Below are 72089 nucleotides of genomic sequence, written 5' to 3' on the forward strand. Positions count from 1 at the left end.
AAGACTAATAACGTCTAATCCCTAGATTGAATAACGGAGACTTTTCTCTAATTAACACTCTAAGGTTGCATTAACTCGATTTATGGATCCCCTTATTAGGTTTCACCCTAATCCGGCAAAATCTTGTCACCTTATGTCTAGGCGCGCAATCAACTCCACTTAATTATGATAAATGTACTCTTAGCAAGGGTCTATACCTCCTCTGAATAAGAGCTTATCTTGAATCAGTATCCTGGGATATCAAAACAAGAATTAAGAACACATAATTAAGAACAAGTTAAATATTTATTATACAATTCATAAAATAATAACAAGATTCGTCATAGGTTTCTTTCCCCTTAGGTATTTAGGGGATTTAGTTCATAACTAAATAAGAAAACATCTCAGAATAATAAAGAATACAAAACATAAAGGAAACCCAAAACTCCTGAAGGGGAATTGAGGGGAGATCTTCAGTCTTGATGATGAATCCGGCTTTCTGAGATGAATCAATCGGCTTCCTTGAAGTAATTCCTTACTCCCTATTTTGTGTGTCCCCTTTTCTCCTCTTCTAAAGTGTATTTATAGGCTTTAGAATGCCTATGAGCCCTCAAAATTAGCCTTTTCTGAATTGGACTCAACTTTGGCTCGGCAGGGACACGCCCGTGTGACACGACCGTGTGCGATTACTTCAGGCCGTGTTCGAGTCTGCCAAATTGACACGGCCGTGTGGTCTGCCTGTGTGAGTCGTGCTTTGATTCTGCCAGATTGACACGGCCTTGTGGGCTGCCCGTGTGAGGAAGTCCAGGCCGTGTTGAGTTTGTACTTTAGCCCATTTTCTCTGTTTTTGGCCCGTTTCTCGTTTCTTTCGCTCTCTTATGCTCTCCTAAGTATAAAACATGAAATTAAAGCATTAGGAGCATCGAATTCACTAATTCTAATAGAAAACTATCCATAAAATGCGTTAAACATGGGGTAAAAACATGTATAAATTACGGTTTATCGATAATTATATTCAATTAAGTTCTTCAATTAACCTCAAACATTCAATTCAGTCCATAAAACACATTTATGTAAAATTACCACTTTGCTCCTAACATTTTAACTTTTTACAATTTAGTCCCTAAGATCATAAATTGAAATCTAACCATTTTAATCCTCCATTCAAGTAGCCAAATTTCTTAGGGATTTATACTAACCCATTTAAACCATCATTTCATAGATTTAATACGAAATGTTACTATTTTCACAAATAAATCCTTAAATGCAATTTCATCAAAAATCACTTTACAAAACTTGTTTATTTTTCAACTAAGATTCATAATCTATCATTTAACATCAAAACCTACTCAAAAACATCAATGGCATAACCCTCAACATTTAACAGTTTTACAAATTAACCCCTGAGCTAGCTAGATTAAGGTAAAACGATCTCAAAAACATAAAAATCATTAGAAACAAGTCTCGAAATCACTTACATGCACCAAAAGAAACTTGGCCAAACCTAGCCCTATCCTTCAATGGATAATTTTGGTTATGTAGTGTGAAAATAAAGAAGATGAAAGCATTTTCTTAAGTTATTTTAGCTTTATTTACTCATTTACCTTTTTGCCCTTTAAAAATTATCAAAATTTCAATAAAACCTAATCCATAATAATCCATTAACACTCTAAATAATCCATTTACCATTCAAGTCCTTTGATTTATGGTTTCATAGCCATTTGACCCTTTTAAACAAATAGAGCTCAACTTTTTCACCTTTTACAATTTAGTCCTTTTTACTTAATTAATCATGCAGACATAAAAATTTCTTAATGAGATTTTAATACGACTTTAATAAAATCCCATAGACACTAAGTAAATAAAAAATATTAATTTACTCATTGGAATTGTGGTCCCAAAACCACTGTTCTGATATCACTAAAAATAGTCTGTTACAACTCTCCCCCCTAAAGGAATTTTCATCCTAGAAAATCTTACCAAAAAGTAGGTTCGGGTATCGTACTTTCATAGCTTCTTTCGGTTCCCAGGTAGCCTCTTCAATTTCATGTCATGCCAGAGAACTTTAACTAAAGCTATACTTTTATTTCTTAATTCTTTAACTTCCTGAGATAAAATTCTGATCGGTTTTTCACTGTAAGTCATTATTGCTGAATCTCAACATCTAAACGTGAAATCACATGCGAAGGATCTGATTGATACCATCGTAACATCGATACATGAAATACGTTATGAATCTTCTCTAACTTTAACGGCAAAGCCAATCGATAAGCCACTAGCCCAATCCTCTCAATGATCTCATACGACCCGATAAATCACAGACTAAGCTTTCCTTTTCGGCTAAATCGGAGAACTTTTCTTTAAGGCGATACTTTTAGAAATACCTTGTCACCGACTTGAAACTTTATATCTTTTCTTTTCAAATCTGAGTAAGATTTCTGTCGATCAAAAGCAGCTTTCAAACTATCCGTATTACTTTGATTTTTTCTTTAGTTTCTCGAATCAAATCAACACCGAATTACTTTTTCTCGCTCAGCTCAATCCAATATACGTCGTTCAACACTTTTGACAATAAAAAGCTTCATACGGTGCCATTTTAATGCTTACCTAATAACTATTATTGTATACAAATTCAACCAACGGAAGAAATTTCTCTCAGTTACCTTCGAACTCTAAAACACAACATTGGAGCATATCCTCAAGCAACTAAATTACTCACTCAGACTGACCATCGGTCTGTAGATGAAATGCTATGCTGATATGCAAATGAGTGCCCAGAGCATCATTTAACTTACTCCAGAATCTATAAGTAAACCGTGGATCCCTGTCAGAGATAATAGAAACCAGTACAGCATGCAATCTACTAATCTCATATACATATAATTCTTCCAATTTCTCAAGTGAATAATTTGTACGCACTTGAATGAAATGCATGGATTTCATCAAACGATCTATAATAACTCATACAACATTTTTCTTTCTTGGGGATAAAGGCAATCCCAATACAAAATCCATTGGAACACGTTCCCATTTCCAATCTGGAATCATTACAGGTTTTAATAAACCAGAAGGTACCTGATGCTCGGCCTTAACTTGCTGACAGATTAAACATTTTGATACGAACTCTGAAATCTCTCATTTCATACCTGGCCACCAGTACATTTGTTTCAAATCACCGCACATTTTATTGCTACCAGGATGTATCGATAAGATACTAATATGACCTTCCTGTAAAGTCTTCTGAATGAGATCAGAATTCCTCGGAACATAAATTCTATTTTTGAAGTACAAACTATAGTTTGAAACAACGTGAAAGTCTAAATTAGATGTCGACTCAATCTATTTCTGTTTAGAGATCAATTTAATATTACTTTTCTGAGCATCACAATTTTTTTCCAAAAATGTCGGTCTAGATTTCATTTTAGCAAATATTAAACAATCATCAATCAACGTCAACCGTGTGTTCAAAGCTTGCAAAGAAAAAAAAGTTTTTCTACTCAGAGCAACAACAACGAAATTAACCTTTCCCGGATGATAATCAATGATCAAGTCATAATCTTTCAACAATTCAAGGCATCTAAGTTCTCTCAAGTTCAGATCTTTTTGCGACATCAAATGCTTCAGGCTTTTATGATCCTTGAAGATATGACATTTTTTTCGAACAAATGATGTTCCCAAATCTTTAAAGTAAATACAATAGCTACAAGTTCTAAATCATGAGTCAGGTAACTCTTTTTATGTGGATTCAACTGTCGAGAAGCATACGCTACCACTTTACCTTCTTGCATTAAGACATAGCCCAAACCATTAAATTCAACATCATTATAAATTACAAATTCTTTACCAGACTATGGCTGAACCAACACGGGAGCTTTAGTCAACAACGCTTTCAATTGATCAAAACTTTGTTGACACTTTTCAGACCATTTGAAATTGATTTCTTTTTGAAACAGTTTCATCAATGGCGTAGCAATCATCAAAAATCCCTTAACAAATCTCTAATAGTATCCGGTTAAACGTAGAAAATTTCTAACTTTCGAAACATTTCTCGAAGGTTTCCAGTCCACTATAGTCGAATGTTTTAACATAATATGCTTTCATCTACAGTTCACAACAGCATCATGTAGAGTTAACCAATCCATACTCAAAATCACGTCAAACTCATCAAATGGCAACAACATCAAATCAGCTGAAAAGTTACAACCCCGAATCATCAAATGATAGTTTTTTCAGACTTTATCAACTAACACATACTGACCTAAAGGGTTCGTTACTTTAATCACAAATTTAGTAAACTCAAAACGTATTTTCTTATCCGACAGTAAAGATGTGTATACGTATGAATGCGTTGACCTCGGGTCAATCAATGCATTAACATTAGTATCAAAGATAGAAATTGTACCAGTAATCACATCAGGTGCTGAAGCTTCTTCTCGAGCATGAATCGCATAAGCCCTAGCTGGTGCCCATGCCTCAGATCTAATAGTAGAATCTTTCATTCCACCTTGAATGCTACCCATATTACCACTATTTTTGGGCGGTCTCCCTCTTATAGTTGTATTAGTCGAATGAGTATTTGAGTTTTCTCTTTATCTGACCTTTCAAGGCAATCTCTAAGAAAATTATCATAAGAACCGCATTTAAAACACGACCCGTGTTTCAATATACATTCATCGAAGTGTCGTCTATTGCATTTTTGACATTTGAGTTTGTTGTTTCTGATGCTACCTATATTAGCTGCAAACGTAGCTTGAGGTCTTGAACTCAAAACCTGCTTTCTTTTATCTCTCCCAGAGTAACCCATCGAAGTTTATAAACAATTGTAAAATTATTTTGATTTCTTTGATGGAGATGAGAATGTCTTTCTCATAAGTCATTTTCCCGTATCACAAGTTTCTGAATGTGCTTTTCTTTTCACTTTGCTGAGTTCTTCAGCCCTGTATGCTCTATCAACCAGAACAACAAATTCTTTCAGCTCAAGAATCTCGACTAGCAACTTAATAAATCCTTGTTTAAACCATCTTTAAACTGGGTGCACCTGACAGCATCTGATGGTATCTATTCCTAAGCGAACTTGCTTAGTCGCACAAACTCTCGTTTGTATTCAGCCATAGTCATACGACCCTGTTTCAACTTTAGATATTCTTTGCGTTTCTTATCGAGGAACCTCTAACTTACATATTTCTTTCTAAACTCTGTCTGAAAGAATTCCCAATTCACCCGATCTTTTGGCACTACCACAATCAAGGTGTTTCATATAACGACCTGATAGTTAAGGTCTTGAAAAATAAAGTTTAGGACTCCATTTCCGTAAAATGAACCCGTAAATATTTTTAAATATTTACAAGGTTAGTTTTGTAGTGAATTAGATTTTGTTTAAGTGAATTTTGTGAAATTAAGAGTTGTTAAAGTACTAGGAATAAATCACATATAAGTTAAAAGTTGAATTATAGTTTAAATATATTAAAGGGATTAAAATGGTAAATGTACATTTACCTTATTGTAGTGGATGACATTAAGGAATAATATATATTATATATGCAAACTTATCATATATATATGTTATAATAATTAATAACTTAAAAAATAAATGTATATATATTTATTATAATATAATAATAAAATTAAAGAAAAAGAAATGAAAAGAAAGTGGGAAGGGATGAAACATTTTCATGCAAAATAAAAGAAAGAAAGCAAACAAAGAAGAGGATAGTGGACGGCAAACCTAGGGACTTTTAGCTTTTCAACTTCAGTTGGTTAGTCAATTTAGTCCCTTTTCTTATAATTGGAGCTACCCGACCCATATTGTAATTTTAGTATTACTTAAGATTTTAAGTGTTGTTATTGTTGAATGTTTTACATACTAAGGATTAAATTGATAGATTTCTAAGTTTCAAGTGAAAAAGGACTAAATAGTGAAGTTAATTCTTGATTTTGAATAATAGGGACTAAAGTTTGAAAAATTCAAAATTTGAGGGTATAATTGAAAATAGAGAACTAAATTTAGCTTAAAGTGAAATTAGTATTAAAATATAGGGTTAAATGTAGAAGTTAAAAATTGGTCTCAATTTAAGGACTAAATTGAAATTTAAGCAAATATTATGTAAAAATTGAAATATTCAATGTGAAATTGAATTATATAGTATTAATGTATTTTAATTTTTTTAATTTCGTAGCTAATGTTGTACCGGAATCCTTGGCAAAAAAGGGAAGGATAAAATCGACGTCGAATAGCTCAGAATCCACGGTTTGTGTTCTATAATCCATATTAAGTTATAAATCATTACATTTGAATTATTGCATGCGGTAAGCATTTGAGGTGAATACTTTGGTACTTGAGATTGAATTGAATACATATTTGATTGAAATGGATTGATTTGTTATATTAAGATGTATTGATATATGAATATCGAATTTAATATATCTTTATGTGTACATATATGAGAATTGGACATTTGAAGTATTTGAAAGTAAAAAGGAGCCCTATTAAGTGTAACGGGCCGAGTTGGATATAAATGGCATGCCATAGGATAGAAAGAGTTTAGGGATTTCTTTGACTTCGAGTCGATGAGGCACTAGGTGCCAATTTGCTTCAGTTTAACTGATGAGACATTGGGTGTCAATTTATAGAGCGCTGGGCACAATTATTACTTCAGATTTATCCGATGAGGCACTAGGTTCCAAACTAGTGTGTTGGTTGGATCTGTGTACTCGTCTGAGTCCGATTCATGTTAATAGGGGTAATTAAATAATAAAGTTATGTATTTGATATTCAGATGGCAATGTATGTGAAATGGGAATGTAAAAGAGGATTGGAAAATCAATGTGAATTATGTTGTGATCATAAATGAAATATATGAGTAATGCACTCATGGATTGAAAATGGATTGGATTTTGCAATTATATAAGTGAATTGTTAAATGATCTATGAAAAGCTATTTATATAGCAAATGATGTGTATTGGAAAAATATGTTAATAATTAATTAAGTATGAATACTTGTAAAAGTTGAACATATCAGGAAATAATGTGGTAATATACATAAAATAGAAATGGTGTGTAACACCCCTAACCCCTCTCCATCACGAATTAGGGTTACAAGAATTATCGAAAAATTGAAACAATTACATTTAATTTCATTCAAAATCTTAAACATTGCATAACCATTCATGCATACACATACCATTCCTATATTGAGCCCTCGAGGCCCAAGAAACACCTTAGAAACAGTTCGAGACTAAATTGAAATAATTTAGAAAGTCTAGGAAAAAGTTACAAAAATTTGGGTATAGAGCCTCACACAGCTGAGACACACACTCGTGTCTTAGGCCGTGTAGCAATCAAAATAGGGCCACACAGTTGTGTCTCAACTTGTGTCCTTACCCGTGTAACATCCGAACAAGAGACACATGGCCATGTCCCAGCCCGTGTCTCTGCCCGTGTAACTAACTGTGTAGGGTCACACGCCCGTGTGCCAGGCCGTGTAACTCTCGAAATAGCCCCACACACCCGTGTACCAGGCCATGTGCTAACTAGCTTGCACCCTAAGCACTCAATAGATGACACATAGCCGTGTCGCCAAGTCTTATGTCTCACACGGCCAAGTCACATGCCCATGTGCCAGGCCGTGTAGACCTAAAATGTACCTTAAACAAAAAGTTTACCATTTCCTACTTGCTTGGGCATTAAGAAACTCAAAAACCAATCATTTAACCTGATCAAAATACGATCAAACATACTCAAAACATGTCAGAACAATCATCTTAGGTGCCTAACCAATGTACCTTCATTGGTACAACATTTTATACCATCAAAACATATCAACAATGCATCATTCAAATCAAGATTTCAAGCATGCCAAAATCACTCAATTTATCCTATCATATAGCTACCTAAGACATCAAGTTTATAGTTCACACACATACCAAGCCTTGGATTAAAACAACGTACCAAACTTATGGCTTCAAACACAAACATATACCTATATACCCAAACTAACATTATACTTATAACTCAATTTATATCCCATTCACAAAATAACTGATAAACTGTAATATATACATATTTTAACCCCATGCTTAACGCATTTTATGGATCATTTTCCCTTAGAATTGGTGAATTCGATGCTCCTAATGCTTTAATTTCATGTTTTATACTTAGGAGAGCATAGGAGAGCGAAAGGAACGAGAAACGAGCCAAAAACAGAAAAAATAGGCCAAAGTACGAAATCAAAAAGGACAGGACTTCCTTACACGGGCAGACCACACGGCCGTGTCAATTTGGCAGATTCGAATCACGATTCACACAGGCGTGTCCTTGCCAAGCCCAAGTTGAGTCCAATTCAGAAATGGCTAATTTTGAGGGTTTTTAGGCATTCTAAAGCCTATAAATACGCCCTAAAGGAAGAGGAAAAGAAGGGCACGGAAAGGGAAGAAGGAATTACTCGAAGGAAGCCGACTGATCCATCTCAAAAGCTGAAGTCACCATCAAGACTTAAGATCTCCCCTCAATTTTCCTTCAGGAGTTTTGGGTTTTCTTTATGTTTTGTATTCGTTATTCTTCTGAGATGTTTTCCTTTTTAGTTATGAACTAAATCCCCTAAATACCTAAGGGGAATGAAACCTAAGACGAATCTTGTTATTATTTTCTGAATTGTATGATAAATATTTAACTTGTTCTTAATTATGTGTTCTTAATTCTTGTTTTTATATCTCAGGATACTGATTCAACATAAGCTCTTATTCAGAGGAGGAATAGACCCTGTCTAAGAGTACATTTGTCATAATTAAGCGGAGTTGTTTGCGCGCCTAGACATAGTGTGACAATATTTTGTTAGATTAGGGTGAAACCTAATAAGGGGATCCATAGATTGAGTTAATGCAACCCTAGGGTGTTAATTAGAGAAAAGTGTCAATTATTCAATCTAGGGATTAGACGTTATTAGTCTTGAATAGGGATAATAACATAACTTAGAGATCTCTACGGAACAAGTTAAATGAATAAATCGTCCGATTCGGAGCCAGAATAACAAGTACAGTCTAGGCGGATTTTTCCTTAGGTATTGTCTCGTTTTCCAAATGTAATCCCGTAATTTCATTCTCTGTGAATTCTTAGATTAGTTAATTAGTTAGTTAAAACAAAACCCCCTTATTCTTAGGCTAGATAATAAAAAGACAGTCATTACTAGTACTTTTAGTTCCTTTAGGTTCGACAATCCGGTCTTGCTAAAACTATACTACTGTTTGATAGGTACACTTTCCTGCATCGTGATAATAGTTAGTTTCAAGAACGATTAATTATAAATATTTAAAACTTACCTGTCACGAAAATCACGATCAAGTTTTGGCATCGTTGCTGGGGAACTAAGATATTAGTAACACTCAATTTTTATTACTTTAGCCATTTATTTTTCTTGCAATTTAATTTTATTTTTATTATTATTTGTTAATTTACTTTTTCTTTCTCTTGGCAGGTTTTTATAGTTTATGACTAGAAGAAACCTGTCAGGACCACTACTTTTTGACGAAGAAATCGATCGCACAGTTTGCAGAAACCAAAGAGAAATAAGGCGAAGCTTAAGATACATAGAGAATGAGCAAGAGGACGATACTCAAACCCTAACCAAAGAGATGGCTGAAAACCAAGACAATCAACTACCTCAGGTAATTGCGGTTACTCAAAATCCTGCTCCACGCAATATGTATGATTATGCTAAACCTTCTTTAATAGGAACTGAATCAAGCATAGTTAGACCTGTTGTAGCTACAAATACTTTTGAACTACAACCTAACACTATTCAAATGATACAGCAATTTGTTCAGTTTGATGGTTTGTAGGATGAGGATCCCAACGCTCACTTAGCAAACTTTTTAGAACTATGCGATACATTTAAAATTAATGGTGTTTCCGATGATGCCATTTGTCTTCGGTTATTCCCTTTTTCATTGAGGAACAAAGCTAAACAGTGGTTGAACTCATTACCACGAGGATCAATCACTACTTGGAACAAATGACCGAAAAATTTCTATTAAAATATTTCCCGCCGGCTAAAACAACCAAATTACGTAATGATATCTCTTCGTTTGTGCAGATGGACTTAGAAACTCTTTACGATGCATGGGAGAGATACAAGGACTTACTGAGAAGGTGCCCTCACCATGGGCTACCGCTTTGGCTTTAGGTTCAAACGTTCCATAATGGCCTAAATCTTTTGACTTGGTAAATGGTTGGCGCAGCTGCTAGCGGAACCATCAATAATAAAACACCTGAAGATGCTTATGAGTTTATAGAGGAGATGTCACTGAATAACTATCAGTGGCAAGTCATGAGGACAAAACTAACGAAAATAGCCGGTGTTTATAACGTCGATTCGGTCACCATGTGCTCTAATCAGGTAGAACTCTTGAATAAGAAAATTGATGGTTTTCTTAGTTCTTCACAGGTTCACCCAGTAATGCAGTGCGAAGCAAGTGAAGGTGGATCAAGCAATTCGGAATACCAACCTTATGGCGACATGGATAACGAGTAGTTAAATTACATAGGTAATAATTCTCGATCTCAAAATAATCCATACAGTAACACTTACAATGCAGGTTGGAGGAACCACCCAAATTTCTCATGGGGAGGCCAAGGAAATCAGAGACCACCTCCAGGCTACCAACAACCACCCTACCAACAGGAAAAGAAGTCGAACCTTGAAGAGATGCTGTCAAAGTTTATATTGGTGTCAGAAACCCGTTTCCAGAACACCGAGACAGTACTTAAAAAACAACAAGCGTCAATCAAAGGGCTCGAAACTCAGATAGGGCAACTTTCCAAACTAACCTCTAAACTACCACAAGGTAGCTTGCCAAGTAATACTGAACCCAACCAAGGGAACAACTCAACACGATTAATGTTCAAGATGAAGAAGGATTCGTTGAGCCTAAGCCAGAACCGAGGCAAGAAACTATGGTAAGCCGAGGCCAAGGTGAGGTAGGTCATAATAAAAACAAATCAGTGAATGTCGAATATAAACCTCGTGTGCCATACCCCAACGTGACAAGGAAAGACCGCTCAGATGAACAATTTGGTAAATTCCTTAAACTCTTAAAAAAAGTACACATTAATTTACCATTTATTAAAGCTCTATCACAGATGCCAAACGCAATGAAATTTTTAAAGGAGCTTTTAGCAGATAAGCGAAAGTTAGACGAGGCGTCGCATGTGGAGCTAAATATAGTTTGCTCAGCTATTATGCAAAATAAGCTACCGAACAAATTAAAAGATCCAGGAAGTTTTACAATTCCTTGTTTAATTGGTAGTTTAGATGTTAATAATGCATTAGCTGATTTAGGGGCTAGTATTAACGTCATGCCCTACAAAATGTTCAAACAATTAGGTCTTGGGAAACCCAAACAAACTAGGATAAGCATTCAATTAGCAGATAAAACTATAAGATTTCCTAGGGGTATTATTGAAGATGTGCTAGTTAAAATCGATAAATTTATATTTCCTGTGGACTTCATTGTTCTAGACATAGAAGAGGATAGCAACACTCCTTTAATTCTAGGAAGGCCCTTTTTAGCAACTGGTAATACGGTCATTGATGTTGGCACAGGTGAACTCACACTTCGTGTGGGAGACGAAACAATCACCCTTCAAGCTCGCAACTCTAGCAACACATCAGAAATTGAAGGTGATTGTTTAACCCATTCTACTAAAACTGACAATATGGTGCAACCTACTTTGCAGGAAATGAGACTGAAGAAAGTACATGAGTCATTCTTAAGCAATGGTAGAGGACCTATTCATGAAGAACGAAGGTTACAAATCGAGGAGCTAGATGAATGGCGGACGTATAAACCAAGAACGCATGATAAACCAGAACTACACCAGAACAAGCTCAACACCTTCCCACATCAACTTAAGGTTAGAGATAAAGTCTTATTAGATACCGCATATCCTCACATTGTCACTACCACACCGAATGAAGAAATCCCTCTTACGGTACTTGGCATTTTCCCATTCGGTACAGTCGAGGTAAGTCATCCCAAGTTCGGCACTTTTAAGGTAAACAACACCCGTCTAAAACCTTATTTTGATGAGTACGATAGCAGGAATAAGGAGTATAAACTCATCAAACCACCATGACCATTCAATGGAGAGGTAAGTCAAGCGTAGGCTATATATAAGCACTTCTCGGAAGGCAACCCGAGCACTAATTGTATCAACTTCTTTAAAATATAGTCTTCAACACCTAAATTACTAAGGGAGCTCTTGAATACAGGTTTTCCACAGAGACACGGCCAAGCACACGAGCGTGCTTAGGGCCGTGTGAAAACAAGGCAACAATTTTCCCAAACACGGGCTATGATAAAACGCCACGGCCATGCAACATGGCCTTGGTCGAGCCTGCAAAAAACAACACGGGCGTACGACATGCCCGTGTGGAAGAACCGTGGGTGAACCTATTAAAACAGCACGGGCGTACGATACGCCCGTGTTTAGCACCCGTGGTCAAACCTGTTAGATTGAAACGGGCATGGGTCTACCTACACGGGCGTGGGAGAAGTGAACAACGCCAGACATGGCCGTGTGACATGACCGTGTGCACCCATATGCCCAAGGAACACGAGTGTGTACTAAATGTCAAATGTGCCCAAACTCAAAATTCGCGAATCACACGGGCTAAAATTGGGGAACACGGGCGTGTTACCTGGTCGTGTTCCCCAAAATCTATAAATAGGCTACTCTATTTATTGTCTTCTTCACCCAAAAACCCTAACTCTAGCCGCTGCAAGTCCATATGGACACGTCATCAACTTTGCCTATTTCATCGGCCTCGCGATTCCGCACCAGATGGAGCGGCATAGGAAGGGGGTCATCTCCATTGGCCCCTATGTTACTCGGTTGGCTCGACACTTCGGGCTCCTAAGCACCGCAACCCAAGAATCATCCTTAACCCTCATTGGCCAGATGTCTCCACAAGGCATCTCGAGCATGCTTAGCATGAGGATGATCGAAAAGCGCCGAGGAACCTACCCTCCTCAATATTGTCTCGCCCAATCTACTGAGGAAGAGGCCTACGAGGACATTCCTAATGATGTCCCGCCACAGCACGAGGACCCACTGTCTCAGCCACCACCACCCTCTCGTCCAATTCATGCGGCGGCTTCATACACTGACATCTCTGAGCGCCTCACTCGATTCAAGCAGCAGTGTTTTCAACAATTTGACAACATTGATGCTACTCTATAGCAAATTTGTCAGCACCTCCACATCTCATCGCTAGTCCCACCTCACGAACCATCCAACGATAAAGATATTTAAAAACATTTATTTATTATTTTATGTTTTTAATTTTTATTAAAACTATTTTTTATTTTTTATTAGACTTTAGAATTTTATTTTTTTTAATCATCAATTTCGGTTATTTCTTTATAAGTAATTATTCTTCCTAATATCCCCTAAAAAGCTCCTTATTTTATCAAAGTTATATAGAGCTCCTAAGCTCATCATCGCATAGGAACTAAAAACTCCACCGGGAACGGTTCTCTACGACTACCATGTCCTGATCGACCACGACCATAGCTACCACTAGATAGAATATTCTTTTGGCACAGGACTTATGGACTAATGAACCTCTACCACCGCTGAAGTATCCTCCTCTACTCTCACACCGATTACTCTCCAAAACTCCAGTTCGAGGAATTCATCATACAGGAAGTTTCACTTCTCTCCCTATCTTCTTTCTATATTCTTATATCTATCTTTGTACATTGAGGGCAATGTACATCTTAAGTGTGGGGGTGTATTTACTTCATTTCCCTATCAAAAAATCCCTGAATGACTACCTTATTCTCTTGAAAAGCTTTCATATCATATCTAGGATAAATTTTGATTGATTTATGATTTTGATTGATATATCTTGAATTAAAACATAGGCATTTATGCATTGATTGTTTAAACTTTAAGACATTAGAGAATCAAGCATGATAAGTTGATTTTTAAGAATTTAAAATCTTAGGTTGTTTCCCCAAAGTTTAGGTATTACTTTGAGTTGGAATTCACAAGTTCTAAACATCAAAAATCCATAATTTTTGTGAGATTTTTGAGCCTTTTGAGCATCTATTAATTCTTTCATGTTCACTTTTATTATTGCTTTGAGTGCGTCAGTATTGAACTGTTATTCTAGAACTTGCTTGATTATGCATGTCAAGACCACAGCATTTGATTTGATATGTCAAAATGATTAAGGCACTTAAGATTAACCCACTCATGCCATGAAAAGCCTACCTCCAAGATTAACCCCTAGTAAACCCCTTTGAGCCTAACAAACCATTTCTTGTATTACCCTTAATATTAACCGTTAAACCATTATTGTTGAAATTCCCTAAATTAATTTGATCCCTATTTTTGTCGAGATTTGAATTGAAATAGTTGCTTAACTATGTTTTATTCTATTTTGTAATTTAACTTGTTCTTAAAAAAATGTATACATATTAGTAGTAATCTTTTGTTTTTGAGCTTAAGTATTTAATTCCATATTCTGAGAAGAAGCTCTGTTGTACGCAAGTGATATTAAATCTTTTTCTAGTTAAATGATCTTTCAATTCAATCTCGATTCTAACCTTTGCTTTCAACCTATGACCACACCCCTAACCAATCCTCATTACAACCCTCTAAAGACCTTTTGATTGATGTATCATCTCAATTTATAATGGTGGAGATTTGATTTTCATGCAAGCCTATGGTAATAATTTTTCATTATTAACTATTGAATGCTTCAATTATTGTCCTTAAACACCTCGAGTGATTTGAGTGAATCTTTAGTAAGGATGTGAAACTCTGTGATATTCTGAATCAAAGATAATTACTTAGATGAGGGGAGACACCTATGTTTGCATGATTAAATACTCAACTTGGAATGTTTGAAACTTTATGTTCTTTTAGTTGAATTCTCAATGTATGATTACCTATGGATTATTTTAAAATATTTTCGATAGAGATTATAAGTTGAGAAAGATTTATTTTGATTATGAGTTGAGGATTTTGCTTGAGGACAAGCAAATGCTTAAGTGTGGGGGTATTTGATAAACCGTAATATATACATATTTTTACCCCATGCTTAACGCATTTTATGGATGATTTTCCCTTAGAATTGGTGAATTCGATGCTCCTAATGCTTTAATTTCATGTTTTAAACTTAGGAGAGCATAGGAGAGTGAAAGGAATGAGAAATGGGCCAAAAATAAAGAACATGGGCCAAAGTACGAAATCAACACGGCCTAGACTTCCTCATACGGGCAGACCACACGGCCGTGTCAATTTGGCAGATTTGAAGCATGATTTACACGGGCATGTCCCTGCCGAGCCCAAGTTGAGTCCAATTCGAAAATGGCTAATTTTGAGGGTTTTTAGGCATTCTAAAGCCTATAAATACGCCCTAAAGGAAGAGGAAAATGGGGCACGGAGAGGAAGGAAGGAATTACTCGAAGGAAGCCGATTGATCCATCTCAGAAGCCGGAGTCACCATCAAGACTGAAGATCTCCCCTCAATTTCCCTTCAGGACCTTTGGGTTTTCTTTATGTTTTGTATTCATTATTCTTCTGAGGTGTTTTCCTTTTTAGTTATGAACTAAATCCCCTAAATACCTAAGGGGAATGAAACTTAAGATGAATCTTGTTATTATTTTCTGAATTGTATGATAAATATTTATCTTGTTCTTAATTATGTGTTCTTAATTCTTGTTTTGATATCCCAGGATACTGATTCAAGACAAGCTCTTATTTAGAGGAGGAATAGACCCTATCTAAGAGTACATTTGTCATAATTAAGCGGAGTTGTTTGCGCGCCTAGACATAGGGTGACAAAATTTTACTAGATTAGGGTGAAACCTAATAAGGGGATCCATAGATCGAGTTAATGCAACCCTAGGGTGTTAATTAGAGAAAAGTGTCAATTATTCAATCTAGGGATTAGATGTTATTAGTCTTGAATAGGGATAATAACATAACTTAGGGATCTCTACGGAACAAGTTAAATGAATAAATCCTCCGATTCGGAGCCAGAATAACAAGTACAGTCTAGGTGGATTTTTCTTTTAGTATTGTCTTAATTCAATCATTTTCCAAATGTAATCCCCCAATTCCATTCTCTGTGAATTATTAGATTAGTTAATTAGTTAGTTAAAACAAAACCCTATTATTCTTAGGCTAGATAATAAAAAGACAGTCATTACTAGTACTTTTAGATCCTTTTGGTTCGACAATCCGGTCTTGCTAAAACTATACTATTGTTCGATAGGTACACTTGCCTGCATCACGATAATAGTTAGTTTCAAGAACGATTAATTATAAATATCTAAAACTTACCTGTCACGAAAATCGCGATCAATAATTAACAACCAAGACATCCTAGGTACATGCCATTACAAAATTAAACATCACAACACTTGAGATCGGGATCATTGTTGGATGCTGAGTTAGTGATCAAAAGAGAAGTACCTAACTTGCGTACAGAAAACAAAATTACACGCTGAGTAAAACTCAATGATATTTCTATAATTCAAACATTGAAAAACATAATGGTACATGAATGCTCAAATTGAATTATACAATCACACTATTATCTAAGCATACAATTAGAAGATATCATCAATTCAATTTCATGCATATTACTAAATATTTTCCTGTTATAATCAATTTTTACATGTTTTCATACTTGATTAGTTTTAACAAATATCTCAATTCATATAACTTGTTATATAAATAGCTTTCATAGATCAACCAATAATTCATTTAAGTAATGGTACATCCAAACCATATTCAATCCATGAGTGCATCACTCATATATTTCATTTATAATCACAACATTTCTCACATTTCATTTTTCAATCCACTTTCTCATTTTCAATTCACATACTTTGCCATTTCAATATGAATTATAAAACTTTATTATTAAATTACCCCTATTAACACGACTCAGACTCGGGCAGATACATGGATCCAACCAACACACCAATTTGGCACCCAGTGCCTCATCGAATAAGTCTGAAGTAATAATTGCGCCTAGTGCTATATAAATTGACACCCAGTGTCTCATAGGTTAAACCAAAGAAAATTCGCACCCAATGCCTTATTGACTCGGAGTCAAAGAAATCCCTAAACTCTTCCTATCCTATGGCATGCCATCTATATTTGACTTAGCCTGAAATAGTTAATAGGGTTCCATTTCAATTACAAATACATCCAATATCCATTTCTCATGTTTGCACATTATCACATTTAAACATATATTCAGTTCAATTTTATATAATCAATACATTCATAATATTTACCAAATCAATCCATTTCAATCAACTATAATTTCAATTCAATCTCACAGTACTAAAGTACTCACCTCAACTACTTACTATATACAATAATTCAAAATACAATAATTAACAACAATGTTTGGATTATAGTAACACAAACTGTGGATTCCGAGTGTAACACCCCTTACCCGTACCCGAGACTAGGATAAGGTACTAGGCGTTACCAGACACATACTCAGGCATTTTCAGAAAATACGGGTTATAATATTTCATTCTAATTTAAAACTGACCAAACAACATCATAGTGTCTCGATTATGGACCTACAAGGTCCAAAACATACATTAAAAGTGATCTGGGACTAAACCGAGAACTATAGAAAATTTTTGAAAAGATTACTAGGGTTATGCCTCACCCGCCAGTGAGGAGGCAAAGCACACGCCCGTGTGCTTAGGGACACGCCCGTGTGTCCCACCCATGTTGAATTACTTGGATTTATTTTTCATTACGAACCTACAAGGATTTTCACACGGCCAAGCACACGCTCGTGTCCCTGGCCCGTGTCCCTCACACGACCTAGACATGCTCGTGTCATCGCTTGTATTCAAAAGCCCGAACATTCTATTTATGACATCGTCATTCATTTTAATGCACACAGCCAAGGCACACGCCCATGTACTAGGCCGTGTCCTCCACACGATTGAGACACACGGCCTTGTCTCCACCCGTATGTTTACTACCATGAAAATTGACCTAAAATTTTAAGTACAAGGGACACACGGCCAGGCAACACGCCCATGGGGTTGACCGTGTGTCACACACGGCCTAGACACATGCCCGTGTGTCTACTCGTGTGGACCTTTTTAGGGCTATTTTCCAAGCTTTTGGTCACCCTCTTTCATCATACACACTTAGAGACTTCAATGGTATTTAACATGGCCTAATTATACTCTTAAACAACCTTGACATAACTCATTGCATGTTAACCTCATCTCGTCGGTATAGTACATGCTAAATTATCCTTTTCGTATTAGGGATTAACATAGCACATTTCATTTTACACTTAGGCCATATTATAACCATATACCATTATATGCTATGTCCACTCTCAAATTATTAGGTCCCACTTCAATCATCCATTCATGATAAGCCTCATCATCATATCTCATGAAACATTTAAACATAGACATGCATCATTAGTAGGTTTACAACCTACATCAACATGAGCCATATCTCATGGCCATATACAAAAGAATTAGTATACCATTTAGACCCTTACATTGGCTAGCCAAATGACACATATAACAAAATAACCAAAAATCATATACATACCATTAAACAAAATAAAAGTATCTATATACAAAGCAGAACAAGTCGATAGTGTGTTGATTCCCCAACCGTCTTCCACTCTTCACGAGTCCACGAGCTTTGTAAGACAGGGAAAAGAGAAGGGGGTAAGCATTTATATGCTTAGTAAGTCTGGATAACTGGAAAGCAAACTTACCGGTTAATTAGCATACAACCATATTTAGGTAATAATTCCAACAAGCATGAAATAGTTTCCCTATCACATGCACTCAATCATCAAGTTAGTTTCATAACAATACATCATGTCATTAGTCTTAGATGAGCTCATCAATTCAATATTTCAATTTCTATTTCTCATGTTAATCCCATTGAATTTCTCAAAAATCTCGATGGATAGCTCAATTACCGTCAAGTCACACAAGTGATCATCTCGAGTACGCACTCCTACGAACCTGACATCTTACGGTGGGATTACCAGTCCAAGCTAAATCCCCTGTAGTAATAACTCATAGAGCAATGTCGGGATTATCAGTCCAGGCTAAATCCCTTTTAACGACAATTGCTCTCATAAGCTCGGATCTGAATTGCCAGTCTAGGCTAAATTCAATCCTCAATCAGATTACCCGTCCGGGCTAAATCCTTAATGGACCCATATTCTTCGGGAGGCTCGATCACTCAAGGAACACCCGTCCGGGCTAGGTCCTTTCCATTTTGAGATCATCGGATTATCCGTCCAGGCTAAGTCCTTTTCTGTAACACATGCAGGATCTCATGTCATGTAAGCCATAATTTATCCATCAGATTTCCCTTTTCTATTTCAACCAGGACATTTATCATCTTTTCAATTACACTACCACATTTCATGGATTGTCATGCAACGAATATCTAATTTTTCATACATTCAAGAACATGCATATTTAAGTATGTTAAGAGTTTACTTCAGGTTATACGAACTTACCTGGTAATTGCTTCGATTTCGTAGTTCGATTATTTCGAAACCTTTCATTTTCTACGGTCGACCTTCGGAATTAGTTTTTCGAGGTCTATATAAATAAAATTTGACTATTAATACATCAAATTTTTCATTTTAGGATTTAAAACTCACCCTCAGGCAAAATGACCAATTTGCCCCTAACTTTTCACACTTTTACAATTTAGTCCTAAGGCTCGTATAATGAAATGCATGAAATTTCTAAGTTACCCAAGCCTAGCCGAATATTTTTCTTGCCTATAACAGCCCACATTTTCTTTCATTTCGCATTTTCTACCCATTTTCACAACTTTTACAAAATGGTCCCTTAAGCCATTTCCATGAAAAACTACTTAGTACAAGTTGTTTACTATTTTTTAAACTCTCATATTCCTCCATAAATCATCAAAACACCAACATATTATGCATGGGTAATTTTTTGAACATGAACCCTAACTTGAAATATGGGTAGAAATAGAGAGAGCATGTTACGAGGATCTCAAAAATACGAAGAGCATAAAAAACGGGGCTAGAGAGCACTTACTATTGAGCTTGAAATGTTGAAAACCGTAGCAATGGAGAGCATGCAAATTTCGGCAGCATGGAGAAGATGAATGACATGATTTTGGCTTATTTTTCCCTTTTTATTCTTTAATTAACCAAATGACCAGAATGCCCTTCATTACTAAACTTCCAAAATTTTCCATGCATGCCCATTTTTGTCCAAAAACTTAAAAATTGGGAAAATTACTCTTTAAGGACCTCTAATTAATAATCAATAGCAATCTCATACTAATTACTTCTAGAACCCAAGTTTTGCAATTTATTCAATTTGGTCCTTAATTTCCAATCGGACACCTTACACATAAAATTTATTCATGAAACTTTAACATATTCTTATTTTCATATCCTAAACCTCATAATGATCATAAAATAATTATTCTAACATCAGATTTGTGGTCCCAAAACCACTATTCCGACTAGACCCAAATTCAAGATGTTACACTGAGCTATTCGACGTCAATTTTATCCTTCCCTATTTAGTCAAGGATTTTGGTACAACATTAGCTATGGAATTAAAACAATTAAATGCATTAATACTACCCAATTCAATTCCACATTGAATATTTTAATTTTTACACAATATTTTCTTAAATTTCAATTTAGTCCTCAAACCGAGTCTAATTTTTAACTTCCACATTTAATCCTATTTTTTATAAAAATTTCACTTTAAGAAAAATCTACCTCCCTATTTTCAATTAAGCCCTTAAATTTTGATTTTTCAAACTTTAGTCCCTATAACTCAAAATTAACAATAAATTCTATAATTTACTCTTTTTCTATTTCTAACTTGAAAATCTATCAATTTAGCCCCTAATATTTAACTATTCAACATAATAACATCCAAAAATTCTAAGCAATACCAAAGATTACAACACGAGTCAGCTAGCCCTAAGTATCGGGATTGCAAAAATGTAAAAATTACAAGTATAGGGACTAAACTGCACTAACCAATTTGGATTTGAACTTAAAAACCCCTTAGTCGTGTGTTCTCCCTTGCGTTTTCTTTGTTTCTTTTTCTTTCTTTTCTTTGATTAATTTTGCATGTATCGACTTTAATTTCTTAATTCTTTTGTTTTATTTTAATTCATTTTTCTTTTGTTTTGTTTTACTTTCGTTTTATTATAAAATAACATATATATACAACATTCATATTAATTTCATCCACTATCTCAAGTAATTGTATAATTACTACTTTAGTCCCTCAATTAAATTTAATCTATAATTCTAATTCTAATACTTATGCAATTTGATCCATACACCTTAACAACTTATAATTCATGAATATTCACTTACCCAAGATCTAATTAACTACACAACTAACTTAATAAATATTTTCGAGTCTGATTTACGAGAATGAAGTCCTGAGAATACACTTTCTGACACCCTTGACTATCAGGTCGTTACATTGTGATATCTTGTGGTTGCATATTTATATAGTAGGACGACTGTATAATTTAAATTAAGCATTCATGTATCATATTTTATCTTTAAATGTTCAGATTATAAAAATATCACTGCTTTTTACTCAGCATACGGTTTATTTTCCACACACAAGTTAGGTACTTTTCTTTTGATCATCGACTCAACGCCCAACAACGAACCTAAGCTCAAGTGTGGTTATGTTTATTTTTGTAATGGCCTGTACCTAGGATGTCTTTGGTTGATAGTTTTTTTGTGAATGTGATGAAAATTTGAGTTATAAGGATAATGATGGTCATTGCTTATAAGTATATGTTTTTGTTTGAAGTCATATGTTTGGTATGTTGTTCTGACTCAAGGTTTGATGTGTGTGTACAACTTTAAGCTTGATGTCTTAGGTAGCTATATGTTAGGCTAAATTGAGTGATTTTTGCATGCATGAAACCTTGATTTGGATGATGTTTTGTTGATGTGTTTTGATGATATAAAATGTGGTACCAATGAGGGTTCATTGGTTATGTAACAACCCATTTTTAGTCAAATTAGAATAGTAGTTTCAGGACAACAAATCTGAAGTCAAAATATTTATTTTATTATTATTTTAAGGTCTCTAGTATGAATATATGATTTTGTGAAAGTTTCGTTTAGAAATTTTATCGTCTGACTAGTCAATTTGATAAAAAGGACTAAATCGCGTAAAGTGTAAAAGTAGAGTTCTATTAGCTAAAAGTATCTAATAGCTATGGAATCATAAATTAGAGGTTTTTAAATGGTAATTATACCATTTTAATTGTGAGTGGACAAATATGGGCATGCATTATATGATTTTAATGAATAATAATAATGGTTAAATTGGCAATTTAGTTAATAAAGACATATTAAGTAAAATACAACATGGCTATCATCTTTTAATCTATCATCTTCCACTAGATTTTCAAAGAAAAAAAGCCATTGGAGAGTTTTAGGGTTCAGCCACATACAAGCTCAATTGTAAGTCCATTTTTGTCCCATTTTTAATGATTTCTATGTTTTTGTGATCGTTGCAACTAGTTCTAGCTAGCCCAGGGACTATTTTGTAAAACTGTTAAAGATATTGAAAGTTTCCATTGATGAAAATATGTGTTCTTTGATGTTTGATGATGAAATATGAAATCTTGTTGTTAGATTTACATATATTGTAAAGTGATTTTGAGTAAAAATGTAAAATAGGGATTCATTTGTGAAAATGTGAAAATATGTAGTTAAATGTGTGAAAATTTGTGTAATAGCGACTAAATTGTAAAAGTGGTGAAATTATAGGGGTAAAAGTGTAAATATGCTTAATGTGTGTTTTGGGTTAAATTGAATAGAGAGATTATTAAATAAGTTAATTTTGAATATATTTAGATCAAGAAAAGTGGAATTCAGATCTAGATCGGGGGAAAACTAAAGTTATCGACTAATCGACTTATTCTGTCGTTTTCACATCTGAAGCAAGTTCGTATGTGATAAATTTCATTATAAGTGTATTTTAAATGCTTTGATATTGTATAATTTGTGAATACGAGACTTCGGATAAGTTTGACAATGACTCAATGGTAATTCGGCATTCGAAATCCTGGTTGAACCTTAGGAATAGTTTAGGATACTAGTGACATGTCATTAGGGGATACATTGAGTTGGCTTTAGGCCATGATATTAGCACTTCGAGTGCGAGTTATACCGATTTGGCTTCGGGCCATGAATATCGGTAGATTTGGCTTCGGGCTATGATATTAGTACTTCAGATATAAGTTACCTTGATTTGGCTTCGGGCCATGGTATAGGTACTTAGTGTGCAAGACTCCTGAGTATCCGATTTCTATTTCGAATGGTTCAATCCGTAAATGAATGGTATGGTTGAGAATGAGATTGGTTCAAGATGGTACAGGTATGTGCATAAACCATATCAGTTTTGAATCAAAGAAATGGTGAAGAAAGTATATAGTTTTGTGAATGAGTGATTGAAAGGTTTGTTAGTTAATGTGAATTCATGTATCTATAATCAATTTTTGAATTATATGGTTATGATTATATCGAGTTTATATCATACGATCTTACTAAGCTTTATAGCTTACATCGTTTATTTTTCTATGTTTTACAATGAATTCAAAGCTAGCTCAGATTCGGGGATCGTTGCAGATTTTGTCACACTATCCTACAAACGATTTGGTACCTTTAAGCTTTTTTTTTTAGTATATGGCATGTATAGGGACTTTGGTCATGTTGGTTATGTTTTGGTAATGATTTTGTCCATTTGAATTGGCTTGTAAATGTATATGTCTTGGTTTGTATATAATAGCCATGAGAGTTGCCTAATTTTGAGTTAATTTGCTTGTGAATATGTGTATGTGCATATAGTTTATGATATGCAAATTAGGGCTAGTTTTGGTGATGCTTATTAATAGTTGGTTTTATGGAAGTTGAATGTTGATATTGGTGATGTTATATGTTTGTGAATCAAGGTAAAGAATGTATGTTTTAAGTAGCCATATTGATGATCTAAGTTTATGAGATTTTGGGTACAAATGGATTGGTCTATTTTACAACTTATGTGTATTGAGAAATGTGGTATAGAATATGCATGAATTAGGTTTGAATTGTCTGGTTTAGATGCCTATTTATGCTATGTGATGGTGCAAATTGATGTGTTGTAGGTACATTCAAATTTGGGTGGCAAATTGGCTTGGTAAATAGCCTATTTTTGTCCACCTAGGTAGAGACACGGGCGTGTGTCTCAGCCGTGTGTGACACACGATTATGTTAAACAGCCGTGTGTCCCCTGGTATTGAAATTGAAATCCAATCAGTATGCTCCACATGGCCTCACACACCGGTATGTGACTTGGCCGTGTGGCATAAGTCAGTATACCCTACAGGTTTGGCACAGCCTAGCACACGGCCTAGCACACGGGCATGTATGGCTATTTTTAGGGCACACGGGCTAGTCATACGGGCATGTGTATTGGCAGTGTGACCCAAGTCAGAGAGTTACACGGGGTTGGAAACAGGCTGGGACATGGCCATGTGCTCCCATTTCGAATGTCCACACGGCTTGTGACACGAGCATGTCTGTTGGCCATGTGAGACACACGGTCGGGCCACACGGGCATGTGTCCCCTGTTTTGAGAAAAATTTTCAAGGTTTCGTGAAAGGTTCCAAATTTTTTGATTTAGTCCTGAACCACTCCCAATGTATGTTTAGGGCCTCGTAGGCTCATATTAGGGACAAAATGATTGACTGTGAATGAAATGTATGTGATTTGATTATTTTTATATGAAATGTATGTTTGAATGTATTATAAGTCTGGTAATACTCCGTAACCCTATTCCAACGTTGAATACGGGTGAAAGGTATTACAAGTTAACCACCTAAGATGGTTGTTTTGGCATGTTTTGAGTATGTTTAATCATATTTTGAATAGGTTAATGATTGGTATATGAGTTGCTTAATGCCCAAGAACGTAGGGAATGATAAACTTGAGTTTTAAGGTACATTTTGGTGAACATAGACGTGTGTCACACACGGGTAGTACACACAGTGTGTACCCTGAATATGTGGTATAATTGCATAGTGCAGTGTCACACACGGCTGACACACAGCCAAGGATACGACCGTGTGGCCCAAGTTAGAGAGTTACACGGGTAGAGACACGGGCTGGGACACAGTCATGTGTCTCAAGTCAGTGAGTTACACGGGCAAGGAGACGGGCTGGGACACAGCCATGTGTCCCCATTTTGAAACTCACACGACTTGAAGGTATTCCACACAGCCTAGGGGTATTCCACATGGCTTGGTCACACAGCCATGTGTCCCCTTTTTTTAGGCATTTTGAATTTTCACCCTTAACTTTTAGAATTGTTTCAAATTAGCCCCGTTTAGTTCTAAAATCATTTTTAAGGACTTGTAAACTCATATTTAGGACTGTATGCATAATTTTTACTGTGACTTGAATAAAATAGTTTGAATTTAAGTCATGTTTAATTCAATTGTAATGCTCGTAATCCTAATCCGTGACGGAGACGGGTTAGGGGTGTTACATTCCACCACTGATACGCTGAGTCTTCCAGTAACGATACCACACACTTTAGACATTCTGTATGTGTACAGAACAATTCGTCGAAAACTTTCACTGTATTGGCTTTCTTTGGATCATCTTCGGCTATACCACCAAACTCTTAAACCCCATATTTTCAAATTTTATCAACTAGAGGCTTGGTTGCACGTATTTGTTCCAAACCCTAAGGAACTACGGAGATAGGTTGGGGTACAGGAGGGGGTGGAAGTCGTTGAGCCAATAAGTTCATCTCATGAACTTTGTAAACCATTCAGACATCACCTGGAGGAAGGCTTCTTTATTTTCTCAACCCCGGCCCTCAGTCACGAGCCTACTACCACCAAAAGTTGCTTCGTGTACAGAGGCTTGCGCGTTACTCTCAACCTTATTAGAATCAGCTCAGCTGGATGAAATCTTATCTATATGAAAATACAGTTCAATTAGAGTCAAGAGTTATCACACTATCACTGGTTATATAATGGCATATATTTCTAGACTCCATACATGCTATGTTCAGTCTGAGAACTGATCAAATCATAGCTCTGATACCACTAAATACAAAACACTTAACCCATCTTCGTCACCGAATTAGGGTTATAGAGCATTACTCTACAATCAAAAACATTTAAACATTGTATCATTCAATAATTAACTATATCAGAAACCATTCATATACATGCATATTGTCCCTAAATCGAGCCTTTGAGACCCTAAAAATATTTTAAAACAAATCGGAACCAATTTGAAACAGTTTGGAAAGTTTAGGAAAAAGATACAAAACATAAAATAGGGGTCACACAGCTGAGACACATGCCCATGTCTCAGGCCTGTAACTTTTGAAATAGGGACACACAGTTGTGTCCCAGCCCGTGTCCCCTCCCGTGTAACTCTCTGAGTAGGGTCACATGACTGTGTCACATACCCATGTGCCAGGCCGTGTAACTCTCTGAGTTTCCCCACACGCCCGTGTGCCAGGCCGTGTGTTAGGCCATGTAACTCACTGACTGTGCCCTAAAGAAATCATCAAATAACACATGGTCGTGTCGCCAGGCCGTGGGCTTCACACAGCTGAGTCACATGTATGTATGAAATACATTGAAATGATGAGCTACATGAAAAACATGTTATGTTATGATGGATGGTAAATCCAATTGAACTATGCTCAAGTATAATGGTTATCCATGTTAAATTCTTATGAATTATGTTCAAGCATGCTAACATGTTTGTGTCGGTGCTTAGGCTTATGTCAGGCTAAAGGTTAGATTATGACATGTTAAGTTTTAATATTATGAAATGAAATGGTAAGTTGTGTTTTATGTTATACAAACTTACTAAGCATTATATGCTTACATAGTCTCCTTTACCATGTTTTATAGATAATCGAAAGCTCGTTTAGTTTGGAAGCTCGTTGGAAACCTATTACACTATCCAGCAACTATATCGGTAGATTTTGATGTTTTGAGTCATGGTTATAATGGCATGTATAGGTGAATTATGTTTGATGATCTAGTTGTTATGTTTGGCATGTAAATATGTGGTTACATGGCTGATGACATTTTAGGATTTTGGTGCTTTGGTGGCTAATGTTGAAATGGTTAAGTGATAACATGTTTTGAATGACCAAATTGGTATGTTTAGATGTGTTTGGCATATGGTTAATTGTGCTATGGCTTGGCATGAAAATAGGTAGTTATGTGTGGTTGATTTATGCCAAATGCATTTATGTTTTCGTTGATTTGATGATTTGTGATTGAGGTGCCTTTTGGCATATTGGTAAGCTCGTATCAACATAAACACAACTTACTATTTTCATAATACATATCATATTTTAAAATACAATTCAACACCAATGCGACATGCTTAGAAATGCCTAGTCAAAATCATCAACTCACATGTTAGTAAGTTTTTCCATGACATAATGAAATTAACCATATGTATAACATCATGTAGTTCATATTTCCATTCAATAAGTCATGATTCAATCCAATTGCATATTTACCTTTTCGTTCCCTTTTTATGCCCGTTGAACTATCTAGAATTTCATTGGATACTCGGGAAAGCTCACACGAAGTGTGCCTTTACATAATGCCGTAACCTTTCCTTTACATCATTATTCACATGAGCTGTGAAATGGGCATACTCACATGAGTTGTGGGTCGGAATGTAAGCTACACGATGCTACTCACATGAGCTGTGGATAACCCGCAATAAATGTAGGACCTCAGCCATCGGTAAGACATTTAAGATCAGCACTTAAAACATGAAATCCCTAATGACATGTCATTTGTATCCTAAGAATTCCTAAGGTTCAATTGGGACCCGATATCCATCAATTCATCATAGCATTGATATGTTTATATATATATCAATCCATTTACATTAAAAATAATCTAATAACATTCAATTTAAATAACATAAACACAATAAACTTTCATACGAACTTACCTCAACGACTAGAGGCGTAGTAATTGCGTCGAACTAATCCAAAGCTTTCGCCTTTCCTCGATTTAGGTCCAGTTGAGGTTTATCTTGATCTAAATAGATAATTATATTCAATTAAGTTCTTCAATTAACCTCAAACATTCAATTCAATCCATAATTCATATTTATGTAAAATTACCAATTTGCCCCTAATATTTTAACTTTTCACAATTTAGTCCCTAAGCTCATAAATTGAAATCTAACTATTTTAATCCTCTATTCAAGTTAGTCGAATATCTTAGGGATTTATACTAACCCGTTTAAACCATCATTTCATAAATTTAATATGAAAGTTTACTATTTTCACAAATAAATCCTTAAATGCAATTTTATCAAAAATCACTTTACAAAACTTGTTTATTTTTTAACTAAGATTCATAATCTATAATTTAACATCAAAACCTACTCAAAAACATCCATGGCATAACCCTTAACCTTTAATGCTTTTACAAATTAACCCCCGACCTAGCTAGATTAAGTTAAAATGATCTCAAAAACATAAAAATCATTAAAAACGGGGCTCAGAGTCACTTACATGCTCCCAAAATAAGCTTTACTGAACCTAGTCCTATCCTTCAATGGTGAATTTTAGTTGTGTAATATGAAAATGAAGAAGATGAATGCATTTTTCTTAAGTTATTTTAGCTTTATTTACTCATTTACATTTTTTCCCTATAAAAATTATCAAAATTTTAATAAAACCTAATCCATAATAATTCATTAATGCTCTAAATGGTCCATTTACCATTCAAGTCGTTTGATTTAAGGTTTTATAGCCATTTGACCCTTTTAACAAATAGAACTCAACTTTTTCACCTTTTACAATTTAGTTCTTTTATAGACAATATTAAAGAAAAAATAGCCACGAATTTCTTAATATTTATCCTTCGTATGTAAACGCATCTCCCGATACAAATAAGCCAGTATTGTCGATCCCCAATTAAATCCGCTCATAGCATGTAAGTCATGGAGTAAAAATAGGTAATGCTAGTTCACTCAATTGCTAAATTTATCTGGTATCGAAGTTGTTCCAATAAGCTTCATAATAAGTGTTTGGTTGGCATACTGGACATCTAGATCTAATGACTCCTCCAGTAATACTTTGGGAAATCCATCAAACCAAGTATGTAAGACGAAAGTTCCAAGCTTTTTTGAATCTAGAGGAGTTGCTCCAAGCAAACTACCACAAACTAAATCCATAGTCATGCTCATCTCCTTTGATATTGTAAAACCATCAATGGGTACACCAGGTATGAGTGTGACGTCTTGAAGCATGACGATGCACTCCCTACATTGTAGGTGGAAAGTATGGGTTTCAGGTTGCCATCGTTCCACCAATGTAGTGATCAACTCTGGGTATATTTGAAAGGTCCTGATTATTGATACATTTTCGAATTTCGTGACATACAAATATCCTTGAATTCTATCATCTATAGGACCCAAACCGAGTAGTAAGTGGCTCCTACTGTAGGAGATGCGTTCAACATCCTGTTTATTTATTTACTCAATCAATTTAATGAAAATTTTAATTTGTTTTTATAGTTTTATAACTATTAAACAAAAGTTACCACGATTTATCATTATAAATGTGAGGCAATTGCGTCAACGATGATGACTGTGATGATGCCATATGATAATCCTATTCCACATTAACAATAAATTTTAACAAAACCCTATAAAACAACTATATAATAATTCTAAAATAAATAGAAAATTATTAACAATATTTACTTAAATAAATCTAAACAATTAATTAAATTGTCAATTCTTGTTTTCACATAAATTTAAACATTATGATATCACCAATAATTACTTAAAATTACTCTTGTCCCTAAATTCATATTTACTATGTTTATATAACAATAATTATTTCATATGAACAAATAGTAACATAATTAGTATATCATTTAGTAATTAATACATACATCCAATTATTACATTTATCACTAACATATAATTTATTCATGTACTCAACTAACCATGTACATATAATCTAATAAAAATAAATATTAAATTTAAAATAAAATTCTACCAGTTGGGGAGGAACTTACCTTAACAATTTATTTAGGAGAGGGACCTAGAAATTAAAAATATAAAAATATATATGTTAATAAATATGTTTACAAACATAATAATTAAAATTATAAAAAAATCATAATTAAAATAACTTGATACTTTTTTTATAATAAAAGAAAAAGGGTTTTTTTCCTGTGGTTTAAGGTTTTATATGTGGGAAACGGGGAGTGGTTTAGGCTTGCATATGTGAAAAGCCGTTTAGGGCTTTTTTTCAAATTTTTTAATGGCCGGAGTGTTTGAGAGAGGGAATTGGGGGAATTTTGGAGTTTGGAGTTTGGAGTGATGTGGGTTAATATGGGAGAGGAAGTTGGGTAGGGAAGGGGTATATATAAGGTGTGTGGGGTGGGATTTAATGGGACGGGCGGCTGTTCGTGTTAAATGCGGGGATGCTTAAGGCGCGCTATAATTTTTGGCGCAAATCGTAATGTCCACCGGCAATGTCATTACTTTTATCTCTAGTTAGACAATTAATCATTGAATTTATTCCAAATAAAATTGTTTATAGGTTGGGCAATTGTCCCGAATTCATTAAAAGATAAAAAATTAATTTTTTTAATATTATTTTTATTATTTTTTTCTGTATTTTTTTATTATTTTGTTATTATTGTTTGGATATTATATAAAACTTATTTTATTGTTAATTTTGTCATTATTTTAAAGACATTTGTTAATTTTGTTATTATTTTATAAGTATTTGCTTGTTAAGTTGCATTTATCTTAGTGTTATTTAAGTATACATATTTTTTAAAATTTATTTTCAATTTGTTGGAAAATATTTATTTTGATGTTTTTAGTATTTTTGATGTATTATATATATTTTAAAATTATATAAAAATTAATTTAAAAACTAATATGAGCGGGCTAAGTTGGGCCCGGGTTTTAACATTTTTATCCGAGTCAAACTTAGGCAAAATTTTAGGCTCATTTTTTGGGCCGAATTAGGCTGGAGTGTAGCAAACTAACATAAATTTTTAGTTAAGCCCGGCCTGACCCATGCACACCTCTAATCCCAAATAGTCATTAGGATGAGTGATTTTGGCGGTGTCCTAGTCAAATTCCATAGTATTTTTATAGAAAAAAACCAATATTATTTAGATAATTAATTAAAATTTTTCATACTATTCTAGTAAAAGTGCCCATTAAATTAAAAAAATTTATTTAATAACTATATTTATTAAAATTTTATGTAAATAAAATATAACACGTTTAAATAATTAAAATAAAAATTATCACTATAATGTATATTTATCTAAGCTTAAATTAAATAAATTTAAACAAAATTTTATATAATAAAATTTAGAATGCATTTAATCCAGACTGGTTCAAAATTAGATTGTTTATCCAAAATTTGAGCGTTTAATGCCAGGCTTAGCCTACATAAATTTTCGAACCCCACTCAGCCTGAATATAAATAAACATCTATTGTTTTATTTAGAATGTAAGAATTATAAGCAGTATTCTATATTTAATATTAAATCTGATACGATCACGCTTTCCCATAAGTCAAGTCCGAGCTGAGATCCGATGGTGCTACCTCAAGGATCGATCACAAGGGCTCGTGCAAAATAATTTAAAGAAGCTGTTATAGCTTTAGTTCAGCAAATGTGGGATGATGTCAATGCTAGACCTACCGTACTAGCTGGTGGCAACTTTAGGAATCCATGCCGAACTCTTCTACAAGTTCATTTCAGCTCACCGAGTTCACTTCCAGTTCAAGTTAGCTCCCATGTAGCTCAACACCAGTTTATTAGCTCGGATTCAGCTCATCCCAGTTCCACAGCTCGGGACCAGCTCATTATCAGTTCACGAGTCTAAGCTCAGCTCGGGTTTAGCTCATGAATTAAACATCAGCTCGTGGAGTTCACTTTGACTTCATTTGACTATTATTGACTTTTTATTTAATAAGTTAAATAATTAGTTAATTAATATCCCACATATTAAATTTAGTTCACATTAGTTTTATTAAATATGTCTTAAAAGTGTTTATTGATGATAATTAAATTTGTCATAACCGAATTTAATGTTGATATTTTTGTTCACATTAGCTTGAATTAATTCTGTTCACATTTCTTGTAGGAACACAATGGACTTGAATCTCCTAGGTGCATGTTCAGCTAAGTGCATGTATGACCACATTCAATGTTTTCAAGGTTCATGAATGTTTCCATTCATGTATGGTGTGCTATCTCTTCATTTTTCAAGGTGACCATTCGGCCAAAGGACACCCTCACATGCATGAAGATAGCTTGGCTGATTAGCTTCCCCATGAATATCCTTAATTCGTTTCACATCTATGTTCACATGGCAAGACTTTTCAGCTCATCTTGTTCACACTAGAAGACTCTTCAACATTCGGTTTTCACACATATGTTGGCCCTTAGAGTATCCACAATTAATTCATAATTTTTCGCCAAACATTGCTTCATTTAACAAGGTTGGCCAAACCTTACAAGTGACCATTGGACATCATGCATTCATTTTGTTTTTCTTAAGCATAAAGGTGCATTCATCCACCATTCTCATAGCCGAATCTAGTCATGTACATTAAGAGTTAATGTTTCTAGAATTTTCTTTTAATTAAATTGTAGTATGAAAGGCCAATCGGCTATCTAGACTTTAGGCCTATAAATACTTGTTCATTTTCGATGTAAAGGGACTTTTGAAACTTTGTTAATGTTATACTGCTGAAATTATGAGGCAAACTTTTCTTATATTTCGTTCAAAGATTCGATTGGTGTTCCTAGTGTTCTAGTTGTGTCAACCATGTTCTTTGTCGAACCTGAACTTATCACTATCCGTAGTGTGGCGTTCAACATACCGAGGTTCCTATCTTGTTAGATAGTGGGTCGAGGTTCCCTTTTCCAAACCTAAACCGAACAAAAATAAAGCGCATATAAATAACGAGTCGATACCAAATCGGTATTGGTTCTTGTTTGCATTCTTTGATCGATCCCATTTCTTTCTTAACCCAAACATACCAAAAATCGACCATGTCGTGCCATTACATCTAAACCATTTCTTTCAGACACCTTTCTTCTCAACCCCGACTTCTGTTTTTAAAATTTCTAAACTAAGTTAACGTTACTTCTCGTAGACGATCGGGCATTTCACATACGACTCGACTCACCTTGAGGCGGATCGTATTATTTGGTATCAGAGCTACCTTAAAATGAGAAGCTTAGACGTTCGAAGCGGAGCATTCCCGAGGTAGGTTTTAAAAAAAATTGTATTTTCGTTTTATCTTTGTAAAAGTGCTAAATTGAAGTTGTAGAAAAAAAAAAGAAGTACGAAATTATTTTAAAATAAAGGAACGAAATTAAAAAAGAGGAACGAAATTAAAAAAAAAACAAACAAAAAGTGTGTGATCAAGTTTGTTCTTGTTCATATTTTGCTCCGATCATCTCGTTTTCTCTTCCATCAAACTTCATACCCCCCCCAAAAAATGCCACACTATACCCAAAGAAAATCTTCTTTTAGCCTACCCTAAACCGAATACGTCAATCTCTTGTAACCCCTTTCGAACCGACCACCTAGACCAAGGACTAAGCCTTAACGAATCTGCTTACGAAATTACGAGAAAAGTTAAGAGAGGTAAAAGGCAAGAGAGCGTGAGCGCATTCGAGGGGAGGTAAAAGCTGAACTAAGAGTGTAAACACGAGTGTGAGTGTCATCAAACTTCTTTCTTTTTGAGCGGATCGAGAGGATTTGTTTGTGAGGCTATTTTAAACTAATAGATGTCCCAAAATAGTGGACAAAACATGGAAGAACAACAAGGGCGACAACTAATCAGAAACGTTCCAGATTTGCAAATGCAAGCCCTTTTGCACGAGATGGAACGATTACTTGACCGAAAGCTTAATCCTCTTGAAGATCGACTCTACCAAGTAGAGGCCCAAAAACAACGCGATGAATATGTTGAAGTTGCTAGGCAAAGACGTGAAAGGCCCAATCAACGACAAAGACAACCAAGGGCTCAAGACGATGATGTTAACGATCATAGTGAAAATGAAAGCGATCACGGGTCTAACATAAGCCTAGAAAGGAGACGTTCTCGAAACCGCGGACAAGTAGATCGAAGGTGGGAAGATGATGACTTGAAGAATATCAAACTCTCCATTCCTCCTTTCCAAGAAAAATCTGATCCCGAGGCGTACCTTAAGTGGGAGAAGAAAATCGAACTAGTGTTCGATTATCATAACTACTCTGAAAATAAGAAAGTTAAACTCGCCGCAATTGAGTTTTCAGATTACGCAATGATATGGTGGGATCAGTTGACCACTAGTTGAAGGCGTAACAAAGAGCACCCCATTTCCACTTGGACCGAAATGAAGGCGGTTATGCGACGACGATTCATTCCATCCTACTATCATGGGAGTTGCATCAAAAGCTCCAAAATCTCATCCAAGGGACGAAGAGTGTGGAAGATTATTATAAAGAAATAGAAGTGGCTATGATCCGTGCCAATATACAAGAAGATCGAGAAGCCACAATGGCTCACTTTCTAGCGGCACTTAATCGAGAGATTGCAAATGCCGTAGAACTGCAACATTACATTAAGGTTGTGAACATGGTCCACATGGCTATCAAAGTGGAAAAGCAGATGAAGCGAAAAGGTACCACCCGAGCCTATCCTAATACCAATCCTTCTAAATGGGGCCAAAGCACAAGCAAGGGTTTTCCAAAAAATCGAACGAAGGATTCTTCAGTAATATCTAAGGCGAATAAGCCTATTGCCGAGTCAAGTAAAGGTAAGGCTCCTGAAAGTTCCACCGCCCTTTCAAGGGACATAAAGTGCTTCAAGTGTCTTGGTCGTAGACATATAGCGAGTCAGTGCCCGAATAGACGTACCATGGTGATAAGGGCCGACGGCGAGATTGAAACGGAGGACGAGGAAGAGAACGAGACTGAATCGACTTTCGAAGTCGAGGACTTAGAACAACCCGTTGAAGGCGAGTTACTCGTCATCAAGTGAAGCCTAAGTCTCCAAAGTGTGGAAAACGAACAACAACGCGAGAACATTTTTCATTCGAGATGTCAAGTGCAAGAGAAAGTGTGTAGCATCATAATCGATGGAGGGAGTTGCACAAACGTGGCAAGCACCATCATGGTAGAAAAGTTGGGGCTGTCAACCACCAAGCACCCGAATCTATACAAGCTTCAGTGGCTTAACGATGGCGGGGAACTCAAAGTGACAAAACAAGCCCTAGTGTCCTTTAGCATCGGGAAATATTCCAATGAAGTATTATGCGATGCATCGGGCACTTACTTCTAGGACGACCATGGCAGTTCGACCGACAAGTGATGCATGACGGATACACTAATAGATACTCCTTCAAACATCTTGGCAAGAACGTGACACTTGCACCCCTCACTCCGAAGCAAGTGTACGAGGATCAACAAAAACTTAAACTTTCAGTGGAACAAGCGAGAGAAAAAGAAAAGAGTGCAAAAGAAAAATTAAGAAAAAAGAGAGAGAAAAGGCTAAAATGTGAGAGAAAATGAAAAGAAACAAAACAAGTAAAAGTGGAGAGGAAAAAGAAAGTGGAAAAATGAGTGTGTTTGCGAGGGTTAGTGATATCCGGCGAGCAATGTTTTTGAGACAGCCTATGTATGTATTTATGTAAAAAAAGGCTTTGTTGAATGCTAACGAATTACCTGAAAACTTGCCTGCTTCTGTATTGACTTTGATTCAGGAATTTGAAGACATATTTTCGGACGAAATACCAAGTGGGCTGCCTCCTATCCGAGGCATCGAACATCAAATAGATTTAGTACAATGAGTTGCATTACCCAACCGTCCTGCTTACCGGAGTAATCCAGAAGAAACGAAGGAATTGCAAAAGCAAATTACTAAACTCCTGGACAAAGGATAGATTCGAGAGAGCCTAAGTCCCTGTGCGGTACCGGTGCTGCTTGTACCCAAGAAAGATAGGTCGTGGCGGATGTGTGTGGATTGTCGCGCCATCAACAAAATCACTATCAAGTATCGACACCCAATACCTTGTCTTGACGACATGCTTGAAAAATTAAGTGGTGCCCGAATTTTCACGAAAATCGATCTTAAAAGTGGCTATCATCAAATAAGAATGCGAGAAGGCGATGAATGGAAAATGGCCTTCAAAACGAAATTGGGTTTGTACGAATGGTTGGTAATGCCATTCGGCCTTACAAATGCTCTCAGTACTTTTATGAGATTGATGAACCATGTATGACGTGCATTTATTGGTAAATTTTGTGTTGCATACTTTGACGATATCTTGGTCTACAGCAAAACTTTAGAGGAGCACGTACCACATTTACGTGCGGTGTTGGAAACTTTACGAAAAGAGGTATTGTACGCTAATCTCAAAAAATGTTCATTTTGCACTGATGAAGTTGTGTTTTTAGGATATGTTGTGAGTGCCAACGGTTTGGAGGTGGATCAAGAAAAAGTTCGAGCGATTCAGGAATGGCCGCGTCCGACGAACATTAGCCAAGTTCGAAGCTTCCATGGATTGGCTAGCTTCTACCGTCGATTTGTGCCCAACTTCAGTACCATTGCAGCACCCTTAACAAGCGTAATTAAGAAAAACTCTGCATTTCACTGGTCTGAAGATCAAGAACGTTCATTTAATTTGATTAAAGAATGTCTTGTGAAAGCTCCTTTATTGTCCCTTCCCGATTTTACTAAAACATTTGAAATTGAGTGTGACGCCTCAGGTGTAGGAATCGGAGCTGTGTTGACCCAAGACAGAAGACCGGTGGCGTACTTCAGCGAGAAACTAAGTCGCGCTTCCCTCAATTATCCGGTATACGACAAAGAGATGTATGCCTTGATTCGATCACTTGAAACTTGGCAGCACTATCTAAGACCGAAGGAGTTCGTGATTCACTCCGATCATGAAGCACTTAAGTTTATTAAAGGTCGGCATAAACTCAACAAATGACATGCGAAATGGGTCGAGTATTTAGAATCATTTTCCTACGTCATCAAATACAAGAACGGTAAAGAAAATGTAGTGGCTGGTGCCTTGTCACGGAGGTATACCTTATTGACTACTCTTGATTCTAAGTTACTTGGTTTTTACCATATGAAAGAGTTGTATGTTAATGATGAAGATTTTGGAACTATATATGCTGCTTGTGAAAATGGTTCTTTTGAGAAATTTGTCAGGCACGAAGGGTTTCTTTTTAAAGAAAATAGGTTGTGTATACCAAAAGGCTCCATTCGAGAGTTACTTGTGTTGGAGGCGCATAGTGGTGGCCTGATGGGACACTTTGGAATAAGTAAGACATTGTCGACCCTCCATGAACATTTTACTAGCCGCGAATGTGGAGAGACGTGGAGCAGATCTGTGAACGCTGCCTAATTTGTAAACGAGCTAAGTCGAAGGTCTAACCTCATGGACTTTACACACCACTTCCCATTCCCGACACCCGTGGACCGATGTTTCTATGGATTTTATTCTTGGATTGCCGAAAACTAAGACAGGGAAAGGCTCAATCTTTGTTGTAGTCGATAGATTCTCTAAAATGTCACATTTTATTTCTTGTGCTAAAACTGATGACGCTGTGCATATTGCTAATTTGTTTTTTAGGGAAATTGTACGATTGCATGGATTACCAAGAACGATCGTTTCCAATCAATATACAAAGTTCTTGAGTCATTTTTGGCGGACATTATGGGGAAAACTTGGGACGAAATTATTGTTTTCAACCACTTGTCATCCCCAAACGGATGGCCAAACCGAGGTGGTAAACTGAGTTTTGTCAACTTTGTTGCGAGCGTTGGTACGAAAGAACCTCAAGACGTGGGAAGAATGCTTACCCCACATCGAGTTCGCTTATAACCGCTCTGTTCACTCGGCAACCAAATTTTCTCCTTTTGAGACTGTTTATGGATTTAATCCTCTTACTCCTCTTGATTTATTACCTTTTCCTATTGATCAATTTATTCATACAGATGCAAGGAAAAAGGCTGAATTTGTCAAGGAACTACATAGGAAAGTTCGAGAGAATATTGAATCTCGAACCGAGCAATACATCCAACGAGCCAACAAAGGACGACAAAGAGTTGTATTTGAACCCGGAGACTGGGTCTGGGTCCACATGCGAAAAGAGAGGTTTCCGGCTCAACGAAGATCAAAATTGATGCCGCGACAAGACGGTCCCTTTCAAGTCATAGAGTGAATCAATGAAAATTCGTATAAGCTTGACTTGCCGGGTGAGTACAATGTTAGTGCTAGTTTTAATGTCTCTGACCTGACTCCTTTCGATGTAGATACTGACTTGAGGACAAGTAAATTTCAAGAGGGGAAGGATGATACGATCACGCTTTCCCATAAGTTAAGTCCGAGCCAAGATCCGATGGTGCTACCTCAAGGATCGATCACAAGGGCTCGTGCAAAACAATTTAAAGAAGTTGTTATAGCTTTAGTTCAGCAAATGTGGGATGATGTCAATGCTAGACCTACCGAACTAGCTGGTGGCAACTTTAAGAATCCATGCCGAACTCTTCTACAAGTTCATTTCAGCTCACTGAGTTCACCTCCAGTTCAAGTTAGCTCCCATGCAGCTCAACACCAGTTTATTAGCTCGGATTCAGCTCATCCCAGTTCCACAGCTCGGGACCAGCTCATTATCAGTTCACCAGTCTAAGCCCAGCTCGGGTTTAGCTCATGAATTAAACATCAGCTCGTGGAGTTCACTTTGACTTTATTTGACTATTATTGACTTTTTATTTAATAAGTTCAATAATTAGTTAATTAATATCCCACATATTAAATTTAGTTCACATTAGTTTTATTAAATATGTCTTAAAAGTGTTTATTGATGATAATTAAATTTGTCATAACCGAATTTAATGTTGATATTTTGTTCACATTAGCTTGAATTAATTCTGTTCACATTTCTTGTAGGAACACAATGGACTTGAATCTCCTAGGTGCATGTTCGGCTAAGTGCATGTATGATCACATTCAATGTTTTCAAGGTTCATGAATGTTTCCATTCATGTATGGTGTGCTATCTCTTCATTTTTCAAGGTGACCATTCGGCCAAAGGACACCCTCACATGCATGAAGATAGCTTGGCCGATTAGCTTCCCCATGAATATCCTTAATTCGTTTCACATCTATGTTCACATGGCAAGACTTTTCGGCTCATCTTTTTCACACTAGAAGACTCTTCAACATTCGTTTTTCACACATATGTTGGCCCTTGGAGTATCCACAATTAATTCATAATTTTTGGCCAAACATTGCTTCATTTAACAAGGTTGGCCAAACCTTACAAGTGACCATTGGACATCATGCACTCATTTTGTTTTTCTTAAGCATGAAGGTGCATTCATCCACCATTCCCATAGCCAAATCTAGTCATGCACATTAAGAGTTAATGTTTCTAGAATTTTCTTTTAATTAAATTGTAGTATGAAAGGCCAATCGGCTACCTAGACTTTAGGCCTATAAATACTTGTTCATTTTCGATGTAAAGGGACTTTTGAAACTTTGTTAATGTTATGCTGCCGAAATTATGAGGCAAACTTTTCTTATATTTCGTTCAAAGATTCGATTGGCGTTCCTAGCGTTCTAGTTGTGTCAACCGTGTTCTTTGTCGAACCTGAACTTATCACTATCCGTAGTGTGGCGTTCAACATACCGAGGTTCCTATCTTGTTGGATAGTGGGTCGAGGTTCCCTTTTCCAAACCTAAACCGAACAAAAATAAAGCGCATATAAATAACGAGTCGATACCAAATCGGTATTGGTTCTTGTTTGCATTCTTTGATCGATCCCATTTCTTTCTTAACCCAAACATACCAAAAATCGACCATGTCGTGCCATTACATCTAAACCATTTCTTTCAGACACCTTTCTTCTCAACCCCGACTTCTGTTTTTAAAAATTTCTAAACTAAGTTAACGTTACTTCTCGTAGACGATCGGGCATTTCACATACGACTCGACTCACCTCGAGACGGATCGTATCAAAATCTTACAGTCAAATATTACACACGGGATGGGAATAGAAAGAAATAAACATTTAGCGAAACGGGGTTTATCCACCTCGCTTTCTCTCAAGTGGCTGACATTACATCAGTTCAATGTCCTCACTCCATTATTGTAACTTGGAAATCCGAGCTTTGCCAAGACTAATACGACAGCTGAAGTTTCAGTCACCAAATCTGCATATTGAAAATCTTGTTCAAAAAGTTGAGGCTACATCTATTATTTTGATGCTCTCTAATAAATCCATTACAAATTAACTTATGGCTAGAACCTTTGATAACTGGTTGCAGGATTTTACTTGAGCCATTCTATAACATTATACTTTTGCATATTTACAGCGAAAGCCACGGTTGGCATAAGCATTGTGAGTAGTACAGAATGAAATATCAAAAAAATTTATGAATAATTTTAAATATTATATAAAAACTATCTTCTAAATTTCTTAGGAATGTTTCAAATGACTTTGTTGTCTATCATGCCACACCAAACTTTATGGCGATGCCTGTAGTACCTGATAAAGCAAACTTTCCTATTTTCAAACCTATTATTTAGTTTATGAATGAATGCACTTTATTTGACAAAAAATAAGAATTTAAAAGAACGATATTCTCTTAAACTAATGAAATCGATCTTAACCTTAGTTAATGGTATATAAAACTTAAATTTCTTTTAATTACTTCCTTTGGATAAAAAAGTTTTAGAAAAAATTGAAAATTTTGCTTGACACAAAATATAAAATTAATTAATTACAAAGATTAAATATGAGTTATTTGAATTGATTTTGTTTAAAATAATTTTAAAACATAAAATAAATTTTAAAATTTAAGAGAATAATTTAATTAATTTTAATATTATAATAACAAATTGATTAACACTATCTAATAAAAAATTTTCAATAATTTACTTAATTAATTTTCATACTTTGAAATTTAGAATTTCAATATTAAAAAGAAAAATAAAATTTTAAAACCTCCAACAAGAGAATAAACAAGTGCAATTTAACAATTTACAATGCATCATTTTAATTTCTACCTTTCACTTTAATCTTTAGTGTTTTTTACCCAAATTAATATTTTTTTTAAAAATGGATGACCAAAATGAAAATGTCATAAAGTTGAGTGACTAACTAGACTAATTTACCCAACAAAAAGTTACTAATAATTCCATGCAAAGCACTGAGTTTAATTATTATATGCTGGATATTATCCAGATTCCTTTCCATTCATTTATTATATTCAGAGGCCTGTTAAGGAATTTTTTCATAGATGCATATAAATCCTAATAAAAATAAAGAAATAAAACCAACTATTACGACTTCAGCTCCCTCCTCCAACAGTATCCATCCTCTCATAAAGGGAGAAGTGCCAAGTAAATAACTGTAAACCTTTCCTCAACCTTAGCAGGCTGCAGATAACAGAAGATTGAAAATTCAAATGTCAAATTAGATTATTTCCTGTAATAATGGATAATTAAATGCAGAACTACTATCAGTTTTGAATATCTAATATTTCATCCTAATAATTTCACTATCATTTCAGTGAATTGGGTCTCTCCTTTTTCTTTTAAGTTGTGTTTGTTTAACATTTTCCAATATTTGTTTAGCTGAAAATAATTTCCCACTGTAACACCTTTTACAAAACACGGGAAAAAAATATTTCTTTTAAGAAAATGTTTTACAGATTTTATTTTGGTAGGAAGTTTTCCAAAGTTTTTCCCTTTACCACTAAACTTAACTTGAAGCCTCTTCCCCTTCCCCCTTCCCCCATCCTTGTCACTCTAATCTACTCATTGCCGTCAGCCAGCAACGATTTCACAAATACAAAGTACCAAAACAAAAGAGTGAAGAAAGAGACTAAACAACCCCTCTTCTCAGACTCTGTCTCCGACCTTGCAATAGCTGAACAATCACCACTAACCCCCTTCCCAGAATGTTGTGTCGAGCATCAATGCTATTGGCCCGTCGACCCATTTTGGTAGCAAGGGCTCAACCCTTCTCCACTGATCTGCCAGTGGCTCCCTCTGTGGATGCCACATTCAAGGAGGCGTGGACTAAAGTGATCCCCAATATAAACCCTCCTAAAACTCCTCTCTTTTATACAACCTCGTCCTCCCACTCTTTTCTCCATCCCTTCCAAACTCACTATTAATTTCGTCCTTCCTTAGGCTTCTGAGTTGACTGCCAAAGAGGTAACATTTGGGTTTTTTTTTTTTAAATTCTATTTGGGATATTTCTGATTTGTCTTCAATTTTGTTTTCTAGGATTAGGATTGTGGAAATGAATATTTTCATGCTATTCTCCGGTACATGGCAAAATGTCAAAATATTTATTTTTGCTAAAATTATGTTAGTTGTTTTTTTCGATAGAATGCAATGCCAATTACTTTTATTTTGTCTTATCTGTTTGTAATGGTGATGATCTGAATGGGTCTCTAATTGTATGGTGTTATTGTTCATTTCAAACGTTTGCCCTATACAACTCTTATTGGTGAATTTATCCAATAATGATACCATTCAATGCAATCTTTAAATTGGGTTACAAATTTTAAAACAAAATTAAATTCCCTAAAAGACAAGACAACCAATTGTGGTATTGCACTGCAATTTAGAGTATATTCGTATTACCTTTGCTGATTTTCATATTCAGAAGCTAATTATAGGATATCTGTTAGCTACAGCTCTTTTATCCCAAAAGAAATGTCTGTTTTCATATTTGTTGTCTACTTCTTGTCAATGCCAATTCTGCTACTCCTTTTAAATGAAAAAGTTAATGGCCATATTAGGCTTATTTGATTGTGAGGTCGTTGGGAATGCACTTAAAAATATAGTGACACTGATAACTAGTGTCCTTAAAATCCTTGAGTAGACAAATAAAAAGTGAGGGTTGTATTTTTATTAACATTTGCTATCCTACTTTACTTCATGCACTTCCACGCCTTGCTGTCATGATATTTCTAAGCATTCACTCGAATACTTAGAGCATTTATTTTAGAAAATTGGATTTGCTTATATAAAACTCATCTGTTCGAATTTTAATTCCACAGTATTCCTTATTATGCTATATATATTTTTATTTAATTTTCAAAAGCATTTACCTTGCTCTGAATTTTGGACATTGAATGGAACCTCATAATTTTGCACAAAGATAATTAATTTTAGCTCATGGGCATAGATTAGTAATGAAGGAAAAGATGTAATTCTAAAGGATTGCACCTAACTACCAAAACTACTATCTATCTATCACTTATATTTGTTCCTTGATGGATGATAATAATACTGATACTTGATCAAGTTTGCTAATCCTTGCTATGATTTGATTCCACTATTCAAATATTTTTCTTCCATTATGTCTTTATTTCTTTTAATAGGTTCCAACACCAAAGGCCATTAAGAAATCTCCTATTATTCTCAAAATGTAATTCTTCCTTTTAAATGGGTCACTCAAGTGACAAAGTTAACTACTGATTTTTTTTTTTTTATTTTTGCATAAATACCACTTTTTATTTATAAGGGGAAAGAGGTAAGAGATTAATTCAAAGATCAAACTTGAGACTAATGTCAACTGAAGACTCTGTTTATTTATGTTCTACTCTTTTTGTTTTGGTATGGGTTTCCCTATGAAAATTTAAATAAAAATGCAACTTTTCATGGTGCCTTTGCCAAGCAAGAAAAACGTAGTGTATGAAGAAGAATAATAGATAATATAATCTTTTATGAATTAGCTCAGTTATTATCAGCTTGTTGTGTTACTAGGAATATGTTACTCCATTGGTAATTAATAATTTACTAGGATAAAATATTTAAAAGTGGAGATGTTTTGATTTGTAGAGTTTAGTTACTGCAGATGTTACAAATATGATACTGTGATTCCAAGATTTTGAGTATTGTTGTATGAAAAATGAATATTTATAAATAAATCATTGCAATATATATAAAAATACTGTAAAATATAAATTTAATAGATATAAAATAAGCTCAATTAAACAATAAAAAAAATTTTCTCGAATGTATGTTTAATTTAAAACAGATTTTATAAAATATTTTCAAGAAATCTGTCAAACAACAGAAAATATTTTTATACAGATTCATCCAAACACCAGAAAATATTAACTTTTCCAAAAAAGTTATTTTTTAGAAATCATTTTCAGTCAAACAAACAAACCCTAAGTTTAAAATTTACTATCAATTCATCGTTGTTGTAACTTGGAAGACAACAATGGGCGGAAATGTCATAGACCATAAAAGGGAAAGGATCACTCATGAGTTATGTCCATTCTTGGAGCCAAATAAAATAGGCTAAATTGCAAATAGTAAACATGCTGACCATCATGCATGAAAAATTGCAAATGGCATTGCCTCCCGTAAATGTTATGCAGGGAGCAAAGGGACAAGTTCATCATGCCGCATGCTTGTTTGCAATATAGTAACTATTTGCATTCCTAGTATCCTTTGGAAGTTCAAAGCCTTAATTCATTTTAATTATGCAGCTGTTCCTTGACCTGAATTTGGTTTTTCGAATGTAAACATAAAGAAAAGATCACTAGAAAAAACCTTCTTAAGTTCCGAAATGGAGAAAGGTGAAGAAGTTTACCTGTCATATAAATTACACATGCGACTGCATTTTTATCATGTTTTCTCTACTCTGCAAACCAACTTCTAGACCGCCAAAGCATAGTCAAAAAGAAGTATCAAAATCATCGATAAATGAGAAATGATATTTAACTCACAAAAATAGCTGGACAAATGTATATATTGGGGGGGGTGAAGGAAGGCATCAGTACCTTGATATGGCTCTCAAATAAAGTTGCTTGCATATCGTCCATGAGGCAAAGATCTAAGGTGCATCTTTCCCAACAAAATTCATGAGTTCTGCCTTTGCTGCATTCATTACCGCCTTGAAATCTATTTGTATATACCTTCCCCTGCAACTCAGCATCAGAATAATCAGCTCTCTCCTTTCATGAAAAAGATTATAGAACCATGGCTATGTGGTGATGAAGCACACTGTCAAAGCAAAAGGCTAAAGGGCAGTACAATGACAATGATTATCCTTGGACTTCGTCTCAAATGTAAAGTTCAATAAAGCCCTGAATTTAGTCAACATTATGCAACATTTGATCCAGTACAGTTCATTCTTGCACCACCTGGCTATTCCAAAACTTAATAGGATTATCACGCAGGATGCCAGGAAAAATGTGAAACAAATGTACTAATTTTTTTATGTAGTTTCTAAAGATCTCTTAAAAACCTTTGGGAAAGACATCTAGGAAAAAAAAGAGAACATTCTTTTCATGGGTATTACAAGTCATGTGGCCTACTTGGTAGAAAATATGGCCCAAGAATTTCTAGACAACTGACAAGCTATCATATGACCAATTAAATCTTACATTATACTGAGACAAAAAACTTGCAACTGCTCTTGATGTTAACAATTCCTATGTATGAGCATTATAATTAAAACAAAATAATAAAAATATAAGATATTATGATTTGCTCAAGATGTTAAACTGGATTGCTCAATGGATGCTTGACATTCACCAGCAAGTAATGGTGTTAACTCCCTCCAAATATGACAAACAAACCAAGGGAAATATAGAAGATACCAGAAATGAGTTCTTGACCAAATTGAAGAAGGATACGCTGGGCTTCCAATTCCATGCATTATCCTTGCAATAGCTCTTGGAGTAAACTTGACATTTGAGTTGCTCTGCAGAAAGACCTGTTTGACCAAAACAGACGAAATGTTGTAGAACTACCAAACATGAGTATCTTGATACAGAATTGCATTGTCTGTATAAATCTCACCTTTATATCTGCTCGAAGAAAAGGGCTGCAAACAAACATGATAGTTCTATCATTATGGTGATATACAAATAAAAAAGAGAGAAAGGAATAGATGATTTATTCAGCATGAAAAACTCAAATAGATAAAATAGAAGTGTGAACAGGACATTATTCATATAGATTTAAATTAGAACTCAAAGACCATCTTGGACAATTGTTAGATGACATTCATCTTTGTCTAAAAGCCAAAGACGAAGAATTAGTGTACCTGTTCTGACCCATCTTATCAAGGACGTCAAGGTTATTGTCCCCCCTAAAATAATCCGAAATTCTCTCTTGCAAGTATGTTGTCTGCTGAGCAACATTGCAATCATGTGTCTTCTCACATGTATCCACTGCAAAAACTGCAGAACTGTACATGGCATCCAATTTCCATACCTGATTTAAAAGTAAAATATCCAATTCAAGTCAAAAGAAGCAAGAACAGCAGAAAATGTTCAAAGAGAATATCAGAGCCTGTATGCTAGAAATCACAGAAAATTAGCACTGCCAACAGGTTGATGTGTTTGTTAGGTGCATTGAAAATAGCATCAACTATTATGCTTGTGAAAGTAATATTGTAACATTCCAAAATAGGGCCTAAACGGAACAGTGGTTGCGAAACCACAAATCTGAGGTAGAAAAAAATTTATTTTATTATTATTTTGAGGTTCATGGTATGATTACATGATTGTACGAAAATTTCGTGATAAAATTCTATGCATAAAGTGCTTAAGTTGAGGTTAGGGACTAAATCGAATAATTTGCAAAACTTTCATTCTAGAAGTTTTTAGTATGAAATTATTTTGGAATATTAATTAGGAGATCTTAAATGGTAATTTGACCAATTTTAAGTTCATGGACAAAATTAGGACATGGAAGGAATTTTTGAAAGTTCAGTAAGGAGGGGTATTATGGTCATTTGGTTATTAACATTAATAAAAAGGTAAAAAGATGATAAAATTGTATCATCTTCTTCAAGTTACCAGCCGAACCTTACCTCTCTCCATAGCTGGGGTTTCTTCAACTTTCAAGCTTTATAGTAAGTGATTCCAAGCCCCGTTTTTAATGATCTTTACGTTTTTTAAGTCCCGGTAGCTCGATAAAGCTTATGCTAGCAATAATTTAAGTTAGGAATCAAATTTGGAAAAATACCCATAGGTGAAATTTGTGTATTTTGATGTTTTATGATGGAATATGAGGCTTTAAATTATGTTAGACAACTTGTGCTACTTGGTTTTAAGTGAAAACGAGTAAAAAAGCTTAATCGGTAAAAATACCTAATAGTCATAAGTACATGTTAGTGTGTGAATTTGATGTTGTCATAGAAGGGAAAAATGATCAGTATGTCATAAAACATGAGAAAATAGGATGAAGTTTAATTTACGAGCCTTGGAGCAAAAGTGTAAATATGTGAAAGTTTAGGGGCAAAAATGTGATTTTTCCAAAGTTTGAGTAAAGGGTTGTTTTGATAAATGTTGATATTAAATAAGCTAAATTTGCTATTATAGATCAAGAAGAGCGAAATTCGAGAGTAAATCGGGGAAAAGAAAAAGTAAAGGACTAAATTGTAAACTTTAGTCACATTTTGTATCGAGGTAAGTTTACAGTAAATAAATGCAATATTCTTTTATTTTACATTATTATTGTAAATTTCCAGCATTTATATATTTATGTTATGAAAATATTTAAAGTCGAATTTAAGGTGAAGTGATAGAGGAAAAGTGTTAGAAAGCCCCGGTTGAACCCTAGGAATGTTAGGATATTAGGGTTGACAGGACAGAACAGAAATGAGCCATGTAATTCCATATTAGAAATATGGCTTTGGAGACAGGATTGAGCCATGTAAGTCCATATTATATATGGCATTGGAGACAGGAATAATTCATGTAAGTCCATGTCAAAGACATGGCATTGGCAGGGTATTGATAGACAAGAATGACCCTAGTATCCTTAGTATTCCGAGTGGTTCAACGGGTCAGAATACGAGTTAAATTACAGTGAATTAACAGCAAAGGAAAAGTAGATTATATTTATGAAAAAGAAAAGGTCAGGTAAGAAAGAAGGTAAAGGAATAAAGAAGAAGATAGAAATTGAGAAGTAAAGAAATTTATGATGTTAGATGATATTATGCATAATTATCCATTATGTTGAATGTTGTGATTTATTTGCTTGTAAGCTTACTAAGCCTAGTGCTTAATCTCTTTATTTTCTTCTTCTTATAGTACTTATCTAACCACTCGGGGATCGAAGGAAACGTCGGAGGCCGATCACACTATCAAATAAATAACTCGGTATAGTTAGACGTTTTGTTTTGTGTATGGCATGTATAGAAACTTAGCTACTTTTGGTATAATATGAACAATGAATGATGTGTAAATACTTGCTAGTGATTAGCTAATAAAAATGGCCGATGATATGCATGTTTATTAATATGTATGATTGAATGGTGATTATCACATGAAAATTATGAAAAATTTGAAAGTAACCTAAAAACAGATTCAAGTAACAGAAATGACGTAACTTTGAAAAATCACTAAAAATTGTAGAAACATAGTTTGAAGATGAATAATATATTAAATTAAATCTTATTATGTCTATTTTCTTATGGAATAAGAAAAACAGGTAAAGGTATTATATTATATGATATATCTGAGTTTTAGTGAAACAGGGTCAGAGCGATTTCTGGATCCCCTATTTCAACTTTGGAAATTCACCATAAATTGTAAAAAACTGATTAGAAGGTTTACTTTATATGGTTATAATCCTTGTTGAGTCTAGTTTTAAGAGAAACAAACGGCTTAGTGATATGAATTTTGTACAGGAAGAAACATGGTTCGTAGCAAGAAGAGGTTAGTGCAGTCGAGTTTTGAAACAAGGGAAACTTTAACTAATAAACTGTACTAATTGGCCAAGTCAAAAATCTATGAAAAAAATTAGTGGATAGATATATGAATCTAGTTTCAGGAAAAATTTACGGATCTTAATTTTGAGTTTTGGAACTCAAGATATGAATTTTTAGGCGACTACGACGCAGAATGGCAGCACATTCCGAAAAGCTTAAATAAACAATTTAAAACTATTTAAGTGATAGATTAAGTTTAGTAATGCCTCGTGCTCGATGCTGGAAATAGTCTCGGCTAAGGAGTGTTACAAATATTAGTAGTAGTGTTAGAATTTATATTAAACTCTTACTTCTTTTCCTAGTTAAACTTTTGTAAACTAGTATATATGTATGAGATTCCTATGAGTAAATACATAAGCTTTTCTTTCAAATTCTACCTCTGTTTCAATACTCATATTTCTTGTCATCAGAGTAGAACAAGAGTACTTCTTAATTTAGAGGTGGAGAAAGGCTGCTTTATAACCTCATCATTTTTCTTATTACAAGTCAAGAAACAAAAACTGCAACATTATATGACATGAATCTCCTCCAGGGATAACAACCACCTAAATTATTTACAATTAAAATCAGTAACAAATGCCTTTTCTAAATGTCCCTAGAGAAAAAATTCTAACACCCTATGAACTGCGTTGACAACATTTAAATGACTCAAGAAAGGCTCAATACCTTGCAATTTTCAATATCCAGTAACCATCTGGTAAGAAGTTCCGTGAGAGAACAGAAATCACTAGGAACCTTAACAATCTTATAGCAGTAGGCTGGATCCTTCAACTCATATGTTATTTCTCCCTTTGCCTAAGATAATCCCAAAAAGAATAAGTTAAAAAATGATGCTGCTTCCAAATCATACACAAGAAACCAAAAATAAGCTTCATAATAGAAGTAAAAAAGGTAGATCAATTTCAAGAAAAAACAGGATAGTAATCACATATAACTAGAGAAAAATAACACTTTGCTTCAAACAAGTTCATTGAACCATCATGTAAATGAGTTTTAAGTTTTCTACAATTGCTGATAGGCTATTGGAAAGTGAATATGAACACAATTATGTTTCAGCATGCAAATAAAGCAAATCAACAGGAATCTTTGTTGATGCAGTCACCTTCAGAGCATCTACTTTTTTTCTGATCTTAATAAACCATAATGCATAATTTTTCATGCAAACTCAGCTTCATAAGATAATCTGGGAGCAAAGCACATAAACTAATGTCTTAACCTGAGCATTTATGGTCTCTCATAATTATATTATTAATTGGTAGATGATGAAAATTCAGTATTGTTTTTGTTTTGATATTGAGAAGCCTTCCACCCAAATGAAGACAGGTTGCCTGCTACTCACAAATACACATAAACAATGTATAATAATAATTGAGAACTAGTTTCTTTTAATAACTCCAACCTTTAGATTCTGCAAGTGATTTGATAGATCACCAGGTGCAACCCCAATGCTATTTGCCACAGTTGGTATATTGAACACATACTGCCCTTGCTTAATTTCTGACCTGAAATTTTATGGTAAAGCATAACTTGCTCTGCCAGGAGGTATGCCTGAGAAGAATTCCCATTCTACGTAACCATGCATGAAAAATATACTCACTTCTTCAAAATGGCCGCAACTGCAGTATCCTTGTCAGCAAGTAACATAGGGGAAGTCTGTAAATATGTAAGATTATTTCAGTCTTTCAGTTAATACGTCACTTCAAAGCTTCCAAATTTCAAGAAAAAGACCCTTAAGGGCTTAAAAAAGCACCACAGCCTAACTGCCTGAAGCAATTAACATATAAGAGATATTTATGAAAGGTTTCATTACCTTATGGAAATTCAGAGTACAAGTAACATTTAGCTGTGGAAGCAGATGCAGGTATTGAGTTTCACCCAACTCCAGATGTGTTAGAAGTGTGAGCATTACCTGCAAACAACAAATTAGATGAATGATAGCCAATAATTTGCCAAATGTCAGACCGCCGACATAGTTTTGAAAAATGAAAAGAGGAATCACGATATACTATGATTAGCCTAGTCCAAATTTCAGTACAAATGTTTTAACTTGCATATTTGTTTAGTATTTGTTAATGGAAACTATTTGATTGCAAATTCTAGAAGTCCATTCAGGATGGTACAAGAGAGAACCTCTTCTTTCATATCAAATTTGCGAGATGCTAATTCTTTGACCAGGGAACAAACTTTGCTATGTGAACTTGTGTCATCAGCAAAAACTTGACAAAGGAATTTGTTTACTGCAAATTCATCCACTCCATCACTGACAACACAATGTTGAATATTGTTGAATGTAAGTTTCAGAATTCTTGAATACTCTCAATAAATGCTTCATGTAAGATCAATTTCATGCTAAATACCTGTGCATAAGACTACGGAGCTTGTAATATGTGACATCATCAAAAAATAGATGGCAATAGGACAATCTCCCATCTCGTCCACCACGACCAATCTCCTGCTAGAGGTGAACATTCATTTGATTAGCAAACATTGAGGTACAGAATGCCTTCCAAAAACCTAATCGTTAAGGAGCAAATGTCAACCTGGACATACTCTTCTAAGCTTTCTGGCAAGCTATAATGAATTACCTGAAACAAATTCAAGTAAACAACAGACACACACACACACACATAGTGTTAGTAAAACATGGTGGTACAACATCTAATGCTAGCAAATCACAGCAAAAGGAAAAGTATGTCTGGAGATTCCCAAAGAACTAAACTGGTTCTCTTACTTAACAATTTTCTGCTAACTGTCAGATTACAGTTTACTAATTAAGGAATATTTAAGTGTATCAGATAGGATTCTGTAAATATTTTACTGATTACTATCCCTAACTTTAAGGCTGTTTTTTTTTAAACAGCATCCCTAGAGTTAGTCTGTTTCCTTGTATAGAGTTTCCTAAGTTAGGCTTACTATGTGTATAAATATTTATGTAATTTCTTATGACTGAGCGGAATAGAAAAAGCCAGTTCTTAACATGGTATCAGAGCTGTTTTTGTGGCTCAAATTCTGGGATTTTTTTTCTTTGTCTGGCAACTTCTTCTCATTCCCGATCAACCCTCAAGCCTGTAAAATTTGTTCAAAAGAAACATGGCTGAAACTGTCAAAACCAGCAACACTGGAGAAGGGAATTCTCAATAATCATCTGTTGAGTTCAGTAAAGAAGAAATTGAGAAGTTGAAGAATCTACTGGGGTCATTGGAAAAATCTCCTTCAATAGGTACTAGTGGTTTGGTTTTTTCAAGTATATCCTCTTCTCAAAATTCTAAAATCTCGGATATACCCACAAAAAGTTCTTGGGTCATTGACTCAGGAGCTACAGACCACATGACCCACTCCTCACAAAAATTTGTTTCATATACACCTTGTCCTAGTAGTAGAAAGATAACAATAGCCGATGGTTCTGTGATCACAGTAGCTGGTCAGGGTGATATTGTTATAAACAAAACCCTTACTCTTAAAAATGTCCATGTTCCAAAATTATTTACCAATCTTCTATCCATCCAAAGAATTACCAAAGACTCTAACTGTAGTGTGGTTTTCTATCACAATCGATGTCTTTTTCAGGAACAGAATACGAGGAAGATGATTGGACATGCTAAGGAAATGGCCTATACTATCTTGAGGAATCCAGTGGAGAAGTTAGTGCTCTGAATTCCTCACCATTATCTTTCATATCCGAATCTATTAAAACCAAATTTAGCTCCATCACCTCCGCCTTGGTCATCCATCGTTTAGAGTCCTTAAAATTATGTTTCCTTCATTGTTCAAAGGATTAACTGTTGAAAAATTCCATTGTGATGTCTGTGAACTTGCAAAACATAAACGTACCTCTTTTCCGCTAAGCAATAAAAGAACATCCGTTCCTTTTACTCTTATTCATAGTGATGTTTGGGGACCATCCACTATTTTAAATATTTCTGGGGCTCGGTGGTTTGTATCCTTTATTGATGATTGTACCCGTGTGTCTTGGATATTTCTTTTAAAACAGAAATCTGATGTAAGGTCTGTCTTTCCAACCTTTTACAACATGATCAAAACACAATTTAGAGCTGAAATAAAAAGGTTTAGGTCAGACAATGCCAAAGATTATTTCAATCAGTTTCTCTCACCATATTTCCAAGAAAGAGGCATTATACATGAGTCATCTTGTGTTAGCACACCCCAACAAAATGGTGTTGCCGAAAGAAAAAATAGTCACATTTTAACTATTACAAGAGCCCTCTTGTTCCAAAAAAATGTCCCTAAACAATAATGGGGAGGCTGTTTTAACTGCTACTCATATGATAAATAGATTGCCTACAAAAGTCCTTGAATCTCAAAGTCTTATGCAAGTTCTAGCAAAATTCTTTCAAAGTCTTATGCAAGTTCTAGCAAAATTCTTTCCTGATTTTAGTACTTTAAGTAGCCTTCCTCCTAAAATATTTGGTTGTGTTGCCTTTGTACGTGTACATTCTCAAAATAGAGAAAAATTTGATCCAGGAGTTGTCAAGTGTGTCTTTCTCGGTTATTCTTCCACTCAAAAGAGGTACAAATGCTATCATCCAGCCACAAAAAAATTTTATGTATCAGCGGATGTTACTTTTGCAGAACAAGAGAATTTCTTTACTCGTCCTTATCTTCAGGGGGAGATCTTATTCACAGAAGATAAGGACAGAGAATTCTTTCTTCTTGACATTCCAGCTACTGTCCAGCAACCAAACACACATTCCAGCTCCCGTCCAGCAACCAAACACTCACATTCCAGCTCCTATCCAGCAACATGAAACAGAGCCTAATACACCCAAATCACAAAGAGGGATTCAGGACACTACTCGTCCTTTACTGGTTTACTCAAGGAAGAAGGCACCGGTACAAGTTCAATCATCTTCTCCTCCTATACAACCTGAGGTAATTGCTGAACCTACTACTGAACCTACTACTGAAACTACTGAAAATTTAGATGAATTTCCCATTGCTATTAGAAAAGGGATTAGAACCTGTACAAAACATCCCTTGTACTTATTTTTGTCTTACAAAAATTTGTCCCGTAACCACAAAGCCTTTCTTACTAGCCTAAATTCTATCTCCATTCCCAAAACAGTATCCGAGGCATTAGAAGATGAGAATTGAAAAAATGCCATGAAGGTTGAAATGGAAGCTCTTAAAAAAAAAAGACATGGGACTTGGTGAAATTACCGAGAGGAAAGAAACCAGTGGGATGTCGCTGGGTGTACACAGTGAAGTATAAATCAGATGGTTCCTTGGAGAGGTACAAAGCAAGATTGGTTGCTAAAGGGTACACTCAAATGTATGGAGTAGACTACCTTGAGACATTTGCCCCTATTGCAAAGATGAACACTGTGAGAGTGTTGTTGTCACTAGCTGCCAACCGAGGCTGGAAATTACAGCAATTTGACATAAAAAACGCCTTTTTACATGGTGATCTTGAGGAGGAAGTCTATATGGATGTTCCACTAGGATTCGGTCCAAATACAGGACAGGTAATTTGCAGACTAAAAAAGGCTTTGTACGGACTAAAACAGTCTCCGAGGGCTTGGTTTGGAAGATTTACCAAAGTAATGCTCAAGTTGGGGTATAAACAGAGTCAAGGAGATCACACTCTGTTTGTAAAACACTCATCTTCAGGGGGAGTGACTGCTTTATTAGTCTATGTAGATGACATTATAGTGACTGGTGATGACCTGGAAGGAATGGAGAATTTAAAGAAATGCCTAGTAAAAGAATTTGAAGTCAAAGAACTCGGAAAGTTAAAATATTTCCTTGGTATTGAAGTGGCACACTCTCGGGAAGGAATCTTCATATCTCAGCAAAAATACATAGTTGATTTGTTGACAGAGACAGGCAAGTTGGGATGTAAACCAGCAGACACACCCATAGAGGTGAATCACAGACTTGGAGATGCACTAGAAGATGCAGCAGTTGATAAAAGTTCATATCAAAGACTGTGGGAAAGCTCATTTACTTGTCTCATACCAAACCGGATATTGCCTATGCAGTCGGTGTTGTAAGTCAGTTTATGCACAACCCCAAAAAATCACATCTTAGAGCTGTGTATCAAATTCTACAGTACTTAAAGGGCACGCCAGGTAAAGGAATCCTATTTAAAAAGGGGGAGAATTTAACCCTTGAAGCCTATACTGATGCAGATTATGCAGGGTCTATGATTGATAGAAGATCAACCTCGGGCTATTGCACTTTCCTAGGAGGCAATCTTGTGACTTGGAGGAGTAAAAAACAGAATGTTGTGGCTAGATCTAGTGCAGAAGCTGAATTTAGGGCGATGGCTCTTGGAATTTGTGAGCTATTATGGCTAAAAATTATTTTGGAAGATTTGAAGATCAAGTGGGAAGGTCCAATGAAGTTGTATTGTGATAATAAGTCTGCTATCAATATTGCACATAATCCAGTTCAACATGATCGTACGAAGCACGTTGAGGTTGACAGACATTTTATAAAGGAAAAACTGGACAGTGGCTTAATTTGCACTCCATTTGTGTCCACTGATGGTCAACTAGCAGACATACTTACCAAAGGGTTGTCTGGAAAGTTGTTTCAAAAACTAGTAAGCAAGCTGAGAATGGATGATATCCACTTCCCAGCTTGAGGGGGAGTGTCAGATTACAGTTTACTAATTAAGGAATATTTAAGTGTATCAAATAGGATTCTGTAAATATTTTACTGATTACTATCCCTAACTTTAAGGCTGTTTTTTTTTAGACAGCATCCTTAGAGTTAGTCTGTTTCCTAGTATGGAGTTTCCTAAGTTAGGCTTGCTATGTGTATAAATATTTATGTAATTTCTTATGAATGAGACGGAATAGAAAAAGCCTGTTCTTAACAACTAATCTTTCTTTTAGCAGGATGGGTCAAACCTCAGTAAAGATTACAACTAGGGAAACAGAAGTAGAGAGGAGCAGCAGTGACATACCCTTTCCTAACTCACTAATGCACCTAAATTTAAGACTAGATTTTATGTAGGTATAAGAGGGTACTACGGCCTTAACCTAGGATGATCAGGTAAATTTCAACTAACCCCTACATTTGAGCTAAGCCCAAGTGGAAAAAAACTAGACTAGATTTTATGTGAATACAATGCAGAGAAACCACAGAATTTATGAGTAAGCTTTTTCTTCTTACAGCGCCCACATCCCTCTTGTCAAGCCCCATGCCAAATGCCACAGTTGCAACAACCTTATAAAAGATAGACAGTTATTGAGGTACTTGTTATGACCATTAAAAGCTTTCATAAGGAAAAATAATTCATATTCACTGCAGAATACAGATATTGCAGTGAGACTGAATCGGGATAATTCTCACCACTCTAATCTTGTTGGCACAAAATAGCTCCTGTATGCGGCTACGATCCCTTGCCAGCATACCACTATGGTAACTCTACATGAACATTAAAAATAAGCTTGCAAGAAGCCTGGAACGTACAGTATGATGGAAAAAATTACGCAACAATATAGAAATAGTCACCTTTGCAGAGATATTGTTATCACATAAGTACCTGCTTATCACATCAGTTTCAGACTGCAAAATCCAGTGCAAGTAGAAATTACTAATGGCCTGAGAACTATACATGGACTGCATAAAATAAAAGCAAATAGCCACAGTAATCTGAGACCAGAAGCATTACAAAAATAGTTTGTTTCCCTTTCAAGTAAATTTAGTAGCAGAAGATGCTAAATTGCTTATACAAGTGATCTACAGAATCAGCATAAATGAGTTATCCAAAAGCAGAACTGCTCAGAAGAACTAGGCATGAACATCCAATTGAACAGAGTAAAGTAATTCAAAAATGAAAAGAGTCAGTACCAATCTTACCTGAAATTTGCAGTAAACAATAATGCTTTGAGCTTCCAAAAAAGGAGAGGACTTCATCAACTTTAGCATATCCTTCATTCTATGATGTTCAAACTGTTAGAAGTATATTCATAGGATAACCTAACCCGTGAAGTGGAACTAAATTAAAAAAACCAGCATGGGACTTGCCTATTGCTGCTCAAAGACACTGATAACCATAGATTATCCCTAACTTGTGCCTTTTGAATGAGATTTGTTGAAGAAATCTCTAGAGCTGACATGATAGACTGCAAAGTTGTGGTTGTGGCAGTTGCAGTCATTGCAAGAATGCATTCAACATTGAGTTTGGCACGAAGTAAAGATGCCCCAAGCCGCATGTATGAGGGCCGGAAATTATGCGACCTGTATATTTTAAATTCATTTTGATGCAAGTGATATCAAATAAGTTTTGTTGGGCATTGAAGGGGTACAACCAACAATAATCAGAAGAAAGCTAGTTCAACAACTCACCATTCAGATACACAGTGAGCTTCATCAACCACTACAAGTGATACAAAGTTAGGAGTAGAGTTAGGAGTAGAAAATATTGACAAAAAGTCTGCATTCAAAAACCTTTCTGGTGAAACAAAGAGCACCTAAAACACAACCCATGAAAACATTAGTTTTGGGGCAGTAAAGCAATTCAAAATTCCAACATACATAATATTCACCAAGAATGTTCTAAAGCGGTAAACCCACTTTTATGCTCCCTTCTTGAACCATCCTCAGTGTCTCAGCAGCCTCTTCAGGTCCCTATTGAGTTCAAAAACCACATTATACCACCTATCAGTTACTAATAATTCTTAATGAGAGAAATAACCCAGTTCTACCTGACTGCTAGACAAGAGACCGCCTTGAATCATAGGGGGCAACTGTTTCAATTGATCAATCATCAAAGCCACCAATGGACTCACCACCAACGTAATCCCCGGCAAAACCACTGCCGGAATCTGATAGCAAAGCGACTTCCCAGCTCCTGTTGGCAAAACTAGCATCGTTGATTTGCCAGCAAGAATCATCTTGATCGCTTCCAACTGTCCATCACGGAACAAATCGTAGCCATAAATAGCTTTCAACAACCTCACCAGGTTCTCCTCCGACACCGCGCTTCGAACCGCCGAAATCGCCGCTTCAACTGACTCGCATCTACTCGGTTTCTCTGCTTTCGACTGCAACTTGATTTCCGACACTAAACCTTCTTCGTCGCAAAGGCTTCCCGTATCGACTTCGGATTTGACTCTTCTCTTGCTTCTTTTGAAGTACTTTGATTTGTAAGAGTAACTATTCATCTTTTTACCTTTGGCTGTGAACTTGCGTTTATAGCCATTGAAATTGAGCCTCACGAAGTTACCTTCTTCGCTGCGCTTTTGTAATTTAACTGGGGGTAAAGGGGCATCTCCTCTGATCAAATTAGGAAGCTTCTTGTTACAAGTTTTGGTAGAACCCAGGCCGTCAGAGCCATTAATTTTAGGTTCGGCGGTTATTTCTGGTGAGGTTTCCGGTTCGAAATTGAGGGAAGGTTTACAAATTTTGGAGAAGGAGGCGCGACGCGTGGAGAAGAAACCGGCGGGGAGGGTTTCAAGGGAACGGCCAATGGAGATTGGATGGGGTTGATCCGACGGACGGCGAATCTGGAAGGGAAAATTACCGACTGGAGAAGGGAGGTCCGGTTGTTGAATGGGTTCAGGTTCAGGTACGGGTTCGATTTTATCGTGTTTCGACGAAGATGGCTTTTTGAGTTTGAAAATGATATCCAAATGAGAGGAGCGTTTGGTACTTGCGGTAGATTTGTAGGAGGTAGGAGGTTTTGGAGGCGGTTGCGGTGGCCGCCGCGGGAGTGGGTCTCGTGGAGGAGTGGCTGATATATGTGATCCGTCGGAGTCTGAATCGTAGTCCATGTCTGTCAACTGAGTCACTGAGACAAGTAGAGGCGGTGAATGGCCGACTGCGGAGACCTCAGCCGCTTTACAATTTTTTGCGCTAAAATTTCCCGCCTAAAGCTTCTTTTTATTATTTTAATATAACATATACTACTTATCCCTTCGAATTAATTAAATTACAATAGTAGGCTGTTCGTGAAATTTTATTTTTATATATAGATTTTATTTCTAATTTTATTTTGATTATTAATTAGTAAACGAAAATTGTTAAATAAATTTAAATATTATGACTATTGAATAATTTATCGTAGATTTATTTTAGATATGTTTATGGCTCAGGTTATTTGTTCAAGTCTAATTAAATTTTAAAAAGGATTAGACAAAAATTTTAGAAAAAAATGGGCTTAAATAAAAATATTAGATCCGTTTAAAATATTGGTCAGGCTTAGGCTTGAACATTTATGACTCAAGTCCAAACCAGCCTGATTTTAAGTTTATAATATTTTATATTATGTTATTTTGATATATTATGTAATTTATAACACATAAAAATTTTTATACTAAATATATAATACTACTCTAATGTAACTATTAAAATAATATTAGAGTGAATATATAAAAAGTTTCAATAAATAAAAAATATATAAATTTATTAAATATTAAATTAAAATAATATAATTAAGAAGTGATTGCATGCAATAGTGAGACATATTACACTCTTAAGAGAAAGATTTAAGTTCGAATCTTGAAGATGATATTGTTTGGAGGGGCAACCACAAACACTAAACATGGACCGTAAAATGGACATGAAGAATGTCAAAACGTATATATAAATATTTTTTAAAAAAATTAAAAATTAATATGAGCTAGTTTAAAATGGGCTTAGTTATTCTTTTATAAATATTGACAGGCTTAGGTAAAATTTTAAACTCATATTTCGATTCGGGACAAACTTGAATAAGGATAAAGTATGTTGATATCAGGCTTAAACCTAGTCCACTCTTTCCCATTAACATCTCTAATCTACTTCATCTTAATAGCGTATTTAATTAGCAAAAATAGTGATAAATTTAAAAGACCTTTCTTAAAAATTATAATTACTTATTATAAAAATATAATTTTCAGAGCTTCATTAAAAATTATATAAAATGTGGAGGGATTTATGTTACAATTTTTCCCTTTGCAAATGTTTTCTTTTAATATGTCAAATTTTTATACAGTGAATACATTCAAAATTTAAAAATTTTGCGGGTAAACTACATAGTTGATCACTTAATTATAATTTTTTTTCATTTTAAGTATTCAAAATAAAAAGTTACAATTTTAGTACCCACGTTATAGTTTGGTCACTTTTATCATTCGTGTTAAAATAAAAAAGGGCAACTGATATGACAGGTAAAAATCAATATAATAACAAATTTAACCCTCAAAATTTACAAATGATCTCAATTTAATCATAATTCTAAAAAAATTCAAAAATATATAATTGTTCATAACATATAATAATATATAAAATTTAAAAATATACAAAAATACATTAATATTTAAATAATATAATAAATTTAAATTTTATATTAATATTAAATAAATAAAAATCTCTCCACCCCTCCACCGTCCTCTCACTCTCTACTGTTGTAATCCGATAACAACCTTTTATGATATAAAATAAATTTGCCCTTTACAGTTACAAAGCCAGGGGGGCTGGCCGGGTCCCGACCCCCTATCTAGGCCATTTATAATTTATAAAATTTTAAATTAGTAATGATAAAATTGTACTTTGGCCTCCCAAAAATAATAAAAATTTGATTTAATCCTTTAAAAATTATAAAGATATAGACTATTTAAATTATGAAATTATATTTTTACTATCGTAAAATTATATAATTTAATTTCGACCTCAAAAAAATTTTCTAGCTCTACCACTGGTCCTTTAGATCTCCTTTTTCCATTTTTTGTTTATTTAAAAAAATTATTGAAACAATATTTTGAAATATTATAGTAACTTTGATAATAAATACGAAACATAAAAAATAATATAAAATGACAAAACAGCAGTTTACATAATATAAAATGATAGCTGATATTAGGTAGAAAATGCCCCCTCCCTGGATATCTAAATTGAAACCTTACAATAAAAATTTATTTGACGGATATGCATATATGCTAAGACTGCAACTAAAATTCTTATAATAAAAAGCAAATCAATTTCCGTAACAATATCGGTATTCACCCTCTGCAGAGAGGGAGAGGGACGTGAGAAAGGGAGAAAGGGAGATTTAAGTGGGGGAGGATTTTTATTTTATTTAATATTAATATAAATATTATTTTATCATTATATTCTTTTGAAGTTATTTATTTATTTTTATGTATTATTATTTCTCATCAACAATATTTTCTATTTTTTAATTTTTTAAAAATAATTATGTATTTTCATATATTTCTTTGAATGTTTTAGAATTAAGATCAAATTCAGATCATTTGTAAATTTTGAAACTTAATTTTTTAAAACTATAACTAAATTGATATAATATGTAAAAGTTGAGAGCTAAATTAATTATTATATTAATTTTTTAATTGTCGGGTCAGCTTACCATTTGTGATTTTAAGGTGAGTGACCAAAATGATCAAACTATGTAAAATGTGTGCTTAAATTGCAAACTTATTGTTTTAGATGCCTAAAATGTTTTTTTTTATAATTAGATTAATATTTGTGTAGTTTACCCTAATGATTAATATATATTATATCAATTTTTTTAATATATATTATATCAATTTTTTTTCTTATAAAAATAGGTTGGATTTATTATTAAAACATAACCCAAGTGAATAACATTAGGCAAGTAAACGATTACACTAAATGGAAGTAAAGAAACCCAGCCTAAAGGACGCCAATTTCTCCAAATATATGAGAAAACAAATAAAACCTGGTGTTTGAAGAGAAAAACAAAACCTTTTGGAGAGATAATCAGTCAAGCAGATCCGTCCACTGCTGATCCAATTCCATCACAGCAAAAAAGTGAGGGGCACATCTTCAAGAAGATAAGTAGGCTCATTCCTTCTTGTACCTTCTTTTGCTAAGCTGTGGGCGACACCGTTTGCCGATCTGATTGCATGTTTGAAAAGGCATCGCTTGAAACCATTGCTAAGTCATTTTGCATATTTGATGTAGGCCAATATCTCTGATCTGTCGTCGAGGTTTAGTTGAAGCTTCCTCACCATTGTTCTCGCATCTCCCTCTACCATCGCCATAATGATGCCCAAATCCCAGCCCAATTGAACCTCACCAGACCTTGGTATTTTTTGAGCTCTATAGAATACAGGGATATTTTCTTTGCTATTGCTTGTTGGTCCTTAGAAAGAGAAGAAATGCTTATATTTTTATGCTTGATTGTGTGGGCAATGATGGTTTTATCTATCATTGCATGAGACATAAAGAATGTGGATCCGAAGAATGTGGACGTAGCTTTCATAGTCTCCTCCACGGATGGGAAGTGGAAAAGTAAATGTAGACGGTTGCCAGAACTTGAAATATGGAAGAGGTATGGTGGGTAGCATGACCGGAGGTGCATCTAGCTCGTGGTGCTTGGGATTTGCAAGAAATATCAAGTTGTGCAGTGCTTATGAGGTGGAACTTTAATGTATTGTTGATGGTGTTAAACAAGCTTGGGAGCATGGTTGTTGTGATCTGTTGTTAGAAACAGAATGTTTGGAAGTTTTGCATCATGTTAAGGGTACTCTGATGATACATGAGTCGGATTCGTATATCATTCATGCCATTCAAGACCTATTGCGTCGAGATCGGGATATTGATATCAGGCATGTGCATTGAGAATGCAATAGGATGAATGATTGTTTAGCAAAGGCTGCTAAAAGAATGGTTATTGACTTTTATTCTTGGTCCCAACCTTATAATTTTGCTTTGAAGGTACTGCATGAGAATGTTATTGATTTATCTTTTCTTAAATTGATTGTTATGTAATACCATTACATTTCCTAATTGGCCCGGAAACTTGGTTGGTCCAAGAGCACTACATTTGAAGACGGAAGAGAAATTTAAACAATTTATAAACTGTTAGAGTTGTATGACCCAAATTCTAAGATATTGCTTACAAGTCAAGTTAAACAAAAATATATTTTCTTTTTAGGAGATTTAGTATTTATTAGTATAATATATTTAACATTTATTAGCATAGTTTATTTGACTTGCTAATTTAGCCTATAAATAGGCTCTTTTACAACATTAGAAAAACACACCCATTAGAAATTAAAACTCATAACACATTTAGAGAATTTTGTATTTACGTTTTGTGGGTTCTTTATTTTCGAGTTTTCGGGGTTTAGTTTTTATCTCCATCTTTTATACTCTTCGTTCTTTTGCCATTATAGTAAAATTATCTTTACCCGTAGTTTTTTATCCTCTTTGGAGGGGTTTTTCCACGTTAAATTTGTGTGTTCAATTTCTTAATTTATTCCACTATTTTACTTGTTCGCTGCTTAATCGGGTCGAAATCCTAACATAAACTATATAGTTCAATGACAAAACATCAAGAGCAAAATAATTATTTTGCTATTATAACTTCAAGGGTAACCTATTATGCATTTACCCATCGCACACATGCTTCCAAATCCAAATTAAGACTACTTCTACAAATAAATCTCCAAAACCTTTATCAAATGCAAAGTTTAGGCATACTTTAAATGGTTGAAACTTGCAAAACCTATTTACATATGTAGATTTTCCTTACAATTTCACTTAACATGTATGTGTGTAGTTTCAAGATTCAAACATAAAAATTAATCTTTTCAAATTAAAATAATATGATGAGAGAAAATGTAAGATCGATTCAGTTCAATTTTTTTAACCAAATTGAGGTATTAAAGTTTTTTCATTTTCCAAATCGAAACTTAACCAGTGGACATAAGAAATCTGTTATTACCGAAACCTAGTAAATCGGTTTGGTTCTATTCGGGTTTTTATATTATTTTTGGGCCTTGGACTTCTAGACTTAAATTAATCAAATTTGGCTTTAGCTTTAGACTTTTTTTTTTACTTTAATTTGATAAAACAATTCTTAGATTATTTGAAAATTATAATTTTTTTCAATTTATCTAAAAATAATAATTTATAAAATTAAAAATCTAATTAAACATTATTCAATAACTTTCAATCATCATTAAACAGAAAAACTCCAATATGATTCCTAACAAAACGTAAACACTAGATAAAGATAAATTCAATGAGATTGAGGCTAAATTTGAAAAAAGAAAGAAAGTGTTTTTAAAAAACATTTATGGTAATGTATCGTTTTTTTTTATATATTTAGAGAAGCAGGTCAATTTTAAAGAGAAAAAAAAAAACATTCTATGGGTGCATTTTTTTTATTTTTTTTGAGACATTAACTTATTTGATTAGATGGTCAAATGTTAGTGATTCTGTTTTTGAGTTTTAAGTTCAATTCCTATCCTACTCATATTTGTATTTTTATTTCATGTTGTTTCAAGTTTTACTTTTATTTTTAATTATTATTTTTAATATATTAGCTTCTTTGATTAGATGGTTAAATAATAATAATTTTAAATTTGAGTCCCAGGATCAATTCCTCTTCTAAGCACATTTATATTTTTTAATTCATGTTACTTCAAGTTCTTATTTTTATTTTTAATTAATGTTTTTAATTAATAAATATATTTTTTTCAAATTTTTTATTTTTAATTCATCTTTTTAATTAATAACATTTTTATTTATAAAATCAAATAATGTTGTCAATTATATAATAAAAAATATATTTTTGATAAAATTAATATTTATCATAATGTTAAATATATTTTATTTTTTAAAAACATCAATTAATTTTTTTGGATCTATTTTTCTTTATTTGTAATATTTATATGTCAAATATTTATTTTCTCCACAAATATTATGGGCATAATGATTTCTAATATTATAAAATCAAATAATTATTTCAAATATCAAATATGTAAAATATTTTAAATATCATTGTTTTTCATCTATATTGTGCGTATGATATTTCAAATATTTTTATATGTGAAATATTTCGATTTATTATTTCAAATATAATTATATTTATATGTGAAATATTTCAAATACACATACAAAAATATATAATACTAAAATTTACTAAACCCATGGTATGGATTGAAAAATAAATATTACACATATGAAAACTATATTTACCAAAAATAATGATATTTAGAAATAATTATTTGATTTTATAAATAAAAATTTTATTAATTAAAAAGAGGAATTAAAAATTTTAAAAAACTTGAAAACAATATATTTATTAATTAAAAACATTAATTAAAAAAAAACTTGAAACAACATGAAATAAATACAAATGTGCTTAGAACAATAATTGAACTTGGGACTCAAAATAAAATCACTATTATATAATCATTTAACTACATATACTAATATTTTAAAAATAATAATTAAAAATAAAAGTAAAGCTTGAAACAACATGAAATAAAAATATAAAATTGAGTAAAAGACAAATCGAACCTAGGACTCAAAAATAAAACCACTAATACTTAACCATCTAACCAAAAGAGTTTATATGTCAAAAAATTTAAAAGCACATTCTGTAAGAAACATTTTCTATTTCTCTTTCCAAAATCGATCTATTTCCTAAATAACATTTTCTTATATATTTTTTAAAATCAGCATTTTTTTTAAATTTAGCCAAAGATTAAGACTAAATTAGATTTAGGGTTGGCGTCTATTTAGTTGTCTAAATTCATTATTAGCCAGAGTGCTTAAAGCCAAATATTTCCCACATTCAAATTTTCTAAATGCACAACTGGGGAGCTTACATTCATTTACCTAGAGGAGCATCTGGGCAACAAAGGGTCTCCTTCAAGATGGGCTTTGTTGGAGAGTAGGTAGAAGTACTGAGATTTCTATATAGAACGATTGCTGGATTCCAAGGAGTGTTGCAGTTGGTTGGCAAAATAGAGTAGAAAATAGTGATTTGCAATTAGTCTCGGATCTAATCGATAGCTTAACTAGAACATGGAAAAGGGAGTTAGTGAACAGTACTTTTTATACGGAAACTGCCCAAAAGATTTTGCAGATCCCTTTGGCAGAAGCGGAGCATGAAGATTTCCAAGTGTGGAAAGAGGAACTTTTCGGAGTTTTCTCAGTACGAAGTGCCTATAAACTATTACAATGTGCTAGCATGGATCTTAATAGTTATTTATTGCAGACCGAAACTAAAGATTTCTTTAGAAAACTATGGGATATACAACTACCATAAAAAATTGCAATAACAGTATGGCGGATCTACTGGAATTTCATCCCTACAATGGCCAATCTAAGTTGCAAGAGAGTGGCTAACAACATCATCTGCCCTCGCTGTGGTGTTGGGGAAGATGATAGTTATCATGTCTTTAGACAGTGTTCTGCAGTCAGAAAAATATGGTCAAGTCTTAATCTCTCTTGGGGTATATCCTATATGGATCAAAATATTGGTGAATGGCTTACCTGGTTTTTTGCAAGAGGTACCAAGGAACAGTGCAGGATCTTTTGTTGTGCATCGTGGCTCATATGGAGCTCAAGGAACCAGTTTGTTCATGAAAAGAAATCCATTTCAGTACGGGATCTAGTTGAGAAAATCAGAAGCTATTTAACTGAACTGGAAGGGATCAGAGATAAGAAACTTGCCTCTATTACCGAAAACACCCATAGTCAAATAGGGGAGACATCGAGATCAACGGTATTGTTTGATGCAGCCTTTGATGGGAGAAATTTTCGATCGGCCTCGGGGGTAGTGGTTCGGGACCAGATGGGGGTAACGACACTCCATGAAAATATCTCCTCCTCATTCGTAGCCGAAGCTCATACAGGGTTAGAGGCCATCAAGTTAGTAACATCAATGGGTTTATTTTCAGTAATAATAAAGGGAGACTCGAAAACAGTTATTAAGAAATGTAAATCGCAAGAAGTAGACAAATCCGTTCTTGGAGCGATCATTCGAGATACTCAGAGAAAAAGAGACAGTCTTCAAGATGTTATTTTCTAGTTTATTCCTAGATCGGAAAATGTTCAAGCAAATAACCTAGTGAAAGGAGCACTAGAGAAAAGGGAAGCATCATACCTGGTGAGGGAAGGGAGGAGTCACAGCGCAATAGTTCCGGAAAGAAGATGGAGAGAAGAACCGGATTGATTTGGTTTTTGAAATGGGGAAATGAGAAGTCATGATAGCTAATATCCGGAAATTCTTAGAAAAGCTATCTTGGAATCGGTGTGGCTATTGACAGGAAGAGACGATCGATGTAATGCTGGCTAGGCTATCTTTCGATTTGACTGGGTTTATTAATTAGTTTTACTTTTTCTCCAGATATTTTAGTTTTTGCACTAAGTTTCCTGTTTTTTGGTTTTTTTCAATGTTCGGGCTCCTTCTTGTAGTCAAAAGAAAAGCCCATTTTTATTTATTTATGTTTTTCATATGGTCCTGAGCCCAGATGTTAATTGTTTTGGGTTTTGTTTTTAATGTTCTCAATAAATAAAAGCCCAGTCTTTATATTCCAAAAAAAAAAAGAAGATTAAATTTGATTTAAGGATTTTTTTAATTTTTAATTTAATTATAAAATATGTTATAATATAATAATTAAAAACTATATTTAAAAGTTACAAACAAAGGGTTGTGTATTGGATTTTAAATGGGTTTATATTGAGCTTATATGTTAAAAAAAAATTATCAGGTATTTTAAATATTTTTAAAGTCTAATGAAATAAACCAAAATCAAACTAAATTGATATGATTCAATGACATTATTTAAACAAAACCGAGTTGAACCGAATTACCGATTCAACTCGATTTCTCAATTATATATTTACTTTTCCGAGTAATGAATACTTATTCTTTTTTTACATTTTTCCATCAAACACTAACAAAAATTATATTTTACCTCTTTCTATTTTTCTATTCTATCAATTTTAAAGAATATTTTTCCCAAGTCAAAAGGCAAAGTGGGCAAATGCTGAAACACGAAAAGCAACAACAGAATTTCATTGATGTATGGGCAGCATTTAGTTCATTACTATTATAAACCGGAAATTTTGGTTGGAAAAAGGGCAAAACAAGTTAAAACGCAGAAATGGAAGCAGCCAAGATACGGTTCAATCCTTTCAGCTTTAACTTCGACAAGCTTGGGTGGACGCCATGTGAACTATCAAGTCAATCACTCGAGAACTGCAAAACAAAACATGGAGCAAAGAAAAATGAAACAAGAGACTTGAGCTTCATTACCTGTAACCCCATTCGTTGTCGTACCAGCTGACTAGTTTCACAAAGTTCTTGCTTAGAGCAGTACCGGCTTTAGCATCAAATATGCTCGACCTGATTAAACCACGTAAGATCAAACAGTCGCTATTGATACTGGAACGTATAAGTCTATTTCAGATTTGTTGTTATTTAAAAAAATAAAATCATTTGATGTATGTATAAAAAATAGTTACAGCTATCAAATACTTAAATGAGTAAAAATATTATTTCATAAATTAAACGTCTCATACTTGAGAAAAAAGATTTACAAAGATAATGATTAAACCATGAAAACTTGAAACCCACACGAATCTACCACTGAATCAATGGCATGATTGACCCTATTCTAAAAATATAATAATCCATAATTCAACAAATTCAAAATATATAATTTAAAGTTTAATCTTGTACGAACAAAATTAACCTGAATGCAATAATATAACCAGCACCAATCAGAATTTACACCCAAATGGAACCATTGGTACAGCCGGTACCAAAATGGAAATGCCTGTCTAATAACATAATAACAACAAAATCGTTTTTACTTGCCTGCTGTCAGCAACAAAGTCTGTTGAGACCACGTCTTCTTCAATGTAACCCCTTAAGCTTGCCCTCACATTCTTCCCAGATACCGTCAGATAGTTGGTGAGAAATCAAATAATCATACCATTAAGACAATGATCAAGTCCTCAAGAAGGATTATTTGGGAACTTAATAGCTGCTTTGATCTCGTCATAAGATGCAGACTTCTCAAGTCGAACAGTGAGGTCCACAACTGATACATCGACTGTAGGAACTCGGAAAGCCATTCCAGTCAATTTACCATTGAGGGCAGGAAGAACCTTTCCAACAACCCATTTATTCACAATGAACACACGTATTAGATTGAATTGAAGTTGAACTGCTGAATCTGCTAAACTATCTTACCAACTTCCACAACTATTGCAGAATAAGAAAGAATCAATCAATATTACTCGGATTCACTTTTGAGGATTAAACACAACATGTTCAAGTTTACAAAGATTTCCAAGCAACTTGAAGGATTGTAAATGGATTCAAGGCAGCGATACTTAAAGAATTGAACAAATACCTTGGCAGCACTGATGCTGCTGAAATGATGTAGAAGGAAGCAGCTCTACCACCTCTCCAATCCTTCATTGATGGGCCATCAACAGTCTTTTCTGTGGCTGAAGGCAAAATAATTTTTTTTGTAAAATCTGGCATTAATCCATTTCAAAAGAGCCCTAAAAGCCAGAGTTAAATAAAAAAAAGTTAACAATGATGGAACGAACCGTAGTCATGACACCCTCAACAATCCCAAATTTATCATGGATAACCTTGGCAAGGGGAGCAAGTAGTGCAACTTGCATTGGAAACAATGTCGAGCTCTGGCTTGTAATCCTTCTCGTTCACACCCACTACAAACATTTGCTTGGAGCAGAGATCACAACCTTGTAATCCTTCTCGTTTACACCCACTACAAACATTTGCTTGGAGCAGAGATCACAACCTTCTTATCACCACCCTGAGAACAAACACCAACAATAAAAAATATTCCGATCAAGCTTCCATCTACTTACATACTAAGAACAAATACAAAAAATCCGACAATTGTTTTCCAAGAAAGGAACCTTCAAGTGAGCAGCAACCTTGTCCTTGTGATAGCAAGTTCATTTCGTGTTTTTAGTATATTTATTTTTGGCTAATTTTTGAATAAGATGCTACTAAACTTGTGTTTTCCTTATTAGGGATGAAATTCGAGTGCCGAAATTCAAAATCAAATAAAATGGGCTAAATTGGAATGAAAAGCAAAGAGGAGGGCCAAATTGAAGAATTGAAGAATTGAAGAATTATTGGTTGACCGGTTAAAATCAAGTTTTTGAAATTGTCAAAATTTTATATATAGTTTAAATTTGATTTTTAGTTTATATTCTTTAGGAGAAATCTTGCTAAATTTAGCATGAGTATTGTGTATAAATACTTAGTGTTGGTGGCCTTTTGAGGGACACACTTTAATACACATTTAATCTGAGGAAAAAATAGTTCATTTCTTTTCTCCATTTCTGCGTCAGTAAAGTTTTGGTATTCTGCCATTATTTCTTCCATTTCAACACTTGTTGGGTGTGGGTCGCGCTATGTAGGGAACCCTTACTCCGGTCAACCCAACTTAAAAGGGGTTGTTTATTTCTTTTGTTTGGTTACAAAAAGGAAAGTTTCTGCCACATATTTATTACCCTTTTTGGATTTGACAAAAAACCATTCTTTTTGGCTTTTACATATGGATGTGGGCAGCCATTTATTGAGAGCCAAAACCAAATTTTAAAATAGAGAGATTAAAGGCTGTCAAAAAAATAGAGGAGAAATCAATTTTTTTCAAGTTTGGTGCAGCAGTGATCAATCTTCGATCGAAGGTCCATCCGTGGTTCAATTGAGCTGATTTTTGGACAGCAGCTAGGCGATAATGTGTTCTTGACTTTGTACATTTGGATTTTTCATTCGAGCCTTGTAGCGTCGGAAATACCCGTTTTTTAGTAGCTGCATTTTTGGTGATTTTCTTTCATTTTTCTCTCTTTTGCTAAAGATTACATATTGTTAGCCTTGTTGGAGTTGAATGCTTGTTGTAGGCTTGATATTGTGATCTTGTAGTTGAACATTTGATGATAGTGGAGCTTTTGATCGGAATCTAAAGTCCCGTGATTTTTACCCTTGATTTAGAGGGGTTTTCCACGTAAAAATACCAGTGTCTATTTATTTATTTTTGTTGTGGTTGCATTGGTTGATTTGTGGTTGAGTAAGGTTGCTAAAGAACATATTTTGTGCTATTGTGCTTGCCATAATTTTTTACAGGAGTTATAAGGAGAGAAAGAACACCAGTTGTGCTTTACTTTGTTTCGATTATTCATTTTCTTCCCAACAAACTGGAATCAGAGCTCGGTTATTGTGTCAGATAATTATGGAAATCAATACGAGCAAGATGATTGTGTTGAATGACACAAATTATCAACTTTGGCGGAATAAAATGAAGGACTTGTTGTTTGTGAAGGCTTTGCATCTTTCGGTCTTTGCTACTCAAAAACCCGATTCGAAAAGTGATGAAGAATGGGAATTTGAGCATCAACAAGTGTATGGCTTTATTCGGCAATTTATTGAAGAAAATGTTTACAACTACATTGATCAGGAGACACATGCTCGAACATTATGGGAGAAGCTTGAAAGCTTGTATGCTTCGAGGTCGGGCAATAACAAGTTGTTTTTGCTAAAGAAAATGATGGCGTTGAAATACAAAGAAGGAACGTCTATAGCTGACCATGTTAGTGAATTTCAGAGTGTGATGAATCAGTTGCTTGGTATGGGTGTCAAATTTGATGACGAGATTTTAGGGCTTTGGCTACTTGTTACTCTATTAGACTATTGGGAGACCTTTCGGGGCTCGCTCATTAATTCTGCCCTACAGGGTATTATTACTTTAGATTTGGCTAAGAGTGGTATGTTGAATGAAGAGGTTAGAAGAAGATCTCATGGTTCTACATTGTAGTCCGATGTGTTGGTTATCGAGAACAAGGGGAGGAACAGAGACAAAGATGGAAAGGGTAGAGATAAAAGCCGAAGTAAGTCAAGATTGAGATACAAGAATCTTGAGTGCCATTATTGTGGTAAGAAAGGCCATATCAAGAAATATTTATTCAAGTGGAAGAAAGAGAACAAATGTGGTGGTGATAAACATAATCGAAATTATGATGAAAAATCTGAGCGTGTTGCTACTGTTACTCGTGAAGATCTGTTGGTTATTTGTGATGAGAATTTGGTCAACCTAATATGCGACTAGACTAGTTGGGTGACTGATACTGGTGTATCACTTTATGTCATGTCGAGGAAGGATTTCTTCACATCTTATACTCCTAGTGATTTTGGGGTATTGAAGATGGGTAATGACAGTTTGGTTTCGGTTATTGGTATGGGAGATGTTAGCTTGGTGAGTAATAATGGAACAAAGTTAACTCTCAAGGATGTCAGACATGCACCGGATATCCGTTTGAATTTGATTTCTGCAGGAAAGCTTGATGATGAGGGATTCTGTAACACCTTCAGTGAGGGGCAGTAGAAACTGACTAAAGGCTCCTTGGTTGTGGCTCGAGGAAAGAAGAGCTCAAATTTATACTTGATGCAAGCTTTGAATTCTCGAGAGACAGTGGATGTGAC

The 72089-nt window shown here is 34.5% G+C and overlaps 1 protein-coding gene, 1 non-coding gene and 1 pseudogene across 9 annotated transcripts; all 3 read right to left on the reverse strand.

The window, feature by feature from the left end:
• Positions 1-10035: 10035 nt before the first annotated feature.
• Positions 10036-10142, reverse strand: LOC121208417 (small nucleolar RNA R71). Its single transcript, XR_005903438.1, has one exon. It is a non-coding gene; the product is annotated as a small nucleolar RNA R71 (small nucleolar RNA).
• Positions 10143-41383: 31241 nt separating this feature from the next.
• LOC107916626 (ATP-dependent DNA helicase Q-like 5) lies at positions 41384-58732 on the reverse strand. 8 transcript variants are annotated; one of them, XM_041109657.1, is made up of 21 exons: positions 57556-58730; positions 57425-57478; positions 57197-57321; positions 56876-57088; positions 56708-56786; positions 56360-56467; positions 56198-56272; positions 56018-56071; positions 51418-51462; positions 51235-51329; positions 51008-51137; positions 50688-50786; positions 50475-50530; positions 50277-50379; positions 49544-49672; positions 46202-46371; positions 45955-45979; positions 45753-45868; positions 44931-45071; positions 44741-44802; positions 41384-41556 (listed from the first exon to the last, which is right to left on the reverse strand). In XM_041109657.1, the coding sequence occupies exons 1-19, from the start codon at positions 58621-58623 to the stop codon at positions 44984-44986; spliced, it is 2832 nt and encodes a 943-aa protein (XP_040965591.1). In that variant the 5' UTR covers positions 58624-58730; the 3' UTR covers positions 41384-41556; positions 44741-44802; positions 44931-44983. The 8 variants fall into 8 exon arrangements, with proteins under 8 accessions (XP_040965591.1, XP_040965578.1, XP_040965538.1 ...); XM_041109644.1 differs by having other exon boundaries at positions 44741-44805; XM_041109604.1 differs by lacking the exon at positions 41384-41556 and adding an exon at positions 44314-44648.
• Positions 58733-67759: 9027 nt separating this feature from the next.
• LOC107917467 (glyceraldehyde-3-phosphate dehydrogenase, cytosolic-like) overlaps positions 67760-72089 on the reverse strand; it is a 21382-nt pseudogene continuing 17052 nt past the window's right edge.

Source organism: Gossypium hirsutum, chromosome A01 (genome assembly GCF_007990345.1).
Source record: "Gossypium hirsutum isolate 1008001.06 chromosome A01, Gossypium_hirsutum_v2.1, whole genome shotgun sequence".
Taxonomy (NCBI): domain Eukaryota; kingdom Viridiplantae; phylum Streptophyta; class Magnoliopsida; order Malvales; family Malvaceae; genus Gossypium; species Gossypium hirsutum.

What these genes read in the sequence shown, in the direction of transcription:
- LOC107916626 (XM_041109657.1), bottom strand. Translation starts at nt 58,623, where the DNA reads ATGGACTACGATTCAGACTCCGACGGATCACATATATCAGCCACTCCT. An exon ending in GTCTCTTGTCTAGCAGTCAG is followed by an intron (nt 57,479 to 57,555) that starts GTAGAACTGGGT and finishes TGAACTCAATAG; the next exon opens with GGACCTGAAGAGGCTGCTGA. An exon ending in TTCTTCGAGCAGATATAAAG is followed by an intron (nt 45,869 to 45,954) that starts GTGAGATTTATA and finishes TTGGTCAAACAG; the next exon opens with GTCTTTCTGCAGAGCAACTC.